General features: G+C 42.7%; 2 protein-coding genes across 5 annotated transcripts; both read right to left on the reverse strand.

Annotated features, from left to right (window-relative positions):
- Positions 1-10,303: 10,303 nt before the first annotated feature.
- On the reverse strand, positions 10,304-43,579 carry TMEM50B (transmembrane protein 50B). 3 transcript variants are annotated; one of them, XM_032396944.1, is made up of 7 exons: positions 43,408-43,579; positions 24,019-24,124; positions 22,243-22,355; positions 20,001-20,068; positions 19,308-19,400; positions 15,334-15,391; positions 10,304-11,833 (listed from the first exon to the last, which is right to left on the reverse strand). In XM_032396944.1, exons 2-7 carry the CDS (start codon positions 24,115-24,117, stop codon positions 11,788-11,790), a joined length of 477 nt encoding a protein of 158 aa, XP_032252835.1. In that variant the 5' UTR covers positions 24,118-24,124; positions 43,408-43,579; the 3' UTR covers positions 10,304-11,787. The 3 variants fall into 3 exon arrangements, with proteins under 3 accessions (XP_032252835.1, XP_032252834.1, XP_032252836.1); XM_032396943.1 differs by having other exon boundaries at positions 24,019-24,158; XM_032396945.1 differs by lacking the exon at positions 43,408-43,579 and adding an exon at positions 42,819-43,225.
- A 16,056-nt stretch (positions 43,580-59,635) lies between these two features.
- DNAJC28 (DnaJ heat shock protein family (Hsp40) member C28) lies at positions 59,636-62,830 on the reverse strand. Of its 2 annotated transcripts, none has more exons than XM_032396941.1 (2): positions 62,549-62,830; positions 59,636-61,639 (listed from the first exon to the last, which is right to left on the reverse strand). In XM_032396941.1, the coding sequence occupies exon 2, from the start codon at positions 61,606-61,608 to the stop codon at positions 60,448-60,450; it is 1,161 nt and encodes a 386-aa protein (XP_032252832.1). In that variant the 5' UTR covers positions 61,609-61,639; positions 62,549-62,830; the 3' UTR covers positions 59,636-60,447. The 2 variants fall into 2 exon arrangements, with proteins under 2 accessions (XP_032252832.1, XP_032252831.1); XM_032396940.1 differs by having other exon boundaries at positions 62,333-62,830.
- Positions 62,831-72,089: the final 9,259 nt, after the last annotated feature.

Below are 72,089 nucleotides of genomic sequence, written 5' to 3' on the forward strand. Positions count from 1 at the left end.
CACTCATGGTCACTCAGTGAGAACTGTCTCCGAGCGTCCCTCGATTCCTTAGGAAGGTATAAAGGGCACTTTCAGAAGCTGCATGAGCACGTCACCTGTGATGACTCGTGTATTGACCAAGACAGGGGCTTGTAGGCAGTAAAGAGAATTCGCTAACCGTCAACGGTGATGATACCCACCGGGTATGATCGTGTAAGTATTGACAGGTTCTTTGGTTCAAAGCCTTTGGATTAAAAATCCATTTCTATGACTCTTACCATTTAGGAAATGGACGCATAGCCACGTGTCCCCTCCCCCAACACACACACACACCCCCCCAAGTGATATACTTGCAGTATCACTCAGGGTCTGCTTTACAAAGAAGCCCCTCTGGCAGCCAAACTGGGAAGAGAAGGCAGTGGCTATAGGAATAAGGAGCTTCTCGCACTCTTTGATGGGACCACCTGTGTCTCATCTGGGGCCTGTGCCACTGGGGAGGACCTGGCCCTGGGGCTGACCTTCTAAGCAAGCACTGTGTGCTTGGCTGTCCAGAGTGACAAGAGATAAAAGGACCCCACCCACAGCCCCCACGCCATGCAAGCCCTCCTGGGAGAGATCCACTTTATCTATTAGGTGCACCTTCGTCGGGACCAGTTTGGAGGAAGAGCTAGTAGGTGGAGACTATGAACCCATACCTCGGATCCTTTAGGGGATTTAAGAGAGAAGAGCTTCCTCTTTGGGGCCGTGGGGTGAAGGTGGGGTAGGAGGACATGCACGTGTGCAGCAGAAAGCAGGCTAAGAGTGTGAGCCCAAAAGAGAGGGGGGCAGATCAGTTCTGCTAGAAAGTAAGCACCTACGTGTCCCCCTGTGTAGAAGGGAGTTAGTTCCAGCTGTCCGGGGACCAGATTCTGATAAGGCTGAACTGGCTTCAGGGCAGAATCGGTCCAGTGGCGTGCAGCAGGAGTTCACTGTGGTCCAGGCCCAGAAAGGCCCTTCTTCGTTGAAGGCAGCGGCTGAAGTCCGTGCAGACTCAGAGGCCAAGCCCGGAGCCAGCACTGCTCCCAGGGGCCTGCCTGCGGCCAGGCTGGCCGACATTACTGCGTTAGAGGGGAGAGGGTGCCAATAACACCAAACCCGCTTCACCATCCTAACTCGGTCAACACCCCCAAGGAGGTGTGGGGCTGGCCTATGATCCAGGGGGAGAAGGACAGGAATTAGCTGAGGAAGATTCTCCTTTTCTAAATATCTTCCCCCCAAAGCACCTAGATCTACTTTGTAAAATGAAGGGCTAGTCAATGGAATTCATACTTACACTAACTTGGGACTTCAGTTTCTAGTCAAGCTAAGTACCTAACCATAAAATGAGTCAGAAGCAATCTTATAGATCATTTACAACAGGGCAAACTGCAAGCCATTCAGCAAATCCAGCCTGCTCCCCCTGTCTTTGAAGCTAAAAATAGTTTCTACACCTTTAAATGGTGGGCGGGGGGGGGGGGGGGGAAGGGGGATCAAAAGAATAGTATTTCATCACACATGAAAAGTACATGGAATTTAAATTTCATTGGAGCCCAGTGATGCTCACTCATGGCTGTACCATCGCTGTTTGATTTTGCACTGCTCAGCAGAACTGAGGAGGCCTACGGAGCCTAAAATATTTACTGTGTGCCCCTTTCCCAAGAGTGTTTGATGCCCCTTGATCTCTACAATGAACTGTTCGCTGTACAGGAGAAAACAGACCCATTCCCATTATTTAAGTGTATACAAAGTCCCTGCAAGAAGCCACGTGACGCTGAGATGCTCTTACTCAGGGCTCACATTCAGGGCTCATTATCCCGGAGGAGAGGGATTTAATTCTTGCATGTACTGCACAAAGCCCCTTGCGGACTATGTCCTAGAGCCGGCTGGAGGCAGAGTTCAGGAGCATGCGGGTCAGTGTGGTGGCAAGTGGGCCCTCTACCAAGAATAGGGCCCCCAGAGATGATGGATTCGTTGGAACAAGGCCACCTCTGGCCTATATTTGTGTGAATTAGACATCCGACTCGCAAGACGTTTTGCTTTCAAGCGCCACGGATTTTCTAAGTAAAGCCAAGTGTCTGGGGTTCGTGAGCTGTGCATAGCGCCCCCTGGGGGCCCCACGGTGCCCGGCCGCGCAGATTGCCGCCAGATCCTCGGGGTGGTGCTGAGGCCCATGGGGTGAGGAGCCCTGGGCATGGGGGTAGGGAAGGAAGGCCCGCCTCCAACGAGCAGGAGTTGGAGGCAGGGGGGTGCAGAGGGAGAAGACTCTGTATCTGTAGGACACGGGCTAATGCACTGGAGAAATGACCACTGCCGTCACCCACCAATCGCCAGTGTGGGAACAGCTCAGTCCCTAGCTGGTGCTTGGGGCATCCGCCTTTATGACTCTTATTTCGTTTACAATCACTTATTTCTGTCCTTAGTGGTTTTGTGTTTGTTTTTTAAGATTTTATTTATTTATTTGAGAGAGAGAGCGAGTACAGTGGGGGGCAGAGACGGAGAGAGAGAGAGAAGCAGGCTCCCCGCTGAGCAGGGAGCCCGATGTGGGGCTTGATCCCAAGACCCCAGAATCATGACCTGAGCCGAAGGCAGTTGCTTAACCAACTGAGCCACTCAGGTGCCCCTGTCCCTAGTGTTTTTTTTTTTTTCTTAAAGGTGACCTAAGTGAGAATTATCCCTTTATTGGCTAATCCACTGCTTTTTTTTTTTTTTTTAAGATTTTATTTATTTGACAGAGAGAGAGCGCACACAAGCAGGGGGAGTGGCAGAGAGAGAGAAACAGACTCCCCGCTGAGCAGGGAGCCCAGTGCAGGGCTCAATCTTTGAGGCACTCCAGGCACCCCCCCTCCAAAATCAGTTTGCTGTATGCCAAAAAAAGCCTGTATTTTATTTTTTATTTTTTTTAAGATTTTATTTATTTATTTGACAGAGAGAGACACAGTGAGAGAGGGAACACAAGCAGGCGGAGTGGGAGAGGGAGAAGCAGGCTTCCCGCCGAGCAGGGAGCCCAATGCGGGGCTCGATCCCAGGACTCTGGGATCACGACCGGAGCCGAAGGCAGACGCTTAACGACTGAGCCACCCAGGCGCCCCAAAAGCCTGTATTTTAGATGTGAGTATCCCACACTGTCCTTTCCATCTGGTGGGAGTGAGAATCCAGCCAGGCATTTCCCAGGATGCAGTCGGACCCCTGCTCTTCAGTGCTGCTCATAGACCCTCTTTAGAAGCAAGGGCTCTCTGATAGGGGCACAGTAGAAGGGATTCCTTCCAGCCGTGGTGGGGGAAGATGGCTGGCTGCCCGGGGAGGCTCACAAGCTGGTCAGGGCAGGTACTAGTGACCCGGGTGTGGGGTCTGCCGTACGCTGCTGGGGGGGGGGGGGGGGGCTCTGGGCAGGGCCGGCTCTTCACAAGCCTTCTGGGAAGGCTGAGAGCCACGCTGCCTAGCATTCTATCCCAGGGGAAAAAAACAGGCCATAGTGACTTCTCTGGGCCCCCCGATTATTAAAAAAAGGGGAGAGGCAGACCCCCAAGGCTTATTTACATACATGCCCCTACTTAAAACATAAATTCACTTACAAAAGATGGTAACTATTTTTCCTTATAACTAGTGCTATGAATTCACAATTTATATTGAATATGAATATGAATTAGACTTGTTTCATTTTTGCATTCAGGTATTTGTTACAGTCGGTGTGGGCAGTAAGTGTAGTTTTTTTAGAGAAGACCTAAACCCTTGAAGAGCTAGTGAGTCCAGGTAGGACCCCGAGGTCCTTGTGAATGGGCAGGTATAAGGGCTGGCATACAATTCAATGAATCAATTACAACATTATGTTTCTTAACTAGTTTCTTTCTGAAATGTTGCCGTGAACCTTCGTATGACTGTGTGTACCTCCAGAGTCCCCCAAACACTTCTCAAGTGGCCAGCCCCACGCCAATGACTACGTACCACAGTCAAGGCCATACATACACCTGCAGAGGTCGTGCAGTGCCATGTACATACACAGAACACAAATGTACACAGCTCATATTAATAATCCTGATTTGTAAGCCCCTGAAGTTCCAAAAATACATTCGGCTCCTCTGAGACTTGGAATTTTCTCATGAAGGACTGTCAAAAGTAATGCTGAGGTTTCTGTGTTAACCTGCAAAATCAGATTTAAAACTTAGTATAAAACAGGGGCACCTGGGTGGCTCAGTCGGTTAAGCATCTGCCTTCGGCTCAGGTCATGATCCTGAGGTCCTAGGATCGAGTCCCGCGTCGGGCTCCCTGCTCAGCAGGGAGTCTGCCTCTCCCTCTGCCCCTCCCCCTGCTTGTGTTCTCTCTCAAATAATAAATAAAATCTTTAAAAATAAATAAATAAAACTTGGTATACACCAAATGCCACCAATAGACTTTAGATGGTAACATGCATTTCTTTCCACACTGTTTTCCAGACACTTTCTATGAGAATGTTCCTTTTTATAATGAAATACTATCACAAATTTCATATATAATGAAAGTGCAGGGCTCTGGCCTGAGAGAAACTAGGATGTAAGGGATGGAAAACTAGCAGATTTCAGGATGCGGCTTGACCCCCTTCCTCTCTCGCCACCCCCACCTCCGCATCTGGGTTTATCTACAAGCGGATGAGAAGCGTTTATATATGTAAGGGAAGGATTATAATTTGCTACACACAAATGTATATCCCATCCACCCTGTCCCAAGACCCCTACTTTCATTTGACTCCGCATAATGCTGTTAGTAAACAAATCGGAGTTTGTTCTATTTACTAAGTTAATCAGTCGCTGTCCCCACAGGTTACCTAAATGAATTACAAAGGAGAAAAATAGAGCAGCTAGACACCACCTCAAGCCGACCGTTTCAATGGTTGTGATAGGAGTACTGAAACGTAACAAACGTGGCTTTTGTGGTATTCCTGCCAAAAAAACGCATAACCTATAATGGTGAGGGAACATCACACAAACTTAAATTGAGGGGCATTCTATAAAACAACGAACTGGTCTGCAGACTTCAAAAATGCTTAGTCATGAAAGACAAAGGCTGAAGAATCGTTCAAGCCGAGAGCCCTTCAGGGGACACACAAGCAGGGATTGCTCAGGGATTGGATTCTGGAACAAGCTTCCTTTACTATGAAGCACGTAGGCAGGGCACTCGGCAACATTTGGATACAGTGCTTAGTGCTGTATCAGGGTTAACCTCCTGACCTTGGTATTGTGTGTACAGCAGTTAGGGCTTGGAGAAATGTACACAGAAATGTTCAAGGGTGAAAAAGTATCACACCTGCAGCATATTGTCATACATCTCAGAAAAAAAAATAGACTAAAGCAAATGTGGTAGAATGTTTATATTTGGAGAATCTGAAGGTTGTATAGGAATTCTCTGAGTTGGGGCGCCTGGGTGGCTCAGTTGGTTAAGCGTCTGCCTTCGGCTCAGGTCATGATCTCAGGGTCCTGGGATCGAGCCCCGCATCGGGCTCCCTGCTCAGCCAGGAGCCTGCTTCTCCCTCTCCCACTCCTCCTGCTGGTGTGCTCTCTCTCAAATAAATAAAATCTTTTTTAAAAATTAAGAAAAAATAGGGGCGCCTGGGTGGCTCAGATGGTTAAGCGTCTGCCTTCGGCTCAGGTCATGATCCCAGGGTCCTGGGATTGAGCCCCACGTCGGGCTCCTGGCTCAGCAGGGAGCCTGCTTCTCCCTCTCCCTCTGCCTCTCTCCCTGCTCATGCTCTCTCTCTCTCTGGGTCTCAAGTGAATAAATAAAATCTTTAAAAAAAATTTTAAGAAAAAATAAATTCTCAACTTTCGGAATGGAGGGAAATACACTTAACATCATCCTGAACACTTTTTGGCACTTGGAATAGGTGCTCCCAAATCAAAGACTGGTGCTCTCTGCATCATCCCTGAGGGTCTGGAAGGCCCCTGCCACACCTACTTGTAGAGATTTAAAATACCTTGAAGAGGCATAGATTATCATCCGAAAACCCAATGTAAAATGACATAAGCTGTGTTTAAACTGCTGCAAAGACAGAAGCACAGGCAGGCTAGAAAGAAAACAAAAACCAACGGACTCCCGACGGTTTTTCTTTAAGGTGGCACGCCACCTTGTGCCAAGAGGCTAAAAAGCCATCGAAAGAGGAAGGGAACATCCCTCCCTTCAGGCAAAGCCCTCCCGGAGAAATAAGGACCCACTTTTATTGAGCCCTTAACTGTTCCAGGGCACAAAGCTAGGCCCCTGCTCACGTTCATTCTGAAACAACACTTCCAGATCGGCAAACAGCCTTGGGGTCACAGAGCTAAGGGGCCAGATTTAGGGACAAGTAAACCAACCTAAATATAAATGGTTCCCCAAGAACCCCAACTCCCAAACCAGAAATCTCTAGGAACAGTGCCACTGGAAATACTCCTCCCTCCTTTCTCCGTCCTCAACTCCTGGTTTCCTCTCAGGTTGTGCTCTCAGGTGGTGGGATGGAGCCCCACCTCGGTGTGGAGTCCACTTGTCCCTCTCCCTCCCCCTCTGCTCCTCCCCCTGCTCGCCCGCACATGCTCACGCTGGCTCTCTCAAATAAATAAATAAAATCTTAAAAAAGAAAAAACTTTACAGGAAAAAACAAATGTTTTAACCTGGTTCAGCCCAAGGATTCCCGAGCTTCTTTGACCACGACACCTGTTTTTCCCAAGGAACACCAGTGTTGTGGGGCAGTGTGGGGAAGGAGGCTGAGGGAAGAGCAGGGCCCCACACTCAGGAGCAAAGGGCCCGAGCTGTGACCCCAATCGGAGGGCAGGTTACTTCACTTCTCCAGACAGAAGGTCCTACCTCCAACCCGACAGTAAAATGAGAACACGTAGGGCACAGTGTTTGTTGGGGAAGGTCCCTGAAAAGATGCGGCCAGTTGACCCGAGAGCTGGCCCCCGACTGGTCACCCCCTCCCCCGTCCTTGGAATGTGGGTTCCCCTTGCCTTCCCCACTCCCAGAGGCTGCTCCCAGGACACCGCCTGGAGATGGGGTTGCGGTGCTGAGAACACCTGTGCGGTCCACGCCACTGAAGCCGGTTAGGGCCCCTTTATCCACTTTGAAGATTTGGTGTTAGGGCTGGTGCGGGGATCCGTTCGTCTTGCTGCTGCCCGGGTGGAGCCTCCAGCCTCCTCTGCCAGGTCCCTTGCTCATTAAAGCCGCCACCTGGGGCACCTGGGGATTTAGCTGGTTGGGCAGCCAGCCCTTGATTTTGGCTCAGGTCATGATCTCAGGGTGGCGGGATCGAGCCCCCAGTCGGGCTCTGCGCTGAGAGGGGAGTCGGCTTGAGATCCTCTCTCCCTCTGCCCCTCCCCCTGCTCATGTGCTCCATCACCCTCTCTCTCCCTAAAATAAAAATAATAATTTTTTTAAAACCTTGCCACCTAGCAGCCTGAAGTAGCCTCTTTCTTCGGTCTCTCCCTGCCCTCTGCTGAGTAGGGGGCCGGCGTGGGTGAGGCTGGTTTCAGATTCTACCCACAAACAACATTCTCAGGAAATGTCAGTTCTCAGTGTGGAGCAGGGAAATGGCCCTAAGCAGCAGGGCCCTGACATGGGAAGCCGGCGGTAGGGCATGGAGTCAGGAAAGAAACGGGCCCAGGGAGGAACGATGGTGGGAAAAGAACACGGCGTTGGAGGAAAACGACGGCAACAGGGCCGATGTTCATTACTTGTAAGTGGGACTGCTTGCTAAAATACTGACCTGTCGCTCTCCCATCAATACTCGGGGCACTCGCAGGCCATCGGCCCGCATGCGAGGAGTGGCCCGCAACGGAGTCCCCTGCCGGGCGTGATCCCAGCTGGGATGGACCCCGGGGACCTCTGCCTTTTTGTTGCTTCAGCGCTCCTGCTGCGACCGAGGGCCCTTCCCACAGTCGATTTACCGCCGCGTACCTCCCATTCTGGTGTCTTGCTGATTTCGCCGTGTGAACCACCCCGGCGCGGTGCTAAGTGCCATCTTGTGTCCCGAGCACAAGCAGGCTGGGATGGGCCTCCCGGAGGGACCACCAGGGGCTGAGAAGCTTCCTTCAGGCATGAGTGATAGTGCCCTTTTGAGCTCAAGGTTAATGTATCAGTGATACTAAATAAGGTGGTTTTCAACAGAGACACACATGAAGCAAGGTTATGTATTGATGGTTTGAGGAAAAGGCTAACCGAACCCTGTATCCCCCCCAGGAACTACGATTCGCTACTTCAGTGTTGGGGAAACTTCACAGAACGCACCTATCTTGGGACACCTGGGTGGCTCAGTTGGTTAAGCATCTGCCTTCGGCTCAGGTCATGATCCCAAGGGTCCTGGGATTGAGCCCCAGAGCCCCACATCCGGCTCCCTGCTCCACGGGGAGCCTGCTTCTCCCTCTGCCTGCCACTCCCCCTGCTTGTGCTCTCTGTCTGACAAATAAATAAAAATCTTTATTAAAAAAAAAACCCACCTATCTTGAATAATGAGAATTTATTTGGAAACCTTGTAAGTTGAAGGTACAGAGGGAAAGGGAAAAGAAGGGTGGAGAAAATATTTGGGCTTGTTCATAATGAAACTGAGGGGAAGGGTCACTAAGAAAAGTAAAGGCTGTCTAGATAGCAAAGAAAATATAACAGTACATTTTTAGTAAAATGGAACTATCATAAAGACTATTTTTAGGGAAATGGGAATGGGTTGTGAAAGCAAAAATTGCCACAACTCCGTCAAGGTTGAGTATCTACTCCAGGATTAAATAAGCATACCCTGATTTTCCTCCATCATTCTTCAGAAAAGCACTGAACCTATCAGTTACTCCAGGCTATTCCTTTGTTTTCCATCAAAGAAATAAAAACAATCAACAAAGTAACTCAATAATTTCTACTTCAAGTAGTTTCTACTTCAGTTTTTCCTGTTTGAACAGATACAGTGAAGAGATTGTTCTAACCTAACTGCACACAGTTATAACACCACAAAATGCGACTGTTTACAGAATAAAATTAACACCAGATGTTTCTCCCTCGGGATTTAATAGGCTGTTACTTCAGATCGTCTAAAAGTAGCCCCAAACTTTTATAAACTTTAAACAGAATCAAAATGAGAGTGTGAGGACAGGTGAGTGCAGGAAAAATTGGGATTAATTCGTAAGACTGGCAGAGGTTATTTCATATGAAGTAATTAAATCTAAAATGGAACAATGAGGGGCCCCTGGGTGGCTCAGGCATTAAGCGTCTGCCTTCGGCTCAGGTCATGATCTCAGGGTCCTGGGCTCGAGCCCCACATCAGGCTCCCTGCTCAGCGGGAAGCCTGCTTCTCCCTCTCCCACTCCCCCTGCTTGTGTTCCCTCTCTCGCTGTGTCTCTCTCTGTCAAATAAATAAATCTTTAAAAAAATAAAATGTAACAATGAAGTTGACTTTATGATCGAAAAGCCTTCCATTGTGGAAAATGTTGAGAACCTGAGTTCAATGTCAAACACCTGGGTGGGGTTCTCCCTCAAGTAGCAAATGTTACATGGCTTGGTAACATCAATCTCTCCCTCTTTAACCTTGCTACTCCACTATGCTGACACACATCAAAATTTATATAATGGAAGAATTTAGCCTCTGTTTTTTCACACACCACAAGGAATACAAGGATCTCAGAAACAGTGTAATGAAACAGAATGCTCTGGTAATACTGGTCTATATACAAACACCAAAAGACAGATTCAACAGCTATTGAACCTGTGTAACAGGGAGAGCTTTCTATTAAGAGAATCCCACATATTCTTTTTTTTTTAAGATTTTATTTATTTTAGAGAGACAGAGAACGCACGAGCAGGGAGAAGCAGAGGGGGAAGGAGAGAGAGAAAGAATCTAAAGCCGATGCCACAGAGCGTGAAGCCTGATGTGGGGCTCGATCCCAGGACCCTGAAATCATGACCTGAGCCAAAACCAAGAGTCAGATGCTTAACCGACTGCGCCACCCAGGCGACCCCCACAACGTATTTTTAAATAATTATGAAGGGCTCCATCTGTTCTTATAATATCTGTAAGTGTGGATACAAACATTCCCCCCACCCCCTTTTAAGTGAGTAAACAGGAAAATTAAGTGATTTGCTCACAGTTACAAAATAAATTCATGCAGAATCAAGAATGGAGAAAACAGCCACTACTTCAGTCGGTTTTCTGGCACGCCCTTCACTAGCCGTCATACCAGCATTTTACACGTCTGAGTAGAATGTATTTCTCTTCCTGTCACAAAGATAAACTGTTTCTGTGACTGGGTCCACTTGAATAACTGAAAATGAAGAACAAGCCAATTTTTATGGTTCATTTTCTCCAACTGATTTCACAATATTAGGATGTGTGAGAAATAATATTTATTGCAACACGTGACGAGAGAGCGGCCACCAGTAATTAGCCTTACAAGTTGTTGGAAGCAAGACAAAGTTTACTGACATTTGGAGGGAAACACAACAACAGAGGAAGAAGTAATTAAACAAGAAGGTGTCTAGACAAAGGCACAGTGTTCCACAATCGCTTCATACCCTGTGCACGGTAAACCCGCTCAGAGAGCAGGGAGGGTAAAGCAAGATAAGGCTTGCATTAGAAGCTACATATTTATACCATTGCTATTATTCTGTCTTACAACAAAAGGTGCTGTAAAATCCCTCTGGAGGAAAAAAGTGCAACACAAAGCCTGTACAACAAAGGAAAGCAAAAGTAGCAACAAGGACCCAACCATCCCTTTGACGTCTCCTCTCGCAGGAATACACATGGTGCACAGTGTTTCAAACTCAGCAAAAGAAGGTTTCGACTGGAATTATGGACTTTCGGGTTAAAGACGTATTTTGCAGGAAGAGTCCACCCAAAGTTTGAGAGCTAGTGCAAAGAGACACTTGCGGTTGGTAACTAAGTGGAGAGAACGCCTAATTTTTCACTAGGTCATAATAATTCCCTTTGGGAAGAAGTGCTTTATCTTGAAACTAATTATTCCAGTTTTTGCTATATGGTTCATGCTCTTACACTGCAGCTGTCTCACTCGCTTGATGCTGAACTTTGTAGCGTCAGAGAAGAGCAGCCCGCCCAGAGAGCCCCATTAGACAGACCATTGGAGCTGTTTTTACACGAAGCTGCTGAGCTGTCGCACAGCCTTTTCACATTGACCACGTAAAACTGAGCGCACCTGATCACGCATTACCCCTTCTCAAAGTCATGTTAGAGAAACTGTTTTTAAAAGAGGCTTTCAAACTAGTCCTTCAGGCATTTAAAAAATCTTCATATAAAAGTCCATTTCTTTAATACATAAGAACAAACATTTTTCCTTTTAAAAAATCTCATTTTTAAGCCAAAATAAATTACAACTTGCTGAAATACCCTTGTTAATGGCTCAGTGCTTATTTCAGATGCATGGAGCTATGTTTTTTTTTTTTTTGCACATCTTCAGAAATTAAAGAAACTAAACTAAAACTAAAAGATACTAAAGCTAAACTTTAGTATTAAAGAAACTAAAACTAAAGATACTAAAAACAAAACTCTAAAATGACATGAAGATACAACCCTGGCTCAGGGAACAATCAAGCTTTAAGTCTTCAGGAATAAAAAACTGATACTCATCATCCCATCTATATAGTTTTGTATATGTACATATTAACAATCTATTCAATGATTTTAAAAAAGGACAGAAACTTCATAAAACTATTTCAAAACTCAGAGCATAAAAGTGTAAAGAAACAAAACACTTAATGTACAATCTATCCCATTTTGGCAATGTGTAAATTATGTTGAGAGAAAAACTTATCTACAAATATAACAAAACAAAAGGAAATGTGATCTAAGAAGTGCTTTCAGGTCCACAGCTCTTCAGTTCTTCCGAATTTGTAGATCAGAGTGCTAAAAGATATGAAAATAAATCATGAGGAAACAATGCATGGGAATGAGCAACAAAGAATTCATTTTCTAAATATGCTTTGACAGGTACCTCCCTGGTTCCTTTGTATCAATTTCTAAACAAAAAGTCTGCAGTGGTGCTGGTCTGAATGTGCTTGTTTTGTACAGCAATTTGTTGACCTTGATGGCTAAACTTGATTAAACACGCTTTCTTAAAGCCTGGAAAGTTATTAGATAGGAAACTTGTAAGGAATAGGGGAATTTCTCATAGTGGCAGCATTAGGGCTCCTTTTAACTCTGGGTTTCTACAGCAACTGAAGAATCTTAAAAACAGACCATGCTGCAATTCTTCGTACATTTTCCATGTAATTACTGTACCAGGAGGCCTGGCAAGGCCGCAGGCTCCTAGCAAAGTGCTAGGAATGTAGGAGTCAAAACAAGGCCAATGGTGCTCACGAATAGAGCTGAGAGCCTGAGGGAGACAAATTCCAAAAGCTAAAAAAAAATGCTGTCAAGGCGATGCACCTGGTGCCGAGGGAGTGAAACAGAAGGATCCGCCGAGTTTAGAGAAGTCAAGAAGGTCTTCCGGAGAAAATGGCTGAACTGAGATCTAAAAGAAGAGTGGGAATGATCTCAGCGAAGTACGGCGGGGGGGGAAAGTGGGAGAGGAGCAGAGAGGTGGGGCACGCAAGGACCAGAAACTGAGCTGCGGGCATGTTCGATGTGCTGGATTTGAAATGTCAGCCACTCAAGATAAATAGGACACTGGACACACGGTTCAGACGTGGAGATAAACATCTGTGACTCATCGGCATATATGCAGTAATCGAAGTCCTGAGCATAAAGGAGCTCACTTAGAAGGAAAAGAGGCCCGGATTGGAGCCTTAAGAAACTGCAGAAGTGGAGGGCCAGTGGGTGGGAGGGCCAGCTGCAAAGGAAGCAGAGGCAGAGTGGCTGCACTCCGGTACTGAGAGGAGGCGCCCAGCTGGCTGCTTAACTTGCCAGGCTCTGAGCAGAGCGCACAGCTGATGTAGCAGCCAGTCCCCATGAGCGCAGGCCTTTCTCCATGCAAGGTTTCTGTTCGTCCAACTGTCAATTACGTGGTCTCATCCACCCCCACCAAGGGCTGAATCTGAATCTCAATTTGATCTCTGAACAGTGCCTGGGGCTCCTGGGTGACTCAGTCAGGTAAGCATCTGCCTTCGGCCCGGGTCATGATCCCAGGGTCCTGGGATCAAGCCCCGCACTGGGCTCCCTGCTCGGCAGGAAATCTGCTTCTCCCTCTCCCTCTGCTGCTCCCCCTGCTTGTGCTCTCTCTCTGTGTCAAATAAATAAAGAAATAAAAATCTTTTTAAAAAATAAACAGTGCCTAAGATGTCTTCAGGAAAACTTAACTGTATCCCCCAGAAGGTTGTTGGTCACATGCCAAGAAACACGATCACAAGACAGCAGAAACTGTCAAACATCCTTCAAAGCCACAAGTGTCCAGGCCACGGCGCAGTAAGAGGGCAGAGCACAGCGGTCTCCCTGAACTGAGGGAATGGAGCTGAGAGTTCAGAGAGGCCAAAGGGGCTGGAATTTGGGAGGGAGAGTACAGACAGCTAGAGAGGGAGCATAGGAGATGCGCAGGAGGCTCCCCTTGAGTCTTCTGCAGAGTACTGATCAGCAGATGAATGCGAAGAAACTACCCAAGGAAAGGGAAGGAGCCGCTCCCAGAGCTGTCACAGGGCCGGGAAGACTTCACAGTCTCCTAAGCGGAGTGGGACGCCTCAGAATACACGGCACATGAAGGGCACCGCCTTGGTAAGGGGGCGCATCAGTCCTAGCCTCGAGCTGCTCTAGTCCTGCCCTCCAAGGCTTACAAGCAAGACTCAAAAGGATCGAACTGTTTCCAAGCGACCCAAGTGCACTCAGAACAAAGCTCAAAAATGTTTAAAGGAATGCCAAAAAATCCAGCCCCCCACCAGCTGCATGCAAAGAAGCAAATGGGAGGAAAAAGACCCAAAATGAAGACAAAGTAGAAATAACAGGAACGGACTCAGAACTGACACAATTCAAGGGACCCTGAAATGGTTATAAACATACATCATATGTTCAAGAAGGTGGAGGAGAGCGTGAGCATGCTAAGAAATATGGAAAATCAAGCAAATGGAGATGAAATGCACATGTCTGAACTGACAGGTACACTGGATGGGAATGATTGTGGACACCGCAGAAGAGACTAGTGACCTTAAAGATATAACAGTAGCAAGTATCCCAAATGAAACACAGACAGAAAACAAACACAAAAACAGAACAAAGCACTCGTGGGTGTGGGATGACTCAAGCAGCCCGGTATACATGTAACTGGACTCCAAGGACAGTGGGATGGACAGAAAAAAAATCTTCGAAGAAGTAATGGCAAAAAGATTCCAAATCTGATGAAAACTAAACATACAGATCCAAGAAACTCAATGAACCCCCAAAAGAATAAATATGCAGAAAATTACATCACAGCACATCATAATCAGATTGATCAATATATGTGCTGCCAAAGGGAACACCATAATCAGATTGCTTAAAAACAGTGACGAAAACAAAGTTCTTCAAGGCTTATATTCTAATGATTTTGTGAGGTTGGGGGGGTATAAATTTATAAATGGATGCCTAAAATACTTATCTTTACATTAAAAGACATTCATTCTGAAAAGCATAGGATATGAGCTTAAAATTTTATTAGTAGGCTCCAATGTAGGGCTCAAACTCATGACCCTGAGATCAAGACTGGAGCTGAGATCAAGAGCCAAATGCTTAACTGACTGAGCCACGCAGGCACCCCACGAGCTTCATTTTAGGGTTTTTTGGGTTTTTTTTTCAGAAGACTACCCCTAAAAAATACTTCTAATATTGTTTTATTTTTATTTTTACTTTTAGTTTTCTTAAAAACTTAACAAAAAAATCCAATTTCCTAACCAGGTTTTGTATACGGCATGCATAATATGTATTAATTCTGATTTCTTTCTGTTTTTCTTTTTTTAATAAAGGTACCTGATACGGTTTTTTAACAGGCTATGGAAGTAGTCTGAGTTCAAGTCCCAACTCTGCAATTACTTGTCATTAAGTAGGCTCTGAGCCTTATTTCCTCATCTATAAAACGGGACCACCACCTGGTTGGTAAGTAGTAAGTATTTAAGACAATTCATGGGAATTGAAAAGGTGACATATATAAATCATCCAGCTGAGCTCTTAGCTCATAGCAGGACCCCAGTTAAATAGTTTATGTATGCCCTTATACAATAGTGGAATTTTCACCTTTTCAAAGAAGTTCTATACACTGTAACTAATTCAAGGGATTTATACATTCTGTATGCTGCTCTTATAATGAAGTGACATTTCTGTAAATGTTTCAGGTGTGGTTAAGAAATTAGGCAACTGGCAGCAGCTCTTTCTGCCCACGGGTCCTGTCCCCGTGCTTTAATAAAACCACCATTTTGCACCAAAAAAAAAAAAATTAGGCAACTTACCTAAAAAATATAAGTGCATTTTGAAAAAACACAGCCAGTCCTGGATAAACATCGGTATCTGCACAAAGTGAAATGGATCAGAAGATTACACAAGGCAAATGGCAGTGACAAAGTATTTGTGCCACTCATAATGACATGCTCTAGATGTTATAAAATACGGCTATTATTCATTAACGCTAAGAAATCTATAATGAAATTGAAGGAAGAAAATGTCAATCTCGTTCTCCCAAAACAAAGGACTGTTCTCACTCTGGATAAAAGATGGTTGAACTTCATAGGTTTTTTTGTCTACAGTAATCGCTATGCTTGTAGCTGAGCCAGAACTGCTGAGGAAGCAGCAGCTCCTTCCTTTACTTTCCATGGTCAATACAGCGCTCTCCCCTTTATCTGCGGTTTCGCCTCCCGAGGTTTCACTTATGCATGGTCAACCACCATGCAGAAGCAGACGATCGTCCTTCTGATTTCTCATCATCAGGTCAACAGTAACCTAAGGCTACGTCACATGCCTATGTCACTCACCTCCCTCCATCTCATCACCCAGACGTGTTACCATCTCACATCATCACCGGAACAAGAAGGGTGAGTACAGTACAAGATATTTTGAACTTATTATAGTATACTATTATAATCGTTCCATTTTATTATTAGTCATGTGGTTAATCTCTTCTTGTGCCTAATTTACAACTTAAACTTTATCATGGGTCCTTATGTATGGGGAAATCATAGTATAGTTAGGAATCAGTACCATCCACGGTTTCACACGTCCATGGGGGTCTTGGTACATAACCCTCGCGGATAAGATGGGGGGGGAAACTACTGTATAGAAATATGAAATGTTAGAAAGGTACACATTAAATTCTTGATGATTTAATAGTCTGTACACTTATTTTCTTTCATGAATTCAGGAGTTTTATTGTGCAAATCTTACAGATACAGAAAGGATCATTTTAATTCTTCATCACGTTCTTTCACTGAATCTCCCCTGAAAGAAACAGTTACTATCTTCAAAGGAAGAGGAAAAAAAACTGGAAACTATTTAAATTTTTGTGGATTTTTAACTTTTATAAAACTATAAACTGTCAATTAAAAATACTAGACCTGATGAAAAAAACCTTCAATTTTTAGCTTTCGATACCATAGCGAACAATACAACAGCATGGTCAAGAGCTCCAAGTCTGAGACAGATCCCCGGATGTGAATCCTAACTCTACCAAGTGACTAAATGTATGACCATGGGCAAATTATTTAACCTTATTATGCCCTTAGTTTCCTCACCTGTAAAATGGGCACTATAACAGCACCTCCCCACAGACAGAGAGTGAGGAATGTATGACCACATATAGTGCTTAGAACAGTACTTGGCCCATAAAGTGCTATGTAAATGTTAGCTGCTATTATGATTAGTAATAGGTCAAGAAAATCTGTACAGCAAAAGATCTGAAATATGTGTTAGAAATGCTCTCTGAAGTAAAAGCATATTCAGTTTATAAACAGAAAAGTATATATAATGAGTATTGCTGTAGGAATACAAAGATGAAATCCATAATTGAGAAATTTCTCAATATGTACTAGTTCTTTAAAAATTAAAATACAACCAATGAGTGCACAACATTTACAAACGTTAATACTTCCCTACGCACCTTCCAGAAACGATAATTTATACCCATTTTCATAATAGAAACCAGAAAGTTTCACCTGTTGCTTGAAGTAACTAAGCAGACTTTCCAAGGAAATCAGTAATAGCACTTAAGAGTCAGGGATAGAGTGAGATTAAGACACACTTCCCTATATGATTCCATTTATATGAAATAGGCAAATCTACAAAGACAGAAAGTAGCTTAATGGTTGCCTAGGACTGATGGAGAAAGGTAATGGGAAGTGACTGCTAATGGGTAAGGGGTTTCTTTTTGGGGTGATAAAATGTTCTAAAAGTAGATTGTGTGAGGCGCCTCAGTGGCTCAGTTGGTTAAGCGTCTGACTTTGGCTCAGATCATGATCTCAAGGTCCTGGGATCAAGCCCCATATAGGGCTCCATGCTCAGCGGGGAGCCTGCTTGTCCCTCTGCCCCTCCCCCCACTCGTACTCTCTCTCTCTTAAATAAATAAAATCTTTAAAAAAATAAAATTGGATTGTGTGATGGTAGCATAACTCTAAATATACTAAAAGCACTGAAATATACACTTTAAATGGAAATTACATCTCAGTAAAGCTGTTTTTAAAAAAGCACTTTCAGGGACACCTGGGTGGCTCAGTCAGTTAAGCGTCTGCCTTCGGCTCAGGTTATGATCCTGGAGTCCCGGGATCGAGTCCCGCACTGGGCTCCCTGCTCAGCGAGGAGCTTGCTTCTCCCTCTGCCTGCCCCTCCCCCTGCTTGTGCTCTCTCTGTCTGTCAAATAAATAAATAAAATCTTTAAAAAAAGAAAAGCACTTTCCTTCACATGAGCTTCATACTAGAACTGTGTACTCCGTTAGTATTTTTAATAACTAAAATTACACTTTATTTTTAAGTAATCTTTACACCCAATTGGGGTCTCAAACTCACAACCCTGAGGTCAACAGTTGCACACCCTCCCGACTGAGCCAGCCAAGCACCCCTAAAATAACACATTTTAGATATACTTGATGAGCAGTATTATTTAAACAGTAGCCAACCACTTGTACTAACTTATTTTGTGCCAAGTGAAAAACAAAGTTTCCGGAGATTGAACTAGGAACTGAAGGGGTCCTATAACAGTATTAAAAGGTCAGCTGTGGGTAAGAACAAGGAGACGTGACAGTTAAGCAGAGTGACAAAGAGATTCTGGGGGTAGAGGGGTCAGAAGATGAGTAAGTGGTGTTACGTGTTATCTGAAACAGACTCCTGTCTTCAGAGTGAAGAGAGAGAAAGGGCTTCTTCTGGGACTGGGTCCTGCGTCTCCACCCACCCTGGAGGAAAGCTATGGTGCTTGGAGCAGCTGCTCAGAGCGGTGCACTGAGCGCTCACGCCACTGAGTGGAGTGAGCATCAAGTTTCTGCACGAAGGCTACACACACATATTCAGTCTTACCCCTAAAAACCTCCCCTGCACCTATGCCTGAAAAATTCCAGGCTGGGTTGGAGAGAGGAGGTATCGGTGGAAAGATATCAGGGTTCACACCCGTGAGCAGAAATCCTTGAGGCAAGGTATGTTTTGGAATTCAAAAATTTGCACATTTAAGAATGGTTAACACAAGGCATAAATATTACAGAGCGCCCGAACTCTGTTTGGACCAGCATCCACAATCAAATACAACCACATTCCAGCAAGAAAATACGTGAATACTTATTCAATGGAATAAAGACCATAAGGAGCCCCCTGTCAACTTAGGTCAGGTTTTGCTGCCAAGCTGATTATGAAAAACCTGACTTTCAGCACTTTGTGGATTTTGGAATTACGTACAAGGTACTGCAGATCTGTACAGGCTTCCCACTTTACCACTTACAGCCCTCAGTAAACGGACCTCTGGTACAGAGCCTGGCTGTCCAGGGTAAGGAAGGGAATCAGACACTCTAGAGATGGCCAGTTACCTGGTCTTGTCAGTGGCTTAGATTCCACGACCAGGCTATCCCACTGCAATCAAGGACCCCACTGAGAAGTTTTTTTTTTTTAGATTTTTTATTTATTTATTTGACAGAGAGAGACACAGTGAGAGCAGGAACACAAGCAGGGGGAGTGGGAGAGGGAGAAGCAGGCTTCCCGCGGAGCAGGGAGCCCGATGTGGGGCTTGATCCCAGGACCCTGGGATCATGACCTGAGCTGAAGGCAGACGCATAACCGACTGAGCCACTCAGGCGCCCCCCCACTGAGAAGTTTTATTAAACAACTTATGTATCTTCAAGCTAAGTGAATAGTTAGAAGTTAGACTAAATTTTACTCCAGGTGGAGTTGACAGACTAAGCTAAATGTAAAAGACGTATCTGAGTCTCTATGAAAAAAAACAGGAATAAATACTTACTTTGGGTAACATATGCACCAAAAAGAATCCACATGGAAGCAATAAGTGACCCAAACATCAACATGAAACCAATGAAGAGCCAAACTCGAGCACCTGCATGAAGAATAGGCTTTACGATTTCGCTCATTTCTGCAGCTGTCTGAAGAATGCATTAACACTGGAAACACTATTAACCTAATACATGGTATGCATATCAAAGACAGTCACATATTTGCATACACCTGCTATAACAATGAACTGAATGAAGATTTAAAAGATGAACAATTAAAGGGGTTAAGCCATACTTGGGAAGAGAAAAAAGGAGAATCACCTTTCTGTGGGCTAGAGAAACTAATACCCTGGCAAACTAAGCTAGGGGAGCTTCTAAGTAATTCCATGACTAAATTGAGTAACTGATTAATTAAATCCTAAAGTCATCATTAGCTTTGCAGGAGGAATAACCTGGAATCCAAGAGCCACTGATTTTAAATAATAACATTTTACTTATAGACTATGAGCAGTAAAACATGACTAAAGTAGTACTTCTGGCAGTAACTTTAACTTCATTAAGGATTTAAATAACACCAAAACTTTTTTTCAAAGTTACTAAAAAAAATTTTATGTAATCCTAACTAGTCCTATATAAAGAGACTTTTTTCTCCTGCTGACAAATCCCTGTCTGCCAGTGCACTTAAAACTCAAAAGTGCCTTTACCTGTTCTTCCCAAACAGCCGCTTTCATAGCTGTCCCCCCTCACCTGAGCGTTGGACACAGCATTTATCCTGGAACAACACAAGATCATCTCATAAGCTCGCGTGCTGCTAAACCAGTCGCAGATATTTACATAACATTTAAAGAGAAACATTTCTGAATTAAAGTCAGTCTGAAAAACAAACTGAGGGTTCTAGAGAGGAGGGGGGTGGGGGGATGGGTTAGCCTGGTGATGGGTATTAAAGAGGGCACGTTCTGCATGGAGCACTGGGTGTTATACGCAAATAATGAATCATGGATCACTACATCAAAAACTAATGATGTAATGTATGGTGATTAACATAACACAATAAAAAAAAAAGATTAAAAAAAAGTCAGTCTGAATAACTGAACATATCTTTTAACTTAATGGATATCCTAGTGGATAGAAATGTTACTCTCTACCTAAACTACACCCAGAAAACATACTTAATTTTAAGAAATTACTATCACTTGTCTCCAGAGATTATGGAAGAGGGGCCAATTTTCTGATTTCTTTGCCTATTTTACATTTATACACAAATGACTCAGGGTGAGTCATCATATTTTAAGGTTCTCATTATAATCAAGAGTTAAGTTCCTCTCTGTGTTAAAAGTCAAGTGATTTTCTCTGATCCATTTCTCAAAGTCACACATTTGATCTCTATATAATAAACAGGCTCACTTTACTCAGCCTCTCTTGCCATTTTTGTTAGAGCAAGATGCGTTTACAGTAGAAATGTAGCCTCTTCTCAGCATCCTTAATGGATATAAGTAGTTCCATCTTCTACAATTTAACGTTTTTTGAAATATCTTATTTGTTTTTAGAGAGAGAGAGAGAGAATGCACGAGCAGGGTGTGGAGGGGCAGGGGGAAGGAGAGAACCTTAAGCAGGCTCCGCATTCACCATGGAGCCCAACGGGGGCTCAATTTCACGACCCTGAGATCATGACCCGAGCCAAAATCAAGAGTCAGACACTTAACAGACTAAGCCACCCAGGCACCCGCACAATTTAACTTTTATAACTCTTAACAGTATAAGGAGATTACATAATCTTAATATTTTAACATAGTCCTTAAAATTAATAAAAGATATCCACAGAAAGTTTCCAAACTCTTTTATGAAATGAAATTTAACAGATAAACCCAAAAATGATTTAATAAAAAAGAAGAGTCATAGACCAATCTCATCAGAGGCCAATCCTGCCCTCCCCCCAGCTACTAGCAAACACATTAAAAAAAAAAATTATACTCCATGCTAAAAGTTCTATGTGTTACAATACTCAGGGAATGATTCACTACTAAAAAGGAATCTAGAAATGTAACATATTTCATTAAATCTAAGATACCACTGATTTTTTAAGATGCATGAAAATTTTTTTTTTACCAAGAAAGAAAAAAATATCAATTGGGGGGCACCTGGTGGTTCAGTCAGTTGAGCATCCAACTCTGTCTCAAGCAGACTCCCGGCTGAGCACAGAGCCCAACACAGGGCCTGATCTCACGACTCTGAGATCATGACCTGAGCCGAAATCAAGAGTTGGATGCTTAACTGACTGAGCCACCCAGGCGTCCCTCTCTCAAATAAATCTTTAAAAAAAAAAAAAAAAGTTCTCTCTCTCCCTCTCCCTCCTTAAAAAAAAAATTATATATATATAAAATCAATTGCAATTATAAGGTAATACTGGCTATAAGAAGCACCCACATTGGGGCGCCTGGGTGGCTCAGTTGGTTGAGCATCTGCCTTCAGCTCAGGTCATGATCCCAGGGTCCTGGGATCGAGCCCTGCGTCGGGCTCCCTGCTCAGTGGGGAGCCTGCTTCTCCCTTTCCCTCTCCCTCTGTTGCTCCCCCTGCTTGTGCTCTCTCTCTCTCTGTCAAATAAATAAAATCTTAAAAAAAAAAAGAAGCATCCTCATATTCAGAGATATTCAAATACAAAAAAAAATGTCAGGACTGATAAAATACAGTAACTGAGCAGCTTAACAACAGTTTAAGAAGAAAAATCACGTGATAATCTTTACAGATGCTAAAAAGATATGTGACTAAATTCAATACTCATTCTTGATTTAAAAAACTTAATATAATGGGGGAAAATATATATATATTTATCATGTTAAAGAAGAACCCATCAATTAAATTAAAAGGTTACTTGAAATAGCATTAAACTATAAGGAAAACATGTTTTTCGGAAAATGATCTTGAATTAAGAATCACCTTCATACATACATGAAGAAAGCCAATGTGGAGAACACGCCACATGTGTGAAAGGCATGGTTCAACTGCTCTGGCTTAGGGTACACCACGGCGGCGTCAATCATTATCCACCAACCTGTAAAAAACTGGCACAAGAGCCCAAGTCATTAAAATAACACTAACAATTGGCTCAGCATGAAGTTACTTGCTCTTTAATATTCCTATATTTCTACAGACCATATAAATGAAACATATTTCTAGTCTGAGTTCTGGATGTGGAAATATAAAAAAATAAGAATCCCTTGTTTACTTACTCTTGATAGCATTTGAGGTGAACTTACCTAATCAAATCTGTGTAACATTCTGAAGTTCTGCTCTCAATGCAAGATAAAAAATTTGTTATCTAGAACAAATTATCTGCTTCTTTTGCCCACCATAATTACATGCACTGATGCTCTCTCTTTTTTAAAAGATTTTATTTATTTGAGAGAGAGAGAGAGGGCACGTGCCCAAGAGCAGGGGGAGGGGCAGAGGGAGCGACAGAATCTCAAGCAGACTCCTGGCTGAGCACAGAGCCAAATGCAGGGCCTGATCTCATGAGCCTGAGATCATGACCTGAGCCGAAATCAAGAGTTGGATGCTTAACCGACTGAGCCAGTCAGGCGCCCCTGAAGCTCTCTTAACTAACCTCCAGCTAACCAGCTCCTGATTACCTGATGTGTTTCATTCTCTCCAGAGAACATTCCTTCTTAATACGCCCAAGCTCTTCTGCATCCACAAATGAGTTGTATGCTTACCAAGGGTCAGCTGTCATGTCTCCAAAACTATTTAAGCCTGCCATAGTTTTAATCGATTATGTAGTTTGATTAAATAATGTGTAACTGACTGAACATGAGTTTGTAAAATGTCATGTTTCTCTATAAACTAAACTGAAAAGACTTCGAGAAGCTGCTAAAGAATTTCAAGGACAAATTAAGTGCAGGTAAAATGACCACAAAGAGTAAAAAAAAAAAGTAGAAGCTTCACAATTATCTTTAATTCCTGCTCTGGGTTATTTTTTTTTTTTCCTACTGGACTTTGAGTACAGAACTGTATACTGAAAGAGATACATTTTTTAAATGTAATCGATACTGAAATTTGCTTCAGAAACAGGATGATGGACCGCTAACGCAAGACTGGTCGTGATTTGTTTTGAAGCTGGGTTGTACGAACATGGGATGAGCAGGGCTCCTTACACCATTCTATTTTTGTTGACTGTATATGCTCCACATGTTTTATAATAAAAAGTTGAAAAAGAAAAAAATGTCCAGAAGAAGATGAAGCAAGAGTTTCCTCCACAGACTTCTTGGTCTCACTCCCCCTCAGAGCTGCCTCTGGGGATAGGGGGCTGGCATCCCTTCCCTGGAGCACCGCAGGGTTTCAGTTCCAATGCAGCCTTGGGTCCCTACTGCTGTCTACACATCCTGAATCTCGCTCAGTCACAACACTATAGGTTTTCAAGTTCTGAGCCTCTGATGAGCTTACGGGACTTAGACATATTGTATCATTAGCTTAAAAACGCTACTGCTTATGATAATTGTATTATCACTTGAACTGAAGAAAAGATATTAAGCTCAATAAATTTACAAAGTCAAACGAACCCAGGGCCTACCATGTTTTGTCCAGTCATATCTAGAATTCTAATTGTTCATACAAGGTAACGTTGAAATAAACAGTTCTGAAAGGGTATTCATGGTCCAAAGGAATCGACATTAATTTTCAGGGCAAAGCATGAGGCAGCAAGGTCACCGACCAGGCTTTTTCCCTTACCAATATGCCTGCCACCACAGAAGCCACGGCATTTCTTCTCTCACTCCAGTCAATACATTCGCATTCTGGCCAACGGAAATTATCGAGGAAGCCTGCCATTTTCACCCTGTAAGCATGGATTTTTCATTAAACTCTGTATTCTACAAATAAAAAGACAAAAAAAATAATCACTCTGAGGAAATGTTTTTAAGAAGTGACATATCTCTTCCTTTCTTAAGGTCTTAAACAGAAATTTGCTTTGGGTCCAAACCTAGAGTTAAGGAGAAAAATTAAATACTTCGATGAATACCTATTGACAGGTACGTAGGACTGTGTTGGGACACAAGGGGGAGCTCATTTACCAAATAAGCCTGCTGCTTTTAAAACACGTCTGCAAATTCCTTGACACTTCCACTTCACTGAGAAATCAATCTATATCCCTCCCCTTGAATTTAGGCCAACAATAAAAACTGGCTGAGCAATAGCAGAGGAAGGGATGCTATGTAACTTCGGCCATACAACTTCTAGGACTAGATAGTAAAAGGCAATGCAGCTTGTAGCTGGTTCTCTGGAACACTGGTACCAGAGTTCTGAGTTGCCATGTAAGAAATCCAAGGTCACAGTGCTGTGAGGAGACCATGTGTAAGTGTTCTGGCCCACAGTTCCCAGCCAACAGCTAGCCTCCCGTGCCAGAGGTGTGAGTAGCCACTTCTAGGTGACTGGCGTGCCAGCTACCACACCCCGTCTGGTACCCAGACTTCCGGCTTTACCCAACGAAGCCCCAGATATATGGAGCAGAGACACCATCCCAGCTGTCTGTGCCCTTTACCAATTCCTGACCCACAGTAAACCACAGGCATAATAAAATGGCTGTTTTAACTACTAAGTTTTGGAGTTATCAGGAATGCAGCAATCGATAACTAGAAGGAGAAAAATCATGTGCATAAAGAACTATAAGGGTACAACATGTGAGAATTTTCAAAAAAAGTACATTCAGGTGAGGTGATCCAGGAACACCTTAAATTCCAAAAAAACTATTTGAAAGCACTGAAGAGTGCTGAAAAGCAGGCAGAAACTGGAGGGAATTTACCCTTGAAAGAAAACACAATGAGTAAGACCCACTTTTATACAGCTTTTTCCACTGAAGAACCCCCTAGCCTCCCACTCCCAGCCCAGTTGAGTCTCTGTGGTGCATCGTGGCTAAAACTTGAGCAAAAATGCCATAGTCTTTTTGGTTTGAGGTATAAGAGGATGGAGTTCAGGATTATTAGAGCAGCTGGGAACTGAGAGAGGAAATCTTGGAAAGGGGTGAGTTACAGGAAGGAACCCCAAACACTTCAATATAAACTCTCTTTAAATATCTGACTAACCCCCCAAACAGAATGCCCATGGAGGAAACTCCAAGAAACTCAGCAGGGAAAAAAAAAAAATAGCTGGAAGGCTAAAAGAACTAAGAGTTCCCCTGTGCCCACCGCAAGATATTTTAGAGCTTGAGTTCCACCAAGTCAGAGATCAGTAAACACCTTGGCATTACCCTAATAAGGTGCAATACCAAGTGTCTATAATTTCAAGGTGATCAGCCAGCATTTTATCCACCTGTTAGAACAAAAACTGACACCCTTCAGATGAAGATAACTGAATTGAGAGTGTCTATAACGTATCATCCACAATGTCTAATATGTAGTAAAAAATTATTAGGCATTCACAGAAGCAGGAACAATGTGATCTATTTTCAAGGAATAAAGAAAAAGAAGTCAATAGAAATAGACCCCAAAATGACTCAGATATTGAAATCAGCAGACAAGGACTTTAAAGCTACCAATATAAACCATTCAGAGACTTAAAGGAACATGGTCCAAATAACTAAACTGATGGAGGATCTCAGTGGACAGATAATTTCTAATGTAAATTTTAAAACTGAAAATTATAATCTTTGAAATTTTAAATTAACTAAATGGGTTTAACAGGAGATTAAAGACAGGAGTAGAAAAGGGTAGTAAACTTGAAGAAAGATCAAAAGAAATTATCCAGTCTAAAGAACAGGGTTTTGTTTTGTTTTTAAGGGATATTTTTTTCTGAGGAATAAAAATGAACAGAGCCTTGGTGAACTAAGGATCACTAGTAACTGATCCAATATATGTTTAACTGGGTCTCAGAAAAAGACAGAATGAGGAAAAAAAAATATTTGAAGAAATAAGGGCCAATAATTTCCCAAGTTTGGTGATAAATATGAATTTACAAATCCAGGAAGCTCAGCAAACTCCAAAGAGGTTAAACAGAGAAAACATCATAATCAAATTGCTGAAAATCAGAAATAAAAGAAACACTTGACATAGTTTTAGGGGGAAAAAAATCAACTTATCATAATGACTGACTTCTCAACAGAGGCCAGGATAGTGAGAAGAATTTCTTTAAGTGCCTTTTTTTTTTAAAGTAATCAATCCCTGTATCCAGTGAAAATATTCTTCAGAAGAGAGCATGATAGGGGCGCCTGGGTGGCTCAGTCAGTTAAGCATCCAACCCTTGATTTCAACTCAGGTCATGATCTCAGAGTCGTGAGATCAGGCCCCTGAGCTGAGCATGGAGCCTGCTTAAGATTCTCTCCCTCTGCTCCTCCCCCCCCCACCTAGTGCACTCTCTCTTTCTCTCTCAAAATAAATATTTTTTAAAAGGGAGCATGACAGTCATTCTACTACCTATCTACCCAAGAGAAATAAAAAGACACACGTACACAAAAACTTGAACACAGATGCTGACAGCAGCATTAGTCACACTAGCCAAGAAGTATAGCAATCCAACATATATCAACTGATGAACGGATACATAAAATGTGGCATATCATACAATGGAATACAGATTCAGTGATAAAAGGGAATGAAGTACTGACACATGCCACAACAGAGAGGAACCTCAGACACATTATGCTAAGTGAAAGACATGAGACCACATCTTGTATGATTCCATTTATGTGAAATGTCCAGATGAGGCAAATCTATAGACAGAAAATAAATGTGTGGTTGCCTAGTGACAGTGGGGGAGAGTGAAATAGGGAGTCACTGCTAATGGGTACAAGGTTCTAAAATTAGACTGTGGTCAGACCATCATAGGGGAAGGGAAGAGAGAGATAGATCAAGAAACAGACTCTTAACTACAGAGAACAAACTGATGGTCACCAGAGGAGAGGTGGGTGGGGGGAAAGGTGAAATAAGTGATGGGGATTACGGAAGGCACTTGTCTTGATGAGCACTGGATGTTGTATGGAAGTGTTGAATCACTAAATTGTACACCTGAAACTAATACTACACTGTATGTTAAAGAAAGAATATAAATAAAAACTTAAAAAAAGAAAATAAGATTGTGGTGATGATTGCACAACCCTAAATATACTAAGAAAACATTGAATTGTACACTTAAAATAGGTGAATGTTATCATATGTATATCTCAATAAAGTTTTTTTATAAAAATGAGGATAAAATAAAAATATTTTCAGGTAAACAAAACTGAGATAATTCATCACTAGATCTGCACTAAAAATAATGCTAAAGGAAATTCTTCAGGCTGAAGGGAAATGACACCAGACGAATCTCAGATCTGCAGGGAGAAATGCAGAAAACCAGAAATGATCAATATGTGGGTAAACATAAAAGACGATCTTTTCTTCTTTTACTTAAAAGATAACTGTGTAAAGCAAAAATTAGAACTGTATAGCATGTCCACAAAGATGAACTTATTTCTAAACAGTGTATCTTCAAATAATATGCTTAAATATGGATTCAGGTGAAATACCTCTAAATTTAAAGTAATGTGTCCAATTATTCCGAAAAATAAATACAATTCATTACAATAAATTATACATTATAATTTATTATAAATACAATATATTATAGAAGGTCCAAACACTGGAAACATAGGCTGGGAGACGATATTTGCAAAACAAATATCTGACAAAGGATGTGGATCTATAATATAGAAAGAACTAAACATTAGTAATAACAAGATAAAATACAGGCAATAAAAAGTACGTAAGACTTGGGCGCCTGGGTGGCTCAGTTGGTTAAGTGACTGCCTTCAGCTCAGGTCATGATCCCGGGGTCCTGGGATCGAGTTCCTCATTGGGCTCCCCTTGCTCTGCGGGGAGTCTGCTTCTCCCTCTGCCTCTGCCTGCCACTCCCCCTGCTTGTGAGCTCGCTCTCTCTTTCTCTCTGTCAAATAAATAAAATCTTATAAAAAAAAGTACAGAAGACGAGCAAACTTGAAATAGGCAAAAGACTTAAAAAGACAATTAATGACAAGCAGCACATAAAAAGGTATTCAACATTGTCAGGCATCAGGGAAGTGCAAATTAATGAAATATAACATCTCACATCCACTAGAACAGCTAAAATTTAAAAGATTGACAACTCTAAATGTGGGTGAGGTTGTAGAACAAGTGGAAATCTCCTATACTTCTGGTGGCAGTTTCTTATAAAGTTAAAAATAAACCTCCCTATAACCCAGCAATTCTATTCCTAGGTATTTGCCAAGGGAAGTAAAAACACATATCCACGCACAAAAATGACTTAGAGAAGAAAGTTTTTAGCAGTTTTATTCATAATAGCCCCAAACTGAAACAATCTAAATGCTCATCAACAGATGGATGGATAAACAAGTTATGATCGAGGGGTGCCTAGGTGGCTCAGTTGGTTAAGCGTCTGCCTTCAGCTCAGGTCATGATCCCAGGATCCTGGAATCAAGCCCTGCATCGGGCTCCCTACTCAGCGGGAAGCCTGCTTCTCCCTCTCCCTCTGCTCCACCCCCACCCCTGCTTAAGCTCTCTATCTCTTGCTCTCTCTCAAATAAATAAAATCTTTAAAAACAAAAAACAAGTTATGATTGATTCATACAATGCAATACTGTTCCGCAAGAAAAAAGGATGAACTGATATATACAACCACACAGAAAAAAAAAAGTAAGCCCTCAAAGACATGATTTAAGTGAAAGAAGGCAGACACAAAAGAGTACATACTGGGGGCACCTGAGTGCTCAGTTAAGCATCTGCCTTCAGCTCAGGTCATGATCCCGGGATCCTGGGATCAAGCCCCATATCGGGCTCCCTGCTCAGCGGGAAGCCTGCTTCTCCCTCTCCCACTCCCCCTGTGTGCGTGCGTGCGTGTGTGTGTCACTCTCCCTGGCAAAAAAAATAAATAAAATCTTGAAAAAAAAAAAAGAGTGTATGCTGTATAATTCTATTTAAATGCAGCTTAAGAAGAGGTAAAATTAGTCGACAGTCTCAGAAATCAGAACAGTGCTTGCCTACAGTGGGTAAGGACTGACTACAAGGGAACTTTTGGGGGGGGGCGGTGACGGAAATGTTCTATATCTTAATTGGGATAATGGTTATACAGGTACATACATTATCAAAAGTCACTGAAGTGTACACTTGAGACCTGTGTATTTTACAGTATGTAAATTTTACTCACAAAATGTTTTTAGAAGTTTATCATTCAGATATGCTTTAGCTACACTGAAGTCCTGCACATTTTATCACTATTCTGCAGATATAATAATGAATTATCATCAAAGATTAAATATTAACTGGTTAATAGGAAGGGAAGGTCACCATGAATTTAAGACAATGTCTGAAGTTAAGTCTTACTTCCAATTATAAAATTCATTTCCCATATATTAACCTAATTATAAATAGTTCTAAAGTAGAAAATATATAGCTATTTGCATACAATGATTTCTGAAATGTCATGATCTCCTCCCTTCTGGGGCTTAAACTGGAGGGTCAGGGATGGAGTGAGGCAGAGAAACATCGAAGTAATACAAATAATTACTATGGAGGAAACGTGCAGGATCCTAACAGGGAATAAAGGGGAGACCTGTTTTAGAAAGGGTGATTGGGGGGCGCCTGGGTGGCTCAGATGGTTAAGCGTCTGCCTTTGGTTCGGGTCGTGATCCCCACATCGGGCTCCTGACTCTGCAGGGAGCCTGCTTCTCCCTCTGCCTCTCCCTGCTACTTGTGCTCTCTCTCTCTCTCTATCTCTGTGTCTCGAATGAATAAAAATCTTTAAAAAAAAAAAAAAAGGGTGATCGGGGAAAGCCTCTATGAAGAGGTAACACTTGCTAAAATCTTAAAACATACTAAAATTTAAAAGCTGAGTAAAGTTAATTAGATTAAGAAGCAACAAAAGAGATCGAGGAGGGCAAGGGAAAATTATATACAAAGCCCCTAGGTCCCTTTGGTACCAGCAAGGAAGAATTAGCTGGTACCAAAGAGATTCAGGACACAGTAAGTTAGTGGAGCAGGTTGGCTTGGAGTAAGTTTGGAGAGCGACAGATAAGGCTGGATCACAGATTAACCCTGACCTCGTGAAGGATTTGGGTTTCACAGCCCTAACAGGAAACCAGACGAAGAGCTTTAAGGTGAAAAGGAGCCAAGGTCACCAGGAGCCCAGTTGCTATGGTAAACATTTAGGAGAGGAAAGGGAGGGAGAAGGCTAGTCTATTAAGAACGAACCCTCTCAACTGGGAAGAATGCCTTTCACAGGAGTTTTATTGTTGATAGTCACCAAAAGATAAGCATATTTTATCATGACACCAAGTTGATTTAACATAAACTGACAATACTCCGAACACTGGCTCCCTGGCTTAAAGTGGAAACAAGTACACAATACTTAATACAAGATAACAAGCCTTTGGAGACTCAATGAAGGCAAAGACTACTCGGAGAAAACCTAAATGTTCAATGATAGAATAATTAGTTCAGTAAAATAGTTACTTAATGCAAACGTTAAAAATCTATTTCTGAAAAACATTTAATGGCACAAGTAAATGGTAATGGTTAATACTAAGTGACAAAAGTAGGTTATTAAAACTGTATGTATAGCATTATTTCCTTTTTTGAAAAAAGAACTACCAATCTACATATAAAAACACATACATAAGTAGAAATACCAGAAGAACAAACACCAATACTTTTATAATATTATTATATATATGGGTGATAGGATCGTGTGTTTGTTGTTTTTTGTCTATTTTCAAAGTTTGCGGCTCTTAGCATGAATTACTTTTTAAATACAAAAATTTCGAAAGTTTCAAAAGTTATTATAATTAACACAATGAAGTGCTGATTCTTCTTGCCTGTTGAGAAACCTCTTTGTACAATGTAATATGTCTGTAACTGCTTTTAATAAACTCAGGACTTTTTTGAGGTCAAGCAAATTATTGGTAGGTTCTCCCACAAAACTGACCCTAGTACCAAGTGAAAACAAAACAAAACAAAACATAATTAGTGAACTGAACTAATGGATTACTGGTCCAACCCACAAGTCTTGTAATATATTAGATAGCAATTATTCCCATTACTAAGAGAGGCAACTCTTTATAAAAGGAAACAGGAATCCTTTTCAGAGGGCATTTTAAATGATTCAACTGTCAAAATTTCATTTCCAAAAACTCAGTTTAGGAAACCCAAGGACACTTGCAAAAGCAAGAGGAGAAAACAACTACACACTTCAACATACAAACACAGTCTGAGAAATTTCCGTATGCATCAAAGTCCCAAATAACATCTAATTCAGAAATGTTCCCATTAATCAAATTTCTGCACTACCATCTGTCTGTTCTGCCATCTCTCCACTAGTTGTTAAATACTACTAGTGTGAGGCACTGAGTATATAAAAACAATTAAGGCAATCAATGTAGAGAACAGTCTAGTAAGGAACATTGTCAGAACATTGTAATTGCATTGCAATATGGGCCATAACACACATACATTATGAGCTGTAGTGTAAAAGTGCTACAACAGAAATGTGAAATAAAGTGTCAAAGGACAGTATTTGCCAGGAAGAGCTGAGGGAAGTTTGACAGAGGAAGAGCAAACTTAGCTGGGTTTTGAAGCATGAATAAGAGTTTGGCAGAGGAAAAAGAAGGAAGAAAATTCTGGGCTTGTAAGTAGGGAAATGACAAGATCATCTCTGTAATTTAGGAAGATAATGCTGGCAGCAACTGTGTGGAGGAGGGAGTGAAGAGAAATGGTAGCCACCTGCCCTCATTCCAGACAGGGGGGGAATAAGGATGCACACGGAAGCCACACCGGTACAAGCCAAAGAAAGGGTTTTTATTTGAGGACTACCAAAGGGGCATTATCAATAGGAAGGGAGAAGCTAAGAATGACAATGGCTGGATGCCTGGTGCATGGTGAGACACCATTAGCCAAAACAGGAAAGGGAGAATGGAAGGGGAGAATCTGAGCATAATGTATTTGAAAGGACTAAAGAATATTCAGGTAGAAAATACCTAAGACAGGAACCACTGAAAGAGTGGCTTAAGACAGAAATACAGATTAGAAGCTCACAGTAATTCAGTGGTAACTGAAGTCACAGGGCAGTTAAGGTATCTCAGGAGAAGATGTGGAGGAGGACTGAAGACCGATGCAGTGTTCGTCTCTGACTGCTGTCCTTTCTGCCTTGAATTACTGTATGCAGGCACTAGAGCAGACCTATGGGTATGATGGCACTGAATCAGCCCAAAACTCTAGAGCATGTACTGAATATTTACAGAACACCTCCTACGAGCAAGGCAGGGTGGGGAAAATAAAGATGAATAAAACAGCCCTCATCATCAGATTTATAAACTAGCAGAGAAATCAATTAACATTTTGTTACATTAAATTATAATTTGTATCATTAAAAAATCCATTACAAAAAAAACAGATTAACAAAATAAAAAACAAAATATAAATACCATTCAAGATCCTACATCTCCATAGCCAGAGCAGAACAAGTTGACTTAAATGAAACAAAAATAAAACCTCTGTCTTCCCCACTCTTACCAGGACTACTATTAGTTACAGGATGTGTACAGGTGCTACGCTCTTTAGAGACCACTCCAGTCCATCCTCAGAAAAACCCTGTTCGTGGGACAATTGCCTTCAATTATTGCCTTCAATCCTCACAAATGCTCTAAGGCAGTCCCTAATATTATCTCCTATTACTGAAAAGGTTTAGAGAATGGTTAACACCGCTAGCAAGGAGGAAAGTTGGGATCGCCAGTGAAGTTCCTTCAGATCTATTCCAAAATTCTGTGCTTATGACCATTACAACACTATACTGCCACCCATCATCAGAGAGTTTCACAGTATTTCCCCCATTTCAGGTTTCATAAAGAGAAAATTACTGTTCCACTGCCTGTGGTGAGGAGACCAAGAAGAACAAGATAGAAGAGGAACAGACTGAATTTAAAGGAACCCTGTGATCATCTGGAAATAGAAGAAAGCAGTCCGATGAGGTCTACAATGATTGTGGTGATTGCTGCTGATTCAAACCTTGCCAAAGGAGTATGAGGAATAGCCTCCCTTCTTGGTTTGCTATAAACCTGGTTTCTAGACACTCACAGTGTGAATATTTTATAGGCCTTAAAATCCAACAGCATGAATTATTCAGAGATGTAAGTACTTCTGGAAAAGACGTTTTACATACTTTATCTCAGGGAAGGCTTATTTGCCTTCTGACCTATAAATCACATATAACAAGAATAAAATGTAGTTAAGTACAACCAACTGTGGTAAAAGACTTAAATCTAAAACCAAAGTAAAGGACAGGGAGCATAGATTTTTTTCAAGAGACTTTCATTTTATAACTATATAATCTCCCCCAGTAATATCCTTGTTAACAACTTTTAATTATTCAAAATGTGGGTTATTGGCAAATCCTCCCCTCCACTACTTCTCTATACAGTTGATTCGCAGACTGAAATAGCCAATCCCAGATCTATACATCCAATTACCTGCAAGACATCCCCTGGCTGTCTCAAAGTCACCTCAAAAATCAACATATCGGGACCTGAGTTCATGATCTCCTCCTCCAAACCTGATCCCCTTCTGGGATTCCCTACAATGAATGAATCATCATTCATCCAGCTTTACAAGCCAGAAACCCAGGTGTCATCCCTGCTTTTTCTTTCTTCCCTCTCACATCCAATGCATCACCTGAGTATGCCTCCTAACTTTGCTCCACCTCCACCACCACCTGACCCGAGTACTGTCCAACTACCACCACCTCCTAACTGATAGAGCCACATCCACTCCTGCCCCCATCAATACGTCCTCCATACTGCAGCTGGAATGACTTTTGTTAAAAAGGCACAAATTTGGTATTTCCCTCCTGCTTAAAACTTTAAAAATTTCCCTCCCATTTATTTTAAGATAAAGACAAAAGTCTATAGTACAGCCCAGTCCTTACTGGCCCCAGCTTCCTCTTATAACACTCTGTCTCTTTCCTACAGGTATCCTGGTTTCTCTTTAGTACCTATAAAGTATACCTGCTCATCACCTCATCTAGAACCTGCACACCTCTGTCTGATACCTCTCCATTCCCAGCTCACCTCGTTAACGTCTACTCACACTACAGAGGTCAGCTTAGCTATCACTTTTTCACTCATATCAGCTTGCCCTTCCTCAGTAAATGTTTATTTACATTTATGTCTATAACACACCAGGTACTGGACACATAATATACATCAATGAACAGATAAAAAGCACTGTCTATATGGAGCTTGGTGGGGGGAGGGGACAATAAACATAATTTTTTAAGTAAATGATATACCATGTTAGAAAGTAATTAAGTGTCATGGGGAAAAAAAACAAGCAGAGTAAGGAACATTAGGAATACAGGCGACAGTGGGGCCAGCTGAAATGTCAAACTGGTGGTCAAGAGAGGCTCCATTGAGTAGGTACTAGCTGAGCAAAGACTTGAAGGTAGGGAGAGAGTTGGCCCTCTGGATATCTGTCAGAGAGAACAACAGCAGGGTGAAGCCCCGAAGGCAGTGTCTGGGTATTACCCAGTGTGGCTGAAGCAGAGTGAGTGAGAAGGGAAAGTAGGAGAAAACAAGATCAGAGAGGTAACAGAAGCAAGGAAGGACACTTACAGAGCCTCGGAGGCCACTGTGAGAACTCTGGTTTTTACTGATTGAAAGAGAGAGCCATAAGAGAGTGCTTCGCAGAGTGACGTACATTTAAAAGGATCCCTTAGGCTTCTATGGAAGAACAGACTCTAAGGGCTAAGAATGGAAAGAGAGAGACCAGTTCATAGGCTATCAGTTCACAGGCTACTGAAATATCCAAGTGAGAGACGATGCTGACTTTCCTGACTTCCTAATTCCCCTAGTATTGCATTATTAATCTCATTATTTGATAAATATTTACCTCCCCTGTAGAGGGTAAGCTCCATGAAGGACAGTCTAAGTCCACTTTCACTCACTGTGGCATTCCCAGAGCCTAGAACAGTGCCTCATGCACACTAGGCTAGGCACTCAAATACTTGCTGAATGACTGACTCTATATAGCTTTCAAAATGTGAAATGCATAGATGTTTCATTATCCTGTCATAAAATGAGAGAGTCAACTTTATACCTAGGTTTATTGAAACTGATAATCTGGGGGCACCTGGGTCGCTCAGGTGGTTAAGCGTCTGCCTTCAGCTCAGGTCATGATCCCAGGGTCCTGGAATTGAGCCTCGCATCAGGCTCCCTGCTCAGCGGGGAGCCTGCCTCTCCCTCTGCCTGTCGCTCCCCCTGCTTGTGCTCTCTCTCTTCCCTGTCAAATAAATAAGTAAAATCTTAAGAGGAAAAAAAAAAGAAATGAAACTGATAATCTGTAAAAGCTGGTAATAAAAAACGTCATTTGGGTGAGGAAAGTAAGTTCTGCTGTGACAGTATATTCAGACATATTATTTCTTCAAATCATCTTCCTTGCCTTCCCAAGTCCATATTCTGCCAGGATTTTCTAAAACTCAGACCATTCACTCGTGCCATTCACTCACAAACTTCCAACAGCTAGTGAGATAAATTCCGAAATGTACAGGCTACTTGAAATCTTTCCCTAACACAGCCTTCTTATCTCCTGCTCTCTTGACACTATACCTAAAGCCACACAGAGACGGAAGGGGGAAGGCAGCCAACACCTGTTAAATACTTCCTGTGGGGCAAGCTGCTAAACTGTATATAGCTGTATTTATATTTCATATGTTTATATTTATATATCTAATTTAGACAAATATATTCAGATATTTCACATATCTAATATAGATATGTATTACTATATTAGATACCTAATATATAATATGGTCATATATACTATATATCTGATATAATAAACATCTATATTAGATATATGAATTTAATATATACCTATAATATTAAACACACACACACACACACACACACACCCCCTTGGAATGCCCCTTTCATCTATTGTCTACAGGCAAACTTCCAATTCAACCTTCAGGACACACATCAAACATTTCCCTCTCTAGGCGGAATTAGCATAAATGCTTTCATGAGTTTTTGTTTTGCTTTAATAATAGCACATCACGTTGCAGAGCAATTACTTTGTGTGTATGCTTAACAAATGGTATTCAAATAATGTCTAAAAAAAGGGGGAAAAAAAAACCACGAGGAGCCCTGCTTCTAGTACTGGCTCTGACATTCTTTAAGTTGTGACACTGGCCCATGAGACAGGTGGACTAAATCAGCAGTTCCCAAACACAGGTCTGTGGAACAGTGCCAAGATAACCTCATAGTAACTTGGGAGTTAAAAAGAAAAAAAAAAAGGTAATTGGGACCCCTCCCCCAAAGATCATAAAGTCAAGAGTAATGCCAAGTTACCTATTTTTTAAAACTTCCCAGGTTAAAAAAAAAAAAAACAAAAAACACCAAACTTCCCACGTAAACCATAGGAATCACTACACCAAATTCACTCAAGGTTCCCTTCCACTGCTAAGATTCTAAGCAGCACCATCTAGACTGTAATGAAACAATCTCCAAGAGCAATATGAGCCAGAAACTTCATAGGATTTCAACTATGTCAAATCCATTAATAATTAATTTCAACTATGTCAAAACATACAATTAACAAACCAAGTGAAATGTACAAACCTTCACTGATTCTAATTTCAAAAAAAATTTTTTTAAGGCAGTCTGGGCCACATGGGGAAATCTGAATACAGGTCAGACATTAAAAGACATTACAGAATTATTTTCTTGGGTGTGATAACGGTAGAATTGTGGTTATGTAAGAGAATGATCTTGTTTTTAGAAGACAAATGCTTACATATTTAGGGGTTAAGTGTCAATGTCAGCAACATACTATCACATGATTAAGCAAAGAAAAAAAATAAAGCAAATAGGGCAAAATGTTGAATGCACTGTTTAACTTTGCTATATGTTTACAATTTTCTGTAATAAAAAAGTTGAAAAAAAACAGGAAGCCTTACTATCATGAATTGCAACCTAAACTCAGATAACAGCTACATAAGACAAGAGCTGCTCCAGCCATAGCAATATTCCACTCACTCTCTGAGACCATGTTTACCCAGGCTCTCCAGCAGAGCCCTACTGAGGCACCTTTACATCCTCTGGGATTGCTCAGTAAATGCCCTCCTCCCCAGTTCAGAGAAACTGGCTCCAGGGTCACAGCTCCCAACCCACACAGATGAAAGGGAACCCTCTTTGCAAGCATTGCTGGGAAAGCAAAGGTATTTAAATGAGTTCAGGAAAGATCTATAGTAAGAATATTCCTAAAAGGCTCAAAGGACGTGGACACCCTGAAGTACCAATTACCATCTTTCAGCATTAACCACACAGAGGCAGCAAAAGGGACGGGCTTTGAGGGCACTTGGCTAACTCAGTTGGTAAAGCAGGCAACTCTGGATCTCAGGGTTGTGAGTTCAAGCCCCACATTGGGCACAGAGCTTACTTTAAATAAATAAATAAATAAATAAGAAGAAAAAAAGAAAAGTACAGGCTTTGGAAGTGAGCACTGGCTTGGGCCCATTCCCACATCCAGCCTCTTCCCAGCTGTGCCTACTTGGCCAGGTTCATGTATCCATTCTACTCTTCAGGGAACAGTTGCTGTGTACCAGCACTATCTGAGTTTTAAATTTCCCTAGGCTATGGTTTTCTCGTATGTAAACTGGAGTGATGACAGGACCCCTCTCAGAAAGTGAGAATTTTTTTAAAGAGTCTATTTAGTTATTTGATAGAGAGAGAGCACAGGTGCGCATGAGCACAAGCAGGGGGAGTAGCGGAGGGAGAGGGAGAAGCAGGGAGTAGCAGAGGGAGAGGGAGAAGCAGGCTCCCCACTGAGCAGGGAGCCCGACGCAGGGCTCAATTCCAGGACTCTGGGATCATGACATGAGCCAAAGGCAGACGTTTAACTGAATGAGCCACCCAGGCGCCCCAGAAAGTGAGAATTAATAATAATAGCTGTGTCCAGCATGTGTGACCATTCTATACCACAACCATTCCCTACCAAAAAGAAGGTGCACATACATATGATTGCTTTGTAGTGAACACTCTGTTCCTGGCAATACTGCTACGACTCATCCGTCCAGAAAAACTTATTGCTTGAGGTGGTGATAGCAGATTGCACATAAGCATCTCATTTTGCTCCGCCCTGAAGCTTCACTAAAACTACAATAAAGGGAGTTTTTAAAAAGTCATAAACTCCTAATGATATGGAGAACAGAAGAGGAGACAACAGCGATGAAATTCTGAAAGCTGGAAAGCAGATGGGCAGTGGTGACTGAGTTAGCACAGCCAAGAAAGCTGAATTCCCAAGCCAGCAGTAGGGAGAGCTGAAAACCAACCCAGGAAAGACCTGGGGGAAGCAGTTATAAAGTTAAATCCCAGGGTGACTGGGTGGCGCAGTCGGTTAAGCGTCTGACTCTTGATTTCAGCTCAGGGACATGATCTCAGGGTTGTGAGATGGAGCAAAGAGTTGGGCTCCATGCTGGGCCTGGAGCCTGCTTAAGATTCTCTCTCTGCCCCTCCCCCTCCCTCTCTAAAAAAAAAAAAATACTGGAAGGAGATAACAATGGAGCAATAACTTCAAAATTCTGAAGGAAAATTATTTTCAACTGAAATTCTATTACCAGAAAAAGTATCAATGAAGTATGAGTATTAAGAATCAAGACATATTCAGACAGGCAAGGTCTCCAAAAAATGTAACTCTTCTTGTCAAGAAGCTACTAGAGTTTGAGCACCACTCGAGAGAATAAATCAATAAAAGAGAATACAGGATACGAACTTCCAGTTATAAAATAAATAAGTTGGGAGATGACAAGTACAGCATAGGGAATAGAGTCGATAATATATTGTATGGTGACGGATGGTCGCTACACTTATTGTGGCAAGCACTGAGTAATGTACAGAATTGTCAGACCACTCTGTTGTGCACCGGAAACTAATGTAACCTTGTATGTCCTACACTTCAATAATAAAAATATTTCTTAAAAGGGAGAGAATCCAGGATACAGGAAAGATCGGACACAGGAGAACTAAAGAGAATCCAGCTGTGCCCCAGACAAGGAGGATAACCAGGCCAGACTGAAGTAGTGTAACTCGAGACAGACATGTCCCAGCTGCTATACCAGCTTTTTAACCTGACGACTGAATGCCCCGAAACCTGGCCCAGATTCCTATCTGTACTCAGCTGGGCTTGGCTTGATCTTGATCATATGATGATACAGTTCCTGCTCCCCTTCCAAGCCCTGCAGCTGCATCAGCACAGGACACTCGCTTCCTCCACAGAAAGGTTCTGCTTTGACTGACCCTGGTTAACTGCGGGCAGGCCACGTGAGCTAAAAAAGCAGAAAATACAGAGCAGCTCACTCTCTCATTTCTGCTGTCCTTCCAGTACAGGCAGACCTCAAAGATATTATAGATTCGGTTACAGACCGCAGCAATCAAGTGAATATCCTCGTAAAATTAGTTGAATGAATTTTTTTTTGTTTCCCAAGTGCTTATGAAAGCTATGTTTACACGATATTGTGGCCTGTTAAGTATGCAAGAGCACTATGTCTAAGAAAACAATGCACATACTTTAATTTAAAAACACTTCATTGTTAACAATGTGAAGCATCATATGAGTTTTCAGCAAGTCATGCAGATCACACCATAACAAATATAATAATAAACAAGTTTGAAATATCGCAAGAATTACCAAAATGTGACACAGAGACATGAAGTGAGCAAATGCTGTTGGAAAAAAGGTGCTGACATGCTTGCTCCATGCAGGGCTGCCACACACCTTCATTTTATTTATTTATTTATTTATTTATTTATTTATTTATTATTTATTTATTTAATAAATAAGGCAGTATCTGCAAAGCACAATAAAACAAGGTGCCTGTACGTGATCCACACTCGAGCCTTCCAGAAGCCCTTACTGTGGTGAACCCCACTTCCTAGGACTCACTCATAACACTACCCACTAACTTCCTCAGAAAGGCCTCCTATAAACAGTCAGGGAAGGGGAAGCCATTCTGTTCTGCTCATCTTTTCCTGGAAACCTTCATCTAATAGCAACAATAACGTGCTTTCCTTACGTGGTCAGGTCTGGGCTTACAATTATGAAATAAAATTTTGATCTCAAATTTAGAAAGCTCTAGTATTTTCTAATAAGCCTGTCTGGAATTCATCTGCACTCTGGGGAAAATAATTAATAATAAATTATAATTAATAACTGTAATTAATAATAACTAATTATTTAATGAAAAACCCACTGTTAATATTAAGACACAGTTTATAGTCCTGTAAGGTTTAGTTTAACTGGAGAAATTAATAAGGTGTTATGATTTTTCTAGCCTGGTAGAAAAGAATAATCCCAAAGGCATGATGATTTTGTTGCTGTGTGGAATATTAACCAATTACATCTAACTCGGCAATTTTGTTCAGATATTCCTTTCCCTGGGGACTATATATATATATATTCCTTAAATTCTCTTAAAACCAGCTTTTCATGGCACTCTCTATAACAGTTAAATAAAACTCTGAAACATGTTCATTACCTATTTGCGTCAGATCTTAACACTATTCATTCAAAACCAAATATATTGGTTAGGATGTGTGTCTGTTGTGTGTGTGCATTTATGTATATGCGTAAATATATATGTATATGTGTATATTTATGTATATATGTGTACAGCTTATTTTAAAAAGCAAAAGAAAGATTAACAAATCAGAATAGAGGCTACCTCTGGAAGAAAGATGCAAATGTTTTATTTCTTAATCTGATGGTAGATACAATGATTATAGCAATCATATTCTTTAAATATATATATCATATATGTATATATAAAAATCACGTATTATCATATATATACAAATATATATACACACACACGTATGTTTGTATGTTCTACACACTTTTTTTTTGCACCTGGGATACATTTCACAATAAAAGAAACATTTAAAAAAGGGAACAAGAATTTGTTATGACTGGATATTCAAGGTGCTCACCACAGGACAAAGTACACAAAATATGTCTCTTCACAAATCTCCTTCTGAAGGCCTTCTCTATTTATTCCTGCCAAGCCAATCAAATGAATGAATATAACCTTAAAGTGGACACCACTAAGTGGAAACAAGGTTTAAAAATTCGCCATTATTTAACCAGGTCCTCAAAATTTTCTTGATCCAGTCTCTAAATATAAAAGGACACACAGATTCTAAGAAATGCACTTAAAACAAACAAATTTAGCTACTGCCTCTAAATTATAAAATCTTCTAAGTTATAAAAATAATTCCTGGTGAAAAGGGCACTCACATTATACTGAAGTACAATAATCTGTTTAAATTATCTACCTGAAACTTATCCTACAATGGCAAAAGGATTTTCATGCAACAAGGCTTTTAACAGCTAAAATCCAGAAACATCCAAAATGTCCATCAGTACAGGACCAATAAAACATATTAAAGTACACCTAAATAAAGGCATACTATGCAGCATTTTAAAAATGAGGTAGGTCCACACATACATATATGGAAATGTGTCCTGATATTATTATAAGTCAACTGCCCAACAGTTATGGGATGATCTCTTCCTAGGGATTGGAACTGAAGATATAAAGGATGAAAAGTGAACAAGGCATTCCCACTTTTTACTTGATACACTTTCGTGCTGTTTGAACTTTTCACTTGATATTCTTCTGTAACGTTAAAAAAAATTTTTTTTTACAACCTAGATATATTATTGTTATCACTTAAAAGTAGCAAATCAGGATAAACTAATCAGATAAATATTCTACCTTGGACTCCATAAGTGAATTCATTAAGACCGGCCAGTTAGAGCTGCGGTAATCCTAGTGGGCGGAGGATGGGGGTTGGGTGGGGAGGGGAGGGCGTGTCTCCGGAAGAGGAAAACGACATCCTCCTGCTGCTCTCATTAAACCTGCTTTTCCTGCAGCATCAGTATTCAAGATAACTTTTGATTTTCATTTTAAGAGCGAAGACTCTTGCAACACTATAATCGGTAAAAATGTTTAACGTGTGTTCTACGTTTGAAACCTAAGCGGATTTGAAACACGAAAGGACAAATAAGAGACTAAAGATGATGGGAAAAGAAGAGTGACAAGCCCGGGAGTAAGAGCCTTGAGAATTGTTAAGAAAAGGGATTCACGGTACAGGCAGACGAAGAGTTTGAGAGAAGAGGTGGGGCACTCCGAGAAGAGAAATTGTCTTTGAGAGGCACCATGGTGATGACACATTTACTCCAATCGGAGGCTTGACTCCCGCCCCCACACAGACAGACAGACAGACACAGACACACACACACGCGCATACACACACGCACACGCTCACCGGGCACTAACAGCAAGAAGGGAGCGAGCACAGTGATCTCACCGCTGCTTTGGCTTTAAAAAGGTCATATATTTACATTTGAGATTAAGCACCTTCCAGTGATTAACTCGGAACCCAATTTATTGGTTAAAAACCAAAATGGTTTTCCCCAGCTCAACTACCACTGCCACAGTGGCAATTTTCTGCTGCTACTTACCTAAAAGGACACTCCACACTTTATGAGTAATTATCAAAAGAATGCTGCGCCTCGAACATTTCCTCTTCCCACCTCTGTAGCTGACTCTCCTAAGGCCAGAGTCGGCAAAGTCCACAGAACACGGACAATATTCCCGGCAATGGTTCGGAGCACACGAGAGGGGCGACGAAGTACCTGAGTCGCCCCCAGACTCCCCGTGCGAGCCGTCCACCGCCTCTCTCCCCTGCCCGGGGCCCTGGGAAGCCGAGAGGCTCGAGATGGGAACCTTCCAGACCTCCCCAGACCAGCAATGGACGGCCAGGTAACGCGGCGGTGCGGCCCGCCCGGGTGGAGAGCGGATCCCCGCGCGTCACGGCCACAGTCGGCCCGAGGGGACGCGGGCTGGGCCGGAGCGAGCGTCGGAGGTCTCCGGTCCGCAGGCTGGCCCGGCGCTCCGCGGGGCCCGTTCCGCCGGGCGGCGCCGGGCGCGGGAGAGGCCGGGCTGGGCGCCGCCGCACCGCGCAGGCCGGGCCGGCCGGGGGCGCCTCTCTGCGCGTGGACGGCGGGCGCGAGCCCCCCGCGCGCCGCGAGACCGACCGACCGCACTCACCTGGCCTCCCCGACACCCACGCCGACCCCGAGCGCGCGCTCAGAGGAGGTGGCGGCTGCGCCCCGACCCGGCCGGCGTCCACCGCTCCACCTCAGTCCCGGGGAGCCGGGAGCGGACGGCCGGCGCTAGGCTAGAGGGGCCGCGGGGTGCGGCGCCGTGCGCACCGCAGCGACCAATCGGCACGCAGCAAGTGGCCGAAGGGGCGGGGCGGGGCTCGAGGGGCGGGGCGGGGCGCCAGGGGGCGGGGCGAGGGTACCGCGACTCTGCGGCTCCGGGAGCTGTCGGCTGACTCTGCTGCGCCTTAGGGTTCGCGGTCGCGTACACCTGACCGGTAGTGCTGTCTTCCAGACGGCGACTGGGACCGGGTGCCCACCGCTGCGTTTCTGCTAGCGGACTTCGAGTGCAGCATCCGTGAGATCACGCGCGCGGGGAGCCCAAGACCAGATGGCAGGGACTTCTTTGCCTATAGGCCCAGCGGCGTTGGCCGCGCGAGCTGCCCACAGTAGGGCACGTGCTCCAGAAAAGGGTTCTGAGGAACTGAAGGTCTGTAGGGATGCCCTTTTCTAATCCCCACCACTTAGCAATGGAAGCCTGGAAAAGTGAAGTTTCTCATCCAAGGCTACCAACTAGTACTGTTACCCGAGGTAACCAGCACGGTACAACTAGTCTTCTAATTCTGCCTGATGCTTTTCCAGGGATCCACCCAGACTTTTGGCTTCCTTATAGTCAGGTCTCTTCCAGCTGTCTCCTTTCTTTCTTTTTCTTTTTTTATAATTTATTCTTTTAATTTAAATTCAATTAGCCAACACCAACTGTCTCCTTTAAAGACTACATCTTGTGGTGCCAGGCTGGCTCTTTAGGTAAAGCATGCAACTCTTGGGGTCATGAGTTCAAACCCCACCTTGGATGTAGAACTTACTTAATAAATAAGTAAATAGGGGCGCCTGGGAGGTGCAGTCGTTAGGCGTCTGCCTTCGGCTCAGCTCATGATCCCCAGGGGCTCAGGTCATGATCCCAGGACCCCTGGATTACGACCTGAGCGGAAGGCATACGCCTAACAGCTGAACCACCCAGGTGCCCCTATAAGATGCCATTTAGTTGTTTGGAGGAAAAGACACTAAATCCAGGTATTAGCAATGGGAATCTTAAGAAGTTTTTTACTTGTGGTATGATGATAAAAAAGGTTTTGTGTCCAAACTTATCACAAAATGCCATCCTCTTCTATTCCTGTTACTCCTATAGATTTTATGCATGTCAGAGGAACAATCCCTGCTTTGTGTTATTTTCCCACTATCCCTAAGTTCCCATATTCATGGATACTATTTTTCTATCTTTTATATTTGTCACTTGGCGAGTAATGCATTTATAGTTACATTATCCATCATTCTGATACATGTGCTAGGATCTAGTGCTCAATAAATATTTGTTGAATAATTTGCTTTTGAAATATGTGCAACTTTAAAACTAGTCAAATTGTATAACTTATAAAACTTATTAACTTATGAAAGTTGGCTTTTTTAAAATAAGGTTTTAGATCTTGCTTCTTTTTTGATTATTGTATTAGGATTAGGTTTGGCTGCAAGTAGCATGGGAAGACAACCAAAAAATAACAGTGGCTTAAACAAAAATTGGTATTTCCCTCTTATGTTTAAAAAGTCCAAAGTTAGTCTAGAGCTGGTCTGACACTTCATGGAGACAGATCCATCCTCATTATTCCACCAAGAGAGTCATACATGTATTTATTTATGCTTTCAAATATATGGGCATTTGGAAGATATCCAGTTCCATTCCCAGTATCACCTCGTGATCTAAGAGAGCTGCTGTAGCTCCAGCCATTATGCTTGCATTCCAACCATCAGAAGAGAAGACAACCAGCAGAAGAGAAGAAGGAAACACCCCCTCTCTTTAAAAACCTTTCCCCAAAGCTGCATATACATATCATTTCTGCTTTTATCCTGATGGCAAAAAAACTTAGTCACTTAGCTACACTAAATGTCAAGAAAGGCTGGAAAACAGGGCGTTAGTACTGAGAAAGAATGGATACTGGGGAACAGGTAGGAGTTTCTATCATGGTCTTAAATCTCACTTTTTAAAGATTAAGTATTTTAAGATTTCCCAAGACTTTTAAAAGCTTTTTTTTTTACAGAAGAATATCTGTAAGAAAATGCTTACCTCCATGTTTGAAAGAAGATGTTACTGTTGACCTGCCCTGAGGATGTACATGCTTTCAGTTGCTTTTCCAGAAATGAGTGGGGACTCACATTAATGCAGCTAGCTTCGCTCATTCTGTAAACCTCTACTTTACAAAGAAAGTGATATATATATATATATATATATATATATATATATATATATATATATATATGTATGTATATGTATATGTAATTATACTTTCAAAAATATGGGCATTTGGAATTGGGATTAAGTCACTGATGTCAGCATTTCGATGTTGGCATTTCAAATGTACTGATTTGAGTCTTTAGTAAAATTGCAAATCAGCTTAAACAAAACTTCACGCCTGCCCTGATTTGACTGGTATTCCATCATGTAGCTACCTAAGCATATGTTTTCTTAAATTCCTATTCCCTAAGAACCTCAGAGAGGCCCTCCTAGAATCTGGGGTCTTTGTGACTTCAGGACCTTTTCAGGCTTGGGCCAGGACCATTCTAAAAGACTGCTTCACCTAAAACTAGACAGGTAGGATCCAGTCCAGTTGGTTCAAACCTATTAAGAAAGAGGAAGAATCCAAGCTGTCCTTCACACTTGGTCCCACGGGTTCTGGTTTGTTCTTAATTTTCTCAAGGCTGCTTCATAAACATACCCTAAGGCAATGACATTCACTTCCCACCCAATGTGTAATGCAGAAACTGAAAGACTAAAGCATAATGTGTAAACATGTACTTCTGAAAATATTGTCTCTTCCTCCATAAACTTAGGGGTGTGTAACAAAAAGACTTCACATAAGTCAGTAGAATTGTTGTATTTGGATAAAGGTATCTTGAGACTAAGATCACATTCCTGTGGATCTGAAATGACCCTCTCCTGAAAGGATGGATATTCAGTGTCATTCATTTGGGAGAAAGACTGGTCTTTAGATGGGAAATGATACCAAAGCTTGGAGGATCATATGATACGGGAAGAAAAGAGGCCATTTCTTTCTGCAGTCTAGACTCTTGATGACAGCGGATACATTTATCAGTTGGCTCCTTCAGTTGCAAGTAACAGGAAAAATAATCTCAAACTGGCTTTTTAGAATAGTAAAAAACAAAACCAAAAATACCCTAGGGTTTTTTTTTTTTTAAGATTTTATTTATTTAAGAGGGAGAAGGAGAGAGTGAGCACAAGCTGGGGAAGGGGCAGAGGGAGAAAGAGACTCCCCGCTGAGCTGGGAGCCACAAGGGGCTCTATCCCAGGACCTTGAGATTATGACCTGAGCGGAAATCAAGGGTCAGACGCTTAACCAACTGAGCCACCCAGGAGCCCCATAAACCCTAGGGTGGTTTTTTTTTTTTTAAGATTTATTTATTTGAGAGAGAGAGAGAGAGAGCACCTGGTGGGGAGGTGCAGAGGGAGGAGGAGAGAGGGAATCCAGCAGACTCCCTGCTGAGTGCAGAGCCCCACACAGGGCTCGATCCCACGACCCTAATACCATGATCTGAGCTGAAATCATGAATTGGACTGAGCCACCCAGGCGCCCCAAAATCCTCGTGTTAAAACAAAAAGAAAAACAAAAAAGGAGACATAACCTCAGTAGAAATAGAGACACATATGGAGAAAATGAGAAGTATGATACTCTCACAAATGGGTCCGGCGGTTTTCTAAGTGTCGTGTTAAAATAATCACCTATGGGGTGCCTAGATGGCAGTCGGTTAAGTGTCTGACTCTTGATCTCAGCTCAGGTCTTGATCTCAGGGTCGTTCAAGCCCTGCACTGAGCTCCACAGCTAGCGTGGAGCTTAAAAAAAAAAAAGTAAATTAAAAAAAAAAAATCACCTATGTTATGATCCAGGAAAAGGTGGCGGTGAAATACCGCAAGTACTCTATGTCAGGGATATCTTCAGACACCAATGTTTAAAAGATTGATATGAAGATAAAATCTTCGATGGGAAACAGGGATCAGAAGATGGGTCAGAAGAAGCTCAGTTGTACACGAAGCCATAGAGAAGTTAGGTAGAAGGCTGCTAAGGATAGAATATGATAAGGCAGAAACACAAGAGGTGACCCCCAAATTAATAAATCATTTCAACATGTACTTTTTGCAGTAGAGATTGACTTTCTTTGTACTAGAAGGGTAGCATATATGAAATATTTTTAAAACAATGCTTGTTAATGAAATTAATGAGACTACAGAGTTTCATGTAGGTCTACTCTATTAATTATCTATTACTATGTAGCAAATTATCCTCAAACGTAGTGACTTAAAACATCAAACATTTATTTATTATTTTACATAATGTCTAAGGATCAGGAATCTGGAAGCAACTTAGCTAAGTGGTTCCAGCTCAGGATTCCTCATGAGCTTATAGTTAAACTGTTAGCAGGGGCTGCAGATCTCTGAAGGCTTGACAGAGGCCCTGCTTCCAATAATGCTCACTCACATGGTTATTGGCTGGAGACCTCAGTTCCTGGACATATGTGCCTCTCCACAAGGTTGCATCAAGTCATGGCAACTGGTTTCACCCAGAGTGAGTGATCTAGCAAAAAGTGAGAGTCAGGAAGCTTCCAGCCTCAGAATTGACATGCTGTCACTTCTGTTATACTCTATTGGTCACACAGACCAAATCTGATATGATATTGGAGGGCACTACATAAAAATGTAAATATCAGAAAGTGGGGATCTTTGGGACACCCGGCTGGCTTAGTTGGTGGAGCATGTGACTCTTGATCTCAGGGTCGTGAGTTCAAGCCCCACGCTGGGTGTAGGGATTACTTAAAAATGAAATCTTAGGGACGCCTGGGTGGCTCAGTCGTTAAGCGTCTGGCTTCGGCTCAGGTCATGATCCCGGGGTCCTGGGATCGAGCCCCGCATCGGGCTCCCCGCTCGGCAGGAAGCCTCTTCTCCCTCTCCCACTCCCCCTGCTTGTGTTCCCGCTCTCGCTGCCTCTCTCTCTGTCAAACAAATAAAATAAAATCTTAAAAAAAAAATTTAGGGGTGCCTGGGTGGCTCAGTCGTTGGGTGTCTGCCTTTGGCTCAGATCATGATCCCAGGGTCCTGGGATCGAGCCCCACATCGGGCTTCCTGCTCGGCGGGAAGCCTGCTTCTCCCTCTCCCACTCCCCCTGCTTGTGTTCCCTCTCTCGCTGTGTCTCTCTCTGTCAAATAAATGAATAAAATCTTTAAAAAAATTTTTTAGAAAAAATGAAATCTTAAAAAAAGGCGGGGGGAGATGGCAAAGTCAATTGAGTGTCAGACTCTTGGTTTCAGCTGAGGTCATGATCTCAGGGTTGTGAGATCAAGCCCCATGTTGGGCTCCATGCTCAGCCCAGAGTCTCTCTCCCTCTCCCTCCACCCCTCCTGATTGTGCTCTCTCTAAAATAAATAAATAAATCTTAAAAAAAAAAAAAAAAAAGGAAAGAAAAGAAAGTGGGGATCTTTGAGGGTCATCTTGGATACTGGCTACAAGATCCACTAATGTGGTAATAGTCGGCTCTTAATTAAAAGCCAATCTCCTCTGGTACATATTTGCATTCAACATTAAAAGCAAACTGCAATAGACATGTAGTACTGGTAATTCAAATGCCATCAGCCATGGCGCCTTCACTAATGATTTTCTGAAATGGGGTACAACTCTTGGTAAAATTCCCCCCAAAATAAGTACAATTTGTACAGTATTTGCATTTGTGAAAAAAATAGTGTATTTTAAATCATGCCCCAAAAGTATGTTGTGTTTCTATGTAAAATATGATTCTGTTCCAGGTTTAGATTTTTATAAACAGATTTTTTTTCACCCATGTGAATATCTGGTGAGGTGTTTGAATGTTGGGCAAGACATGGAACAATTCCTCTTTTTGGTTACCTGCACTGCAAACACTGGGCATCCCTGGCTCCCCCTCCTAAATGTCTGTGGTCCACGATGATGTTTGAAATATTTCTTTTTTTAAATTTTTAAAAAATTTTTTATTTTTAAAGATTTTATTTATTTACTTGAGAGAGAGAGAGACAGAGAGTGACAGAGATAGCGAGAGCGAGCACAAGCAGGGGGGAGAGGCAGAGGGAGAGGGAGAAGCAGGCTCCCCGCTGAGCAGGGAGCCGGACGTGGGGCTCGATCCCAGGACCCTGGGATCATGACCTGAGCCGAAGGCAGACGCTTAACCAACTGAGCCACCCAGGGGCCCCTGAAATATTTCACAGTTAGGATTGCATGGACTTATCAGCCAATCAGAACACATGCCAGCCAGCACAACGTACTGGTCCAGATGGGCAAAACAGAATTTCTTCCAGTAGTGTCCCTCCAACCATTTTGTTGTCTGCAGATTCCTACACAAATTTCCAAAATGTCCTCTGCGGGCAGTAACGTCTCCACTGAGAACCACTGAGTTCCTAGTAAGGACTTCACCCTGCACCCAGCATTTCATATTCATCATCTCTAAGGATTACAACTATCCCTGCAAGTTAGGTCTGATTACAGTTGACCCTTGAACAATGCGGAGGTTAGGAGCGCCAACCCCTTCACGCGGTCAGAAATCCCCGCAAAACTTCTGACTCCCCAAAAACTTCACTGCTGATAGCCTACGGTTGATCTGAAGCCTTACCGATAACATAAGTAACCAATTAACACATACATCGTGTGTTATATATATTATATACTGTATTCTTACAATAAAGTAAGTTAGAGAAAAGCAAATGTTATTAAGAAAATCATAAGGAAGGGACGCCTGGGTGGCTCAGTTGGTTAAGCGTCTGCCTTCGGCTCAGGTCATGATCCCCGGGGTCCTGGGATGGAGCCTCGTGTCAGGGAGCCTGACAGGGGGAGCCTGCTTCTCCCTCTTCTGCTTCCCCTCCTTGTGCTCTCTCTCTCTCTCTCTGTCAAATAAATAAATAAAATCTTTTAAAAAATCATAAGGAAGAGAAAGTACATTTACAGTACTGCATATAAGTGGTCCCACAGAGTTCAAACCCCTGCTGTTCAAGGGTCAACTGTATACTCATTGGACAGATGAGGAGACAGAAACTCAAGAAGGTCACATAGCTAGTGAGTGGCAAAACTTGGATCTGACTTCTAGTCTCCCTAGCCACTCCCATTCCCTTACCACTGCATCATGCTGCCTCTTGCGCATGGTATGAGGGGCAGTCAGGGAGGCAGGAACCTTGAGGGAAGTAAGGGACAAGAATGACAGTCCAAGGATAAAATACATAGCCCCAGGAACCTCAGTGTCTTGACTCTTCATTGCAGAAGCTGCCACTAATGTGATCTGCTCCGGTATCCTCTCTACCGATACCATAGTATAGTGTGTGGGTAAGAGTAGGGATCTGGAGGGACACCTGGGTGGCTCAATTAAACATCTGCCTTCGGCTCAGGTCATGATCCCAGGGTCCTGAGATCGAGTCCCGCATCGGGCTCCTTGCTCAGCGGGGAGCCTACTTCTCCCTCTGTCTGCCACTCCCTTGCTTGTGTGTGCTTTCTCTGACAGATAGATAGATGATAGATAGATAGATAGATAGATAGATAGATAGATAGATAGATAGATAAATCTATCTTTAAAAGAATAGGGATCTGGAAGCAGAGCAACCACAGACAATCTGTGTTCAAATCCCAATGCTTGACACTTTCTAGCTGTGTGACCCAAGGCAAGTTACTTAACATCTCTGTGCCTCATTAGTTTCCTCATCTCTTGAAAAAAGTTAATAATAGTACCTATGTCATAGGATTGTTGCGAAGATTAGTTAGTGCAAGGAAAGCATCCAACATGAGTAAGCTATTGTCAGCCTCTCTCTCCCTCATACATTATGATGCACTATTATGCCATATCTCACTCCTGACTCATGATCACTTCAGCTTGCGGCCGCTGTCTTTATGCCTCAAGGTCTCTTTTTGCGTAACTTTGCACTGCTATTTATTTCATCTGCTCAGTATCGATTAGTTCTTATTTCCATGAGAACATAAAACAATCTCATGCAGGCTTAACAGATAATGAAATAGAGCTGGATGTGTTGATTTGGAAAGATCTTGAAGATATATTAATAGACCGGTGAAGAAAAAGATAAGAAGAGCACATAGAGTGTGTTCACATTTGTGTGTTTTTGAGAGAGCGATGGAGAGACAGTGTGTGCATGTAAATTATATACCTAAACTTTTGGAAGGATATAGTGGTAGCAGGACAATGGCTCCCCCAAATATGTCCTAAATTCACAGAATCTGTGAATATGTTATGTTACTTAACAAAAGGAAATTAAGGTTGCTAATCGACTGACCTTAAAACAGGGAGATTATGGGGTGCGTGGGTGGCTCAGTCGGTTAAGCGTCTGCCTTCGGCGTGGGTCATGATCCTGGGGTCCTGGGATCGAGGCCTGCTTCGGGCTCCCTGCTCAGCGGGGAGCCTGCTTCTCCCTCTCCCCCTGCTGCTCCCCCTGCTTGTGCTTTCTCTCGCTCTCTCTCCTGCTCTCTGTCAAATAAATAAATAAAATCTTAAAAAAAAAACCAGGGAGATTATGCTGGATGATCTGGGTGGGACCGAGGTAACCCCAAGGGTCCTGTAAGTGGAAGAGGGAGGCAGGAGAGTCAGAGTCGTGTGACACAGGGAGGACCTACCTGCTGTCGCTGGCTCTGAAGATAGAGGAAGGGGCCACAAACCAAGAATGCAGGCGGCCTCTAGAAACTGGAAAAGGCAAGGAATCAGATTCTCCCCTAGAGCCTCTAGAAGGAATGAAGTCTCACCAGTACCTTGATTTTTGCCCAGTAAGATCCACTTTGGACTTCTGACCTCCAGAATTGTAAGACAACAAATTTGAGTTCTTTCAGCCACTAATTTTGTAGTCATTTGTTTTTAAAAAAAAAAAAAAAAACTAGTATACATGTGCCAAGAAGTTGTTGATGGTGATTAGATCTGGGAAGTAGGGTTGGGAGGTCTGGGTCTGGGATAAAGGGGAACTCATTTGTTCATTGTCTGTCCTTTTGCATTGATTGAATTATTTTGCTATATACATGTGAATTTTCAAAATAAAAAAAATTCTTTTCAAAATAAAGAACCTTGGGGTGCCTGGGTGGCTCAGCTGGTTAAGTGTCTGTCTTCGGCTCAGGTCATGATCCCGGGGTCCTGGGATCGAGCCTGGTGTCGGGCTCCCTGTTCAGCGGAAAGTCTGCTGCTCCCTTTTCCCTCTGCCCTCCCTCACTGCTTGTGCTGGCTCTCTCTCAAATAAATAAATAAAATACTTAAAATAAAATAAGATAAAAACAAAGAACCTTATGTTGGCGTACTATGTAACACTTCACCAGCCAGTTGATGTATTCCTTGCTCTTGGGCAGGTGACCTTGGCCCCTGTGGGCAGGACGGAACCATAAGTGATAAGCTTAAAGCAGGCCTGTCCCAAACCTCTCAAGATAGTCATGTCCGTGAGAGTGGGACCCAAAGGCATGCACAGGTATTCTTCCTCACTCTGCCGGATCCCTGACACTCATGTCTGGAAGGTTATGGAATTGTGATGTCTCAGAGCCACTTTTTCTTGGGTGTTGGAGAGAAGAAAGAGAAGAGAGGAAAGGCAGGTTCTTTACGCCTCTCCTTCCCCACAGGCTCTGGGTAACATGATGTGTAATGGGAAATAGCGGGGATTGCCATCTTCCCCACTGCCTAATCACCTGCGGAGTTTTAGAATAAAAAGTTTTTATATGTGGGGCGCCTGGGTGGCTCAGTTGGTTAAGCGTCTGCCTTCTGCTCAAGTCATGATACCAGGGTCTTGGGATTGAGCCCTGCGGGGGGCTCTGTGCTCAATGAGGGGTCGGCTTCTCCCTCTCTCTCTGCCTTTGTCCCTCCCCCACTCTTGCTCTCTCTGCCTCTCTCTCAAAGAAATAAAATCTTTTACAAAAAATTTTTGTATGTAATTAAAGACCACATTCTAGGGTGCCCAGGGGGGCTCAGTCGGTTGGGCGTCTGCCTTTGGCTCAGGTAATGATCCCAAGGTCCTGGGATCGAGTCCCGCGTTGGGCTCCCTGCTCGGCAGGGAGCCTGCTTCTCCCTCTCCTTCTGCCCCTCACCCTGCTCTTGTGCTCTCTCTCTCAAATAAATAAATAAAATCTAAAAAAAAAAATAAAAAAAGATACAGACCATGTTCTTTCAATCATTTTTACAAAATATGTGTTTGTTTTTGTCTATTTTCTCCACTTTGTGGATTCTTGTTTATGTAAAGGCCACCACTCAGTTTGGTAAGAGTAGCTATTTGTTGTAAGAAAGACAGAGTGGGGCGCCCGACTGGCTCAGTCAGTAGAGCATGCCGCTCTTGATCTTGGGGATGTGAGTTCAAGCCCCATGTTGGGTGTAGAGATTACTTAAAAAAAAAAACGTTAAAAAAAAAAAGAAGAAGAAGCACAGTGGCAAATGCCTGGGAATACTAGCAGTTTCGTGGGGTTTTGCAGAAATGTGTACACATTAATCAACATTTGCTATAGATGTGAAAGCATCTAAATTGAAATTCTTAAAACACTGGTTGTCATTTTTATGCTTAATTTAAAACAGTTCTCTCACTCTTTATGCTTCTGAGGACATTTCTTGCCTATAGAAAAGTAGCAAGCAACCTACCAAATGCAGAACCACTCTATATTTTCTCTTACTTTTTAATTAAAAAAAAAAAACAGCTTTCACATACCATAAAATTCACTCATTTAGAGTGCACAATTCGGTGGTTCTTAGTATGTTCACAGAGTTGTGCAACCATTACCACAATCAATTCTAGAACATTTTTATCACCTCCAAAAGAAAACCCATAAACATTAGCAGTCACTCCCCATTTCCTCCCAAACTCTATAGCCCTAGGCAAGCACTACTTTCTGTCTCTAGAGATTTGCCTGTCCTGGACCTTTCATATAAATGGAATGATACAATATGTGGTCTTTCTTGACTGGCTTCTACATTTTCATTTAATGCCTCCTGCTAGCTGAAGGCATGTCAGAGAACAGTCTCAGTAAATTCAGGAAATTGACTGGAACTAGCAAGATCAGCTTTGAAATCAATACTCCCCCAAGAGAAGAACTATGGAACATTTTTAAAAGAGATTTTATTTATTTATTTGTGAGAGAGAGAACACGGAGGGGGGGAGGGGAAGAGGGAGATGAAGAGAGAGAGAATCTCAAGCAGACTCCATGCTGAGCTCGGAGCCTGACGCAGGGCTCTATCCCATGACCCATGAGATCATGACCTGAGCCGAAATCAAGAGTTGGACGCTCAGCTGACTGAGCCACCCAGTCGCCCCTATGGAACATTTTTTAAACAAACCTTAAAAATAATAAAAGCCTCTCTTTATTATTTTTTTAGCACAACAACGGTACATCATTTAATGCTTGGAGTGCTCATCCTGTGTCAGTAACCATGCAGGATCCCTTACATATAATATCTCAATGAATCCTCACAATAAGTGATCATTTTGAGTGTTTACACCTGAGTAATCTGTAAGTCAGTGAGGTTTGGCATTTTGCTCAAGATCACACACCTACGGGGCGCCTGGGTGGCTCAGTCGTTAAGCGTCTGCCTTCGGCTCAGGTCATGATCCCAGGGTCCTGGGATTGAGCCCCGCATCGGGCTCCCTGCTCGGCGGGAAGCCTGCTTCTCCCTCTCCCACTCCCCTTGCTTGTGTTCCCTCTCTCACTGTGTCTCTCTCTGTCAAATAAATAAATAAAATCTTTAAAAAAATTTTTTTAAAAATTAAAAAAAAAAAAGATCACACACCTACAAAGTGACGGAGCTGAGAGTTTGATGAGAGTCCACACGCCCCCTGCACCACAATCAAGCATATCGTTGCCGTGTATCCCCAAACCACGAGATTCTCATGACCTCATCTGGATCTGTCACAGTGCTTAGCTGAAAATGGCAGCCCCTCCTCCAGCTGGATTAAGCAGAAAAGGGATTTATTTTTTTTTTAAGATTTTATTTGACAGAGAGCTCGAGAGAGCACAAGCACAGGGAGCAGTAGAAGGAGAGGGAGAAGCAGGCTCCCCGCCGAGCAGGGAGCCCTTCGCTTTGCTCAGTCAGTCCCAGGATGCTGGGATCACGACCTGAACCGAAGGCAGACGCCTAACCATCTGAGCCACCCAGGCGCCGCACTTCCACACAGAGCCAGCCTATTTCCTCCCGTGCTTCATTCTGAACCATGTCTCCCAAGGACAGGTCTTGGCAGAGCCTAGGTCACATGCCCATTTTCGAGCAGATTTAAGAAAATGAGGGCTCTTCTCTCCTGTCAAGAGCAGCTTCGAAGGTCTGACTTCCTGTGCTAGGAACCACATCCTCCCTAGATGAACGACATATACCACCATTAATACAGGCCTTTCAAAGAGGAGAGGCAGAGCCAAAGTACAACAGCCATCGACCACATCTTTAAACTAATCTGAGAAGCTTGGGGCTCAACTGGGCAAATCATGGTGTAAACTGTGGCTAAGTGGAAAAGTGGGGAGGACAAGGCCATGGAACCAGGTTCACCCACAGAGGTGAAACCACACTGAGCAGAAAGGCCCAGCTCGAAATTCTAAAGCTGAGTCACCATTGGACCGCATGCTCCTTGCTAGAAGGTCCTCAAGGTACACCAGGAAGGACCCACCCCACAACTACAAGTAGGTCTCTCTCTTTTTTTTCTGAAATTTTATTTATTTGAGAGAGAGAGTGTGAGCGGCAGAGGGAGAGGGACAAGCAGACTCCCCGCTGAGCACAGAGTCCAACACGGGTTGGATCCCAGGACCCTGAGAGCATGACCTGTGCCGAAGGCAGACACTTAACTGACTGAGCCACCCTAGGTGCCCCCTCCCCCGTCTTTTTAAAGACTTTATTTCTTGGGACACCTGGGTGGCTTAGTCGGTTAAGCGGCTGCCTTCGGCCTGGGTCATGATCCCAGGGTCCTGGGATCGAGTCCCACATCGGGCTCCTTGTTCAGCAGGGAGCCTGCTTCTCCCTCTCTCTCCCTCTGCTTGTGCTCTCTCTGTCAAATAAATAAAATCTTAAAAAAAAAAAAAAAAGACTTTATTTCTCTTTTTGGAGTAGGTCTCTCTTATAACAATGTTAAGCTTCTTTGATATATCTGTCCTGTTGAGACTCTCAGATAGGACCTGTCATACAGGGGGCCTGGGGGATAGGGCCATACATCAATCATCTAGGGAAGACGTGGGTCCTCAAAGAGGAAGCCAGACCTCTGAAGTTGGTCTCAGCAGGAAAGAAAATTCCTTAGTCTTTAGTTTCCTAAATCTAGATTTGGCGGAGTGGAGGCATACTGAGTGCACCTGAGGATTCTCTCAGAGGTGGGAGGGTGGTGGGCTCTGCCATTCTACAGCAGGCTGGGGACTGGGCTCAGAAACAAACTGGGGAGGGCCACAGGCCAGGTTCTCCTGTCCCAGGGACTGTCTTCCCTTTGCTTATGTCATCCCAAGTCTTGAGGCAAGTTGTAATTTGAAGTTCCAGTCTGGTCTCAGCTGGGCAAGAAGTATTATGCCACATTTGTGGGTCTGCCCTTAGGCCAGGGGAGGAGAGGGAGGCCAGTGTCCCCTGCCCTGGAAGCAGGGTGGTGGCAGCAGCAATAATACCAAGCAAAATGAGTATCTGGGGGTTACATTTGGGGCTGAGGGGTCCATTTGCCCCCCCTCCCTCAGTTACTGATTTCTGATCATCCAGATGGTGGAACGGAGCTTCCCTTTCAGGACCTGGATAAATGTATGTCAAATGAACAGAACATCGTCGAAAAGGAAAGGCAATACTTCCAGGAACAAGCAAACCAGCGTGAGGGGTGCCTGAGAGGTACCAAGTATGTCCCAAACGATGGCTGGGTCCCAGTGATGGCAGTCCCAGGCAGTTGGCAGCAGGGACGTACGTCAGGAAGTAGCAGGTCCTGGTCATATAGATAAGGTTACAAGGGACTCCCATCTCTGGGAGGCTCCCCACCCCCAAGAGCAGAGCTCTGTCCTGGTAGCTCAATGAAGAAAAGGAATAATACTGCAACGGTTCTATCAAGGAACAGAAAACTAGAGCCCGGAGGTACCAAACCAGACTCAGGTACACAGAACAAGGGCAAAAACCATTTCATACGGCTGGGAGCCAAAAGCCACAGGGATTTTGAGGTTCTGTCCTCAGGGTGTTGGACCAGGGTCCTGATCCTAGAGTCTGAAGAAAGGAGCCCTGAAATCCAAGGCTGGGAATCAGGCAGAGTTTGATGCATGCCTAGTAATGAGTTCAGACCCTACTACTACACCTGAAAATCCAGGTGGCAAAGTTAGAAGGTGAAACACTAACAGAAAAAGGTCAAGGCTGCCTCAGAGGAGAGAGGAGCGTCAGATCACAATTCAACAAACGCTGACCAACCGGCCAAAATCTTTTCTCTGGCCTGAAACTTAGTTCCTTCAATTAGTGAATCTGTTTTTCCATTAGTGAAATTGCCTTCTTCACAGGAATAATCTCTGTTCACAGTTTTTATATCATCAATCAAAAAGAGAAAAAGTATTTATTCAGGTGATCAGCCAAAAATACGGTTATTATTCTTAGTAGTTGTTTATATAACAAGGGACCGTTGTATAATCATTCAAATGAACTTTATTCACCTTATTAATATAGACAACATTTACAAACATAAAGCATGCTGTGCTGAAATTAAGGATTTACTAGTGCTTTCTGGTAACTTTACCTTCCCGTTATCCAATTTGAAAATGGTTTCCTTTGATTTTTTTTTTAAAGATTTATTTAATTATTTGACAGGGAGAGAGAAAGCGAGCACAAGCAGGGGGAGTGGGAGGGGGAGAAGCAGGCTCCCCACTGAGCAGAGAGCCCAATGCGGGGCTTAATCCCAGGACCCCAGGATCATGACCTGAGCTGAAGGTGGATGCCCAACTGACTGAGCCACCCAGGAGCCCCAAAATGGTTTCCTTTGTATTATGTTGCTGCAATGCAACTAGGTGTCATACATCTAATTCCCATTTTTTTTTTTAAGATTTTGTTTATTTTATTTGAGAGAGAGTGCGCGCACACACAAGCAGGGGGAGCAGCAGAGGGAGAGGGAGAAGCAGGCTCCCCGCTGAGCAGGGAGCCTGATGTGGGGCTCAATCCCAGGACCCTGGGATCATGACCTGAGCTGAAGGCAGACGCTTAACCGACTGAACCACCCAGGCGCACCTCTAATTCCCACTCTTAACAAGATTCACAGAATCCTAGCCTTCTAAAATGTTTTATAACTATAGTTCTTATTATGTAGCTATATTACCTACTGTTCACAATTTTGTTTAGAATAATGCCGTAATTGGAGAAGGCACATAACTCATTCAGTAAAACAATGACATATTATACCAATTAATTACCCCATCATCTAAGCAGAAAGTCCTGACATTTCCTTTGAAGACGTAGTTTTACTTAACCATCATGCACTTTACAAAATAACTTGTTCTTTCAAAATCAGAGTGGCAAGTGCCCCTTCTGAACCACATCCATCATCCAGAACTCTGAGTTCAATAAGGAAACAGATCCGCTCCGTTTGACCACTCTATTCTTCTAGTTGCCCAATTCTGTGGCTAACGCAATTACGCAAACCTAAAAAAGTTAGATTTTCTGAAAGTGGACGGAACGCAACAATCTCATGAATATCAATCTCTTGTCATTTGCCAAAAGTGCAAACTGGCGCAAAATTCAGACATCTTTTCATTTATGAAAGGGTTCCTCAGATCAGATATTGGATCCTTACACTGAGATTTTCAGATGGAAAAAGCCTCTGGGGAATCTGAAACATGACACAGAGAGGCTTCAGGTAAACTTAGACATGAAGCCAGAAGTAAAACCTTAAGTTTCCACTGAGCCCAAGGAGTTTTTTTTTTCTTTTACCTCCAAAAGGGCAGAGAATACACCCAAACTCTTTTAAAAGTGGCCACTGGAGTCTATTTCTAGAACAGCTATATCAACTAGCTTGGCTGATGGATTTCTTTTTTTTTTTTAGAGATTTTATTTATCTGAGAGAGAGAGAGAGAGAGAGCATGAGGGGGGGGGAGGGTCAGAGGGAGAAGCAGACTCCCCGCCGAGCAGGGAGCCTGATGTAGGACTCAATCCTGGGACTCCAGGATCATGACCTGAGCCGAAGGCAGTCGTTTAACCAACTGAGCCACCCAGGCGCCCGGCTGATGGATTTCTACAGCCAAGATAATGAAGTTAGGCAGGAAAAAGTACAACCCAGGTATTTCGTGCGTTTTGGTTTGGTTTTGTTTTTATTCAGTACCCACAGAGAAGGTCTATGAAAAAGGAAGAGTGCATTAACTCCATTGGGCTAATTTCCTGATCGTAACATTTCCACCCACATAGAGTGTCCTAAAAGTCTTAGAACAGTTGTAAGCTTTAATAACCTCAGGTGTATAAATGCAGCAACCTTGCAAGAAACATTCACCATGTGAAGGTTTGCTTGCCTATAGTCTATATTCTTCTTTAGTTTTGTGAACTTTGATAATACTTTCTAAGGTTTTTTGTTGTTGTTGTTTGTTTCAGTAACTATGTTTGAAGATGGCATCAGCAACTGTTTTTGAGGTATTAGAGCTGAAAACTGCACTAAGACTTTTCGGAGTACCCTTTATATGATCCTGTCTGAGTCCTTGTCCTAACTCATTTTACCCACGACTGACATTTAAACTCCAGAATGGGTTAAATTGTTTTCCTAGGAGTTCTCTTCTTTTCTTGCAACACCCTCAGAGCAAAGCTGGTTGAATGTTTCTCAGGCTCAGTTTCTTACAGCTTTCTCACTCACACATCACTGGAGAGGTGATTAGTTTTGTAAAAAGTACAGAGACTCCCAGTTCTCAGACTCTTGTGTTACAGCAATAAATCTCAGCTTCTAAGTGTGATGTCAGTACAACTGAAAATGGTTTGAGGCTGTACTGTGAATATTTAAGTGGTCATATTTTAATAAATTTCCACACATTCATCCAGTTAAAAAAACTTGTCTTGACTTCAGGTGTTTTCTCCCCTTCTCCCTCATCAGTGTTGTCTGGGTTTTTATCTGTGACTTCTTCTGTTTTTATAAGGCTTTCATATACTTCCTGGGCTCTGGCAATTTCTTTCTGTGCATCAAAATGGACTTTTTGCCTGGTCAGGAGGGGAACGATTAAATTAAAATCATTAATTCGCTTGTTTAGTTTTCTGATGTCTTCTTGAAACTGCTCACAAACTTGGCTCCACTGTTTCTGTTCAGTTGGTGTCATTGGATTCCCAAGTTTTTTCCTTGACACTAAAATCGCCTCTCTGAGTTGATCAATGGTATCCTTTATTTCCTTTTGCATTAGGATCCATTCTGGTTGGTATCCATTATCTATCAATATTCTGTTAAGGTTGTGAGTCATGGGATCAATATACGAACAGCCAGAAAATTTTTTTAGAGGTTTTCCCTTCCCACTGAGATTGTCAAAGTCTCCTTTGGCCATTGATTCCTGAATGAGATCCTCTACTAAACGCTCTATAGCTTGAGTTATCTTTTGTTCTTTACTCTGTCTTACATCTTTAACAATCAAACTATCGACGAAATACTGGCTTTGTAGTTTCTGCTTCTGATATTCCATCACTTGCTCAGCTGCACGGTCTGCTCTAAACTGCCTATATTGCTTCTCTCGTTGACTTGGAGTTCCAAAACCAATACCTTCAAAACTTAAATAATGCCGGTGTTGGGGTGTTTTATATTTGAATTTGTCTTCTTCTTCCTCTGCTTCTTCAACTTTATTCTGTCGTGCATTTGTTTGTTCTAGCACGTGAGAAAGCACCTTCCTATAAGCTTCTTCGATCCTTATAAATGTTGCAGAATCCGCAGTACTAGAGCCACCGTCTGGATGGTATTGCTTGGCAAGCTTACGGAAAGATTCCCTGACATCATCTGCAGAGCATCCTTCATCCAGACTTAGCAGCCTATAATATTCTCTCATCTTCTTTTTGGATTTATGAGTTGACATCATTCTATTTCTAATGACACCAAGATATGGGAGCATTTTCACTCTATTAGATATCGTTGAAACATTTATCAGATGAGATCTTAAGATTTGAGCCATTGTCACATACATCGTGTTCATAATTGTACCCAGATATCTTCCTAGAGATGGTCTACAAACAGACAACAAATACAGAGTGAAGAAAGCTGTATTATCAGCAAATCTCGTATTTTCAGCAGTAAGGAAATTACAGGTACAATAAGGGGCAGTTCTTTCTAATGCTGCTGCCAAATGCTTATAGCTATACTTCACTTTTGTTAGCAGAAAAATGGAAGTTGATGATGCTTAGTATTAACATATTGTGATATAATCTGGATTCTACTCCTCACTAACCAACCACAGAATTTCAGAGCTGGTAGGTTCTTAGAGATCTAATCCAATCTTATCATTTTAAGAGAAAATGTCGGCCCAGAAGGTTAACCAACATAACCCAGTCACACAGCAAGGTGTAAGGAAAATGGTCAGGTTTAGGGTACAATAAGGTCTTGCTTAATTCTCTGTATCCCTAGCAGATTATAAACTTCATCACCTCCACTCCATCTTAGTGTAATACTGTCTTCATCATCTCAAGGAGTCTTCTCATGAGACTTATCACACATGAAACAGAGAACACGAGCAAGTATGTACCTACTCTGACACTAAATTGAATAGAATCAAGGGTCCAAAAGACTTGAAGCTCCCCACCTAATCAAGAAGGAGCTGTTTGCTACGTGCTAGAAAACCAAGATGAAAGGTGGGCCCTCCCGACACGTTATTAAAAAAAAATAAAATAAAACGCATGGTTTAGCAGAAGAGGACAACTTACACCGAGATAATGGCGATGAAATGCCAGAAGTGGTTTAAGTGCAAGTGGGACTTTGATGTACAAACGCTAAAACTGAGCTCCTGGGGACCCCAATTTTCTGGACAGTTGGGGTCAACGGCTTTAGAGTTGGGATGGTGGTGGCTGAGCCCACGGTGGCCATTGCGCGGCAGCGGTCAGTCCTGACGCGGGACACGCCTCGCCCCGTCCCCTACTCACCTCCACAGCCTTGGGGAAGGGGCTTAGCGGCTCCCGCCCCCATGCTGCGCCTCTGCGCATGCGTGCGCGGTCTGCCCTTCGCTCTCTGCCGTCTCGCTGCGGCCCAGGGGGCGTGTCTCCGCCGGACTAAACCATCTGTCGGCTTGCCCTGAGGGGACCACAGTGGGGACGGAGGACAGAATCGGACCTAATCGGGACAGAGGTCCTACTTTAACAGGAAACCCAAGAACATCGCCTAAAACGAACTCTACCGTGGGGACACAGACAGGACAATTCGGAAGGCTCCGCCCCGCCTCGGGGCGATCCGCTCCGCCCCCGCTCCCACCTGCCCCGAGGGGGTGGTCCGGCCGATTGGGGTTGTGGGAGGTGTATTTCGCAGGGAAGTGCGGCGCGCTGCGGCCTTCGCAGTGCGCGTGCGCCTTCCCGGAAGGAGGCGGGGGTGGCGGAAATGTGGCGGTGGCCTGCAACGGGGGCGGGCAGAATCCAATGCAGAGTGTGGTGAGTGTAGGTTGGGACCCTTGAAGTCGCAGTGGTTCGGGGGCGACGGCCCTCGGTAACCTGCTTTTGAGAAGGGACGACGAGGTCGTTTCCCCGAACAGGTCTGAACAGCCTCTTCCGGGTCTGCAGATGGGGCACCAGCGAAGAGACTTGAAAGTTCTACCCAACCCAGAAAGATCTAGCTAACCCAGGCTAGAATTAATTCGTTAATTCAGCAAGTACTTGCTGAGCAGCTCGCTTAGCCAGGCGTTGGTAGGTAGGGGGTGAGGACAGTTGAGCTCCAAATCAAAACAGGGGTCTCCTGGCTTTTAAGCTCAGCCTCGGTCATGGGGATTTCCTGTTTCCCCCTCTTGAACGGGGAGGTAATTTTTTAAAAAAGAAAAATAGAAAAAGGCAGAAAATTGCTTTTCTCTGTGTCTATCAGTAAAATAAGGGTACCAGTAAATGGTAAATGTATATTTAGCACTTACTTTTTGCCAGCTACTGTGCTAAGTGCTTTATGTATAGTCTCTTAATCCTTACAACAGCCCTATGAAATAAAATATAGTTATCTTCCTCATTTACATATGATGAAATAACAATTGCATGAAATGCACTGAATTTTTGTGAGAATTACACAAGATATGTAAGCCACTTCACGCAATGCCTGGAGCATTAAGCAGTGTATTTTGACTGTGCCTCCTTTAAAGGAGCCAGAAATAGGTACTGGCCTTCCTAAGCTTCTGAATTATAGACAGTATAACAGTTTGCTACCTCCTATGTAGTTGTACAGAGAAAGACCTAAATACTGATGCAGAGGGATTTCCTTATAAGCCAGCAATGAACATAAAGAGTTCTGTGTGAAACGAAATAGTGTTTCTACAGCGTTAACTTTTCTGGCCAACATCTTAAACACAGCATAGAAGTGGGAAAAAAAGCATAAACTCAGCTTTAAAAACTACTCGTATTTGTATAGCACTTTGCGTTTTACAAAGCACTCATCACAAATCTCATTCTGATTTTTGCACTTTAGAAGTTACTGTACTTCAGCACCATGTAGTTAAGTGCCTTTTGTTAAGTTACTAGAACTCTAAGTCCGTTTCTCTCTTTCAGAGTGTCAGTTTTACAGCGTGATTCTGTACTTGTAGAAGGTGGAATTGGAGTTGGCTGAATAATCCATTAGGAACAGTTGCAGCTGCAAAATGCAAACTAGCTAACCGATTTCGGGGAATTATTTTTCTCATGTGTAAGAAATGTGGAGGTAGCCAGTTTCTGGGTATTGTATTGGTTCATCTACCAGGAGTTGCCACATTTGCTTTACCATTCTCTCCCTTTCTCTATATATGTGCTTTTTTTTTTTTAGATTTTATTTATTGGAGCGCCTAGGTGGCTCAGTCGTTAAGCGTTTGCCTGCGGCTCAGGTCATGATCCCAGGGTCCTGGGATCAAGTCCCGCATCCAGCTCCTTGCACGCGGGACGCCTGCTTCTCCCTCTCCCACTCCCCCTGCTTATGTTCCCTCTCTTGCTGTGTCTCTCTCTGTCAAATAAATAAATAAAAATCTTAAAAAATTTTTTATTTATTTATTTGACAGAGCACAAATAGGCAGAGTTGCAGGCAGAAGGAGAAGGAGGCTCCCAGCGGAGCAAAGGGCCCCATGCAGGGCTTGATCCCAAGACCCTGGGATCATGAACTGAGCCGAAGGCAGACGCTTAACTGACTGAGCCACCCAGGCGTCCCTTTTTTTTCTTTTTTAAGATTTTATTTTTCAGTAATCGCTACATCCAGCTTGGGGCTCAAACTCAACAACCCTGAGATCAAGAGTCGCAGGCCCCACCGACTGAGCCAGCCAGGCACCCCAATGGCTCTGTTTTAATCCATGTCTTTTTTTCCTTCTTTTGTTTGCTTGTTCTGTGATAACTGCAAAGAAGTTGATTTATTTCCAATAAGTTACCATAGTAACCAAAAATCACACTTCCTGAAGCTTGACTTATGGCTCAGTCTGCATCCTAAAACCACATACTGTCCAATGACGCTTGCTAATGGTAACTTCTGGAGCTACGGTTCCTAGAACCACCATGAATATGCTTTCCTTTCTGGGTGCCATCTTTTTTAAAATTATTTTTTATTTTTATTTTTTATTTTAAGTAGGCTCCACACCCAGTGTGGGGCTTGAACTCACGACCCTTAGATTAAGAGTTGCATGCTGAGCCCGCCAGGCGCTCCTCTGGGTGGCATCTTCATTCATTTTTAAACTATTTGCTGAAGGAAGAGTTTGATGCTGGGGTGTCTTGGTGGCTCAGTCGGTTAAGAGTCTGCCTTCAGCTCATGATCCTGGGTTCCTGGGATCGAGCCCCACATGGGGTTCCCTGCCTGCCTCTCCCTCTGCCTGCTGCCTGCCCCCTACCCCCTGCTTGTGCTCTCTCTGTCCCAAATAAAATCTTTAAAAAAAAAGTTTGATGTAGAGTATCAGCTTTTAAAGAAAGAAGGCAGTGGGTTAATTTACATAACACGACAATACTCTAGGGGGATTAGGGAACGGTATGGTGGAAAAGAGAAGATTCACATTCATTTGGATATTTTCTCCCTGTCCCTTTTCCCAGCTAGGTAAAACAGTTATCAAACCCTCCTGTATGGGCCACATACGGGGTCTGTGGGACTTTACCAGCGGTAAACCCCGCCCATGACGTTTGATTTTTACCTTTGGCATGGAATTAATGGGATGATTTTAAGTGTCACTTGAGCCTGAATTGTTTGCAGTTGACTGGTGCTGATCTACAGCACTTTCTGTTACTTGAAATTGTGAATAATGTATATACCTCCCTCTAATTGCAGGCCACTGGGGGGAAAACAAATGCGCGCTATCTGTGTGGGAACCAAGATTTGAATCATTTCTAACCCATGTTACATTTACTCACCATGTTTATTGAAATCACTGCTTTACAGCACAGCTACTCTCTGCTTTTCTCACCCTTCAGAATTTGTTTCCAGCTTTATTGAGGTCTAATTGACAAAAACTGTATATATTTGAGGTGTACAATTTGATAATTTGATATATGTATATATTGTGAAATAATCACCACAATCAAACTAATTATCAAGCTAATTAACATATCCATCACCTCACATGGTTACTTTTTCTTTCTTTTTTTTTTCGGGGGGGGGGTAAAAACACATAAGATCTACTCCCCTAGCAAATTTTTTTTTTAAAGATTTTTATTTATTTATTTGACAGAGACACAGCGAGAGTGGGAACACAAGCAGGGGGAGTGAGAGAAGGAGAAGCAGGCTTCCCATGGAGCAAAGGGCCTGATGCGGGGCTCGATGCCAGGACCCTGGGATCATGACCTGAGCCGAAGGCAGACGCTTAACGACTGAACCACCCAGGTGCCCCTCCCCTAGCAAATTTCAAGTATACAATACAGAATTGTTAATTACAGTCAGTCTGGGTGTTTTGATAAGTTAAAAAGACCAGTATATGGGGGGCGCCTGGGTGACTCAGTCAGTTGGGTGTCTGCCTTTGGCTCAGGTCATGATCGCAGGGTCCCAGGATCAAGCCCTGCATTGGGTTCTCTGCTCAGCAGACAGCCTGCTTCTCCCTCTGCCTCTCACCCCACTCGTGCTCTTTCTCTCAAATAAATAAATAAAATCTTTTTTTTTTAAAGACCAGTATATGGAGGGTTTGCCTCCTTTCACTGCTTACCAGTTGTCAAAGATTTGAGCAACAAAACTCTAAACACATTAAAACTGTCACATTAACATTATTTGCTAGAGAATCGACCAAGATGCTTTATAGAGAGAATAGATTTTAAAGCAAATCTAATTCCAAAACAGCTTTGTAATATGTGAGGCTTCTTCTGCTCAAAAAGCCCACTCTCTAGGAATGCCCCCTGAATGCCCTCTTTGTCTTAGGGCTCATCCAGAGACACCTCAGCTCTGGTGAGGTGATACTGGATCACTTGGTCCATGCTATTCTCAATGGAAGAGCACAGGAAATGAGTATATAAATCCAGTTTGTTACCCAAACTCCTTTTGAAGGTGCAATAAATAACATTTCTTGTATTAAATGAAATTAAAGAATCACATAATTTCTGTTCTTTACTTGACAGCGAGGTTTAATTATCTACTCTGGGAGATATCCCACAGTGAGTGAGTGAGTATGTCTTTGTTCTTAGGAAATACATGTTGAAATATTTATGGAGAAAGGGATATGATGTCTGCAAATTACTCTCCAATGATTTAGAAATAAATGTATATACAGAGCAAGGGAGAAAGAGAGCAAACAATAAACTAGATGGAGTGAAAATTTAATTGGAAAATCTGGATAAAGATTATTTGGAAGGTTTTTGTATTCTTGCAACTGTTCTGTGTAGGCACTTTTTAATTTTTTTTTTTAAGAATTTATTCATAATTGCCAAAAATTGGAAGGAACCAAGATGCTCTTCAGTAAATGAATAAACTATGGTTCATACATACAGTAAAATATTATTCAGTGATAAAAAGTGATTGAGCTATCAAGCCTTGAAAAGACAAGGAAGAACCTTAAATGCATATTGCTAAGTGAAAGAAGCCAATCTGAAAAGGCTCCATATATGATTCCAACTATATAAAACTATAAAAATAGTTTTAAAAAATCAGTGGATTAAAATAGGCAAAAAGGACTTGAATAGACATCTCTCCAAAGAAGATAGACAAATGGCCACAAGTATACGCAGAGAAACTCAGCATCACTGATCATTAGGGAAATGCAAATCAAAACCACAGTGAGAGAGCACCTTACACCCATTGGCTGCTATCAGACAAAACCAAATAACAAGCAATGGGCAGGATGTGGAGAAGCTAGAACCCTTATGAGAACATAAAATGGTGGAAACATTTTTGATGGTCACAGTTGCCCAAGTCCACACAGTTTGTGGCAGATTTTTCCTTCTTTTTTTTTTTTAAGATTTTATTATTCATCTGTCAGAGAGAGCACAAGCAGGGAGAGCGGCATGCAGAGGGAGAAGCAGCCTCCCCGCTGAACAAGGAACCCGATGTGGGACGCAATCCCAGGACCCTGGGATCATGACCTGAGCTGAAGGCAGAAGCTCAACCAACTGAGCCACCCAGGCGTCCCAGTGGCAGATTTTTCTGCCGGTCTAAATCTGCAGATTTAATCTGCACAGTTAGTGCAAGATTTTTCCTATAACCCTCCCTGTCCAGAGGGTAAACATGATTACATGCTGCAAAAGGGAAAGAAAGTGCTAGAGTATTTCCATATTGGTTTGGCATATAGCTTTCTAAAATAACAATCTCGGTTCCGAAAGGAATTTGTTTCAGAATGTAGTTAGTAGTACCAGACTTTTGTTAAGTCACTTACTAGATTTCTAAATGTATTATTTGTGTCCAAATCATCAGCTGATAAAAGTGCTAAGAACAAGAAATCATCTCCCAGCAACTCTTTGGAGGCTCTGTTCCTGTGTCGTACAGTCCCTGGGCAGGCCTGGGCAGGCCCTTTTCTTCATTTTATAAAGTAATCAGTGAAAAATGGACATTTCAGGGGCACTTGGGCAGCTCAGTCGGTTGTGTCTGCCTTTGGCTCAGGTCATGATCCTGGGGTCCTGGGATTAGGCCCTGCTCAGCGGGGCGTCTGCTTCTCCCTGTCCCTCTGCCCCTCCCCCCCCCTTGCTTGTGCTCTCTCTCTTGCTCTCAAATAAATAAAATCTTTTTAAAAAATGGATATTTCATTGAAGATTTTTTAGAGGACACAGAAGCGAGGGTTCCATTCAAAGCCACCAAGCAAAACTTCCTAAAAGGTGCTAGTAGACATCTGTCCTGTTCCCAGGCCCAGTCAGGTGCCTTATACCTCTCATCTCCTTCCTTCTCCCTGCTTTGTCTTCTCTAAAATGCACTCCAAGTTTCAGCACTTCATGCAGAAAACAGAAGCACTGAAGTTTGCCACTTCACGCAGCTTTGAAGGATCATTTATTATCTTCAGCTGGGTACCTTGCAAGCATGTGTGTATGTTGGGGGAGATGGTGGTGTCTGTCTCATTCCTGATGCCAAGTGGTTTATCAAAAATACAAAACACTTCCTTTCTCTTCTCTAGGTCCAGAAGTATAATTCTGCTAGTAAGACAAATAAGATCATTTTCTCCAAACCATTAACATAATAAAAATACATAAAGTAACAATGACAGAATGTTCTTAATAAATTGGCCATCTAAAGGGCCATGCTCAGCGTAAGAATGTTTCACACAAACTTTAGGATCTTGATTACCTCTGAAAATCTTAGGAGACGGAGTCCAAGATTTTCATTTGAATCACTATAATAGCAAACAAAATTTTAAACAAATCTAAGGGGGGGGGATCAAATAACTACAGGAGATTGGAAACATAAATTATGAAACATCCCTCGCTCAGCAGCCTGTAAAAAGAATGAGCTCGATCTCTAGGTACAGCCATGGAAAGGTGGCCAGTGTATTTTCTGAATAAAGAAATTTTGCTAAATTATATTTGGAAAAGGATGACTCAATTTTCACTCCAGCCTATCTGGGAATACCTGTTACTCCACATCCTTGATAACAGAGTGGTTTAGTAATCAGAATGACAGACAATAGCAAGTGTTGGTGAGGAGAAATCAAAACCCTCACATATTGCTAGTGAGAATGTAAAATGGAACAACCCCTTTAGAAAACAGTTTGCAGTTACTCAAAAAGTTAAACATGGAGTTGTCACGTGACTCAGCAATTTCCCCTCCTGGGTATATATGTAAGGGAACTGGAAATATACTTCCACACAAAAGCATGTATACAACTATTCATAGCAGCATTATTTATGATGGCCAAAAAGTAGATACAACTCAGGTGTCCCATCAACTGAAGAATGGATAAACAAAATGTGCTATATGCATACAACAGATATTACTCCATCATAGAAAAGTGTAAAGTACTGATAACACATTACAACATGGATGGACCTTGAAAACATGCTACGTGAAGAAGCCAGATACTAAAGATGAGTGATTGCTAGTAGACAGGGTTCTCCTTTTGGAGTCATGAAAATGTTCTGGAATTAGGTAGTGGTTATTGTTGTACAACTTTGTTAATATTGTAGAAATCACTGTATTTCAACAGTTGAATTTTATAGTATGAATTCTATCTCAATGAAAAATCAAAAGTGTTAATATTTTTATGTTAAGAAATTGGAGTACAGTTGGTATTTTGTTTATATTTAATATTTAATAAAGTTTAATATTTAGAAATCCATACATAATAAAATCTTATGGCAGTCATAAATTATAATTGAAAATGTGTAACCGAGTGATTTAGACTTTGATTTAAAATTGAAATCTTGGGGCGCCTGGGTGGCTCAGTTGGTTAAGCGACTGCCTTCGGCTCAGGTCATGATCCTGGAGTCCCGGGATCGAGTCCCACATCAGGCTCCCTGCTCAGCAGGGAGTCTGCTTCTCCCTCTGACCCTCCTCCCTCTAATGCTCTCTGTCTCTCATTCTCTCTCTCACAAATAAATAAAATCTTAAAAATAAATAAATAAAATAAAATTGAAATCTTCCTGGGGCGCCTGGGTGGCTCAGTGGGTTAAGCGTCTGCCTTCAACTCAGGTCATGATCATGGAGTCCTGGGATCGAGCCCAGCATCGGGCTCCCTGCTCAATGGAAAGCCTGCTTCTCCCTCTGCCCCTCACCCCGCTCATGTGAGCGCACTCTCTCTCTCTCTCTCTCAAATAAAATCTTCTAAAAAAATTGAAATCTTCCTACATTTACATATATTGTCAGCATATCTAAGAGAATTTTAGCCATCAACTTACAAGTTTTTAAGGTATCAGAGTAATTCTCAGAGAATTCTTAAGTCAGATAATAAAAGTATTGCAGAAGGAAAACAAACATAGAAAACTTAAAATTCAGCCTCAAGTGTTTTCCTGTGTCAATGGAGTCAAGTATTAACCAAAGTCCCTTTAACAATAATGGTTAATGTTTACTAATGTTGCCTGGCTGGCTCAGTAGGTGGAGCATGCGGCTCTTGATCTTGGGGTTGTGATTTCGAGCCCCACGTTGGGCGTAGAGATTACTTAAAAAATAAATAAAATTAAAAAAATAAGATTTGTAAGCTGAGTTTTGAATGTGTAACTTTAATAAATTGAATATTAGTTTTTAAAAAGCAAAATATGCCTGAAAAATCTCCCCTCTCATCCCTGCCCCCCTCCTTTACTGAGGCAATGGCAGCAGGTGCTGTGTGCCCTTGTGGAGATAATCAACATGTAAGCCCTTGGGAGGGCACCCGGGGGACTCCGTCGGTTAGGTGTCTGTCTTTGGGGCTCAGGTCATGATCCCAGAGTCCTGGGATTGAGCCCCATGTTGGGCTTCCTGCTCAGTGTGGAGTTGCTTCTCCCTCTCCCTATGCTCCCCCCTCAACTCGTGCTCACTCTCTCCCTCTCTCTCAAATAAATGAATAAAATCTTAAAAAAAAAAAAAGGAATGCCCTTGGGACGCCTGGGTGGTGCATTTGGTTAAGCATCTGACTCTTGATCTTGGGGTTGTGAGATCAAGCCCCACATCGGACTCTGTGCTCAGTGGGGAGTCTGCTCGAGAGTCTCTCTCTGACCCTGCCCCGTCCCCTCCCTCCCTTTCTCTAACTCTTCCCACTTCTCTACCTTTCAAAAAAAAAAAAAACCCTTTTACTCCCATTCCCCTTTAATATATAAATAGAAGCATAGTATGCCTACATACTTTCCTTTACCCTTTTCACTTAACAATATGTATCGATCTAGAAAAATCCCACCAGGACTCCCACAGAGTTTACTCTCACTTATTCAACATGATCTCTAGCAACAGCCAAGCCTGGATGGCGGTCGGGCTGGCTCGTCTAGTGGCCAGAAGATGCCACTGCAGTCGTGGCTCTCTGTCCCGGAAGGGCCACCTGAAAACTGGCACAAATTTTGGGAGGAGGTAATAGATGTTAGGGGCTCAATTGTTTTTTCCCCTCCCAAAATTTGTATGTTGAACTCCTAAGCCCCCAGTACCTCAGAATGTAGGAAATAGGAAATCGGGCCATTAAAGGAGCGATTAAGT

The sequence above is a fragment of the Phoca vitulina genome, unplaced genomic scaffold, assembly GCF_004348235.1.
Source record: "Phoca vitulina isolate PV1807 unplaced genomic scaffold, GSC_HSeal_1.0 scaffold95, whole genome shotgun sequence".
NCBI lineage: Eukaryota > Metazoa > Chordata > Mammalia > Carnivora > Phocidae > Phoca > Phoca vitulina.

Bases quoted from the DNA above. Each gene is read 5' to 3' on its own strand.
- DNAJC28 (XM_032396941.1), bottom strand. From the start codon at position 61,608: ATGAACACGATGTATGTGACAATGGCTCAAATCTTAAGATCTCATCTG.
- TMEM50B (XM_032396944.1), bottom strand. From the start codon at position 24,117: ATGGCAGGCTTCCTCGATAATTTCCGTTGGCCAGAATGCGAATGTATT. The intron at 15,392-19,307 runs GTAAGTATTTAT...CACTTTGTGCAG, and splicing joins TGGTGCATATGTTACCCAAA to ATACCGATGTTTATCCAGGA. The intron at 11,834-15,333 runs GTAAGTTGCCTA...CATATCTTTTAG, and splicing joins AATGCACTTATATTTTTTAG to CACTCTGATCTACAAATTCG.